The 60,948-nt window shown below is 42.2% G+C and overlaps 1 protein-coding gene and 1 long non-coding RNA gene across 3 annotated transcripts; one reads left to right on the top strand and one right to left on the bottom strand.

Moving 5' to 3' along the window:
- The first annotated feature begins 1,056 nt into the window (after window positions 1-1,056).
- Window positions 1,057-13,713, top strand: plekhn1 (pleckstrin homology domain containing, family N member 1). Of its 2 annotated transcripts, none has more exons than XM_069660964.1 (16): window positions 1,057-1,217; window positions 2,879-2,969; window positions 3,101-3,262; window positions 4,268-4,348; window positions 4,766-4,856; window positions 6,670-6,803; window positions 7,381-7,521; window positions 8,484-8,564; window positions 8,683-8,758; window positions 9,027-9,172; window positions 9,507-9,659; window positions 10,329-10,571; window positions 11,156-11,311; window positions 11,596-11,832; window positions 12,064-12,124; window positions 12,966-13,713. In XM_069660964.1, the coding sequence occupies exons 1-16, from the start codon at window positions 1,144-1,146 to the stop codon at window positions 13,148-13,150; spliced, it is 2,112 nt and encodes a 703-aa protein (XP_069517065.1). In that variant the 5' UTR covers window positions 1,057-1,143; the 3' UTR covers window positions 13,151-13,713. The 2 variants fall into 2 exon arrangements, with proteins under 2 accessions (XP_069517065.1, XP_069517064.1); XM_069660963.1 differs by having other exon boundaries at window positions 11,593-11,832.
- A 1,201-nt stretch (window positions 13,714-14,914) lies between these two features.
- On the bottom strand, window positions 14,915-19,406 carry LOC138590302 (uncharacterized). Its single transcript, XR_011307948.1, has 3 exons — window positions 18,458-19,406; window positions 16,085-16,201; window positions 14,915-15,762 (listed from the first exon to the last, which is right to left on the bottom strand). It is a non-coding gene; the product is annotated as an uncharacterized lncRNA (long non-coding RNA).
- Between the last annotated feature and the right edge of the window lie 41,542 nt (window positions 19,407-60,948).

Here is a 60,948-nt window from a genome sequence, read left to right as displayed (position 1 = left end):
ATGAGTGTTTGACTCCTCAGTCTGATTGATCAAACCACATCATCGTCTATGTAAGGAAAGTGACCCTGGAAAATTACATGTTTTCTGCAGTGAGTCATAAAAGTAACATCTTGAAACCGAAAATATTCAGTAAATCCTAAACGGTTCAAAAGGGAAATGAAACTTTATTTATGAAACCATTATGATGTACATCCCTTAGAGGAAAATGTAAATATACAGCACGATATGCTGATTTTACATACAAAAGTAGTTTCTGGCATTTTCTCACTTCTAAGCTGCCTGATCATTTTTTTATGAACATACTCCTGACATGCAAACAAGGCCTGTTTGCATACACCTCTTACCTTATGAAAATTAGAGCCTTTGAATACACAAACGTCCTGTTTGAACAATCCTCCTCTCCTGACCTACTGACAGATGAGTGGACTTAAAGTGACGAAAGGTTAAAGAAAAATATTACGCGAGTTAAAATAATATCCCTGAAACATTTACCTTCTCATTTTAATTACTGAAGTTATGTTTCGTCTATTTTTAACAACTATAGGTTTTTTCCTTTTAAATTAGTACATCAAAAACAACAAGAAAGCCAATTGTAACACTTCTCAGATACCTAAGTGTCAGAATGGCATAGATTTGCTTAAAGCATGTGGGCTAATAATAAATAAGCTACTTTAGTGTCTGCATTTTCATGTCTGGGCATGCCACTGAAAGCTCGCATCTCTCCCCTTTGATTGACACACACCATCCAGTGTGTTTAGTGACCACTCATTGCAGCAATGACCCAACAATGAGCTCCATTTGGCTGCTGGAAGGTGTGAAATGGCACACTTCTCCCCGAACCCCCGTCTTTGTTGTTGGGATTGATTTAACAGACAGGGGCAACTCACAGAAGGTGTGAGTCCCACTGGTTTTTCACCACACACACACATACACACAGAGCCTGTGACACAGCCCGAGCTCCGCCCCTTTTACGCAGACACATTCTCACCGGCCTGACTATACAGCCCTTACCCTGCCCACTGCTCCCTCAGTACAAGTCTGACTGCAGCAGGGAGCGCACTGCACTCTTGGATAACACTCATCATCACAGAAGGAGTTTAGTTTTTCTTCAGAGCAACGTTAAGACCCGCAGATTACAGCAACATGGGGAGCAGCATGTCATGTGTCCCCCAGCACAACTTCAGATTCTCCAGCAAGAGTTTTATCCGCAGAAACAGGTAAGAACAATCCGACTCTTCCAGGTACTTTTACTGTACTTGTGTCAGAGTGTTTCCTCTACATGGAGCACATGTCATGCCCTTGACTGCCGTTTGTTATTTTAGCCTCTGCGTTTCAGCTAGAAGGAATTCTTGGTATTTCTCAGGGTTTGAGGTTAAACAGAGGTTGTGAATTTTGTGGGGCTGCTTCAGGATCATATGTTAATACAGGAGAGTCCCAGAGTCGTGCCTGAGTGGTGCCCGACTGGCCAACGGTGTCAATGATCCAGTTACCATTTGCCTCCTCTTTGCATCTCTGTGAAGATGATCTGCCAGCTGTCACTAAGTCTGGTTTCCCTCCAAAATCAGGACCTGACACCATTTATTATCACAAATTACATGTGGGCAATTATAGGTAATTACTGAATATGTCTGGTTTATGATACCTGATGTGTAAGTTAATAGCATGTAGATGTCTGAGCTGAAGGCTTTGAACATGAATATTGAAGCTGACTGACACTAAAGGCTTAGACTTGTTTTTCTATCTGGTTTGCTTTAATCCTCCAGCTTCATACGCCTGGGCATGCCACACTTGGTCCAGCCCACTCTGCTGGACCAACACATCTGATGTTAATTAGCCTCTGCCCTGGTGTTCTTATGATTCAGAGTCTGGTTGTATCAAACATGCCATGTAGCTCTCGGTTTTCAAACAAAAACAGATGCAGGGCAACCCTCGCAAAAACGTTTCAAAAAGCCAACGGCTCGAGCTTGAACATAGATACACCTTCCTTGTCGGACAATACGTTCAGTGTTCTTGTTTCTTGTGTTCACTGCTCACTCTTTGTGTTGTATGAATAAGGCCAGGCTCAGGTATTCCCATAAGAGGACCGAATGCCATAGCAGTGACTTGGAGAATGTGAAGTGTGTAAATCCACTACCTGTCTATTATCATTCCTGTTACATGTTGCAGCTGCAAATTGCATCAGTGTGCATGCTTAACCAACTTTTCTCAGTCTACAATATACTGTTTAAAAATGTAGAGAAATAACATTACTCACTTAACACTTATCAATGATTGATGCTAGACCTTGATTCCCACCACTCAAACAAAAGCCTGCGTTGTTACACCGAGGACACTGGCACACATGTGCGCAGATAAGCAGATAAACTGCAAGCTGAGATTGTAAAAGCAGTCCCAGAGCCTTATCAGTGCAGTGAGGGAGCTTCCTCATCAAGATGTGACACTAATGGTAACAGATGAGGGTCATGCAAAACAAAGAGGCACATTGAATGCAGATTTTCCTATGCATATCCTCGCTATAAGAAACACAAGACTTGATTGTTCCCTTATTTAAATGGCTCGCATTGATGGAACAAGGACAAAGGAAACAGCTAATTAATGACAAGAGACACAAATCATGATTCAAAGTCATTAATATGCTCTGAAAATTGAACTCAGGATTCAGTGTGTTACTTGATTAATATAGAAAAATGGGAATTAATGCAAAGCAGTCGAGCAAACGTTGTATGTTTTAGGTCAAGTTTCCATCAACAGTAGATGACAGTGAACTCCCATAAACAGGAGAGGTTACTTGTTGACACTGCAGGTGGGAAGTTAACTGAACAGCAAACATAGAAATGATGGTAAACATCATAGTAACACGTGGTCTTCCTCTCTGCAGCAGTCGCCTGTTTCGCAAGAAGAATCCCCAAGAGGGACAGGAGAAGTCCAACAGTATCATCAATATCCTGTGCACTGTCACACCTCGGAAGGTAAGAAACTCCATCAGCTTGTTGGAGATTGCAATAACATTAAATCATCTGCATACTAAACAAAACTACTCAGCTTGAATGTGATACAAAGGATTGGAGTCAAACTTCACTAACATTATGGCCTCTTGCAGGAAATGTCCCATAAAGATCTGCAGACGATAGAGAACCTAAAATGGGATCCTCCGTTTCCCTATGATCCGGCCAGCGGCTGGAAGAAGAGCAGCATCAATGTGAAGAACTATGGACGCATGATTCATAGCTCCAAAGTTCGTTTCCGCTTCCTCCACTGCCAGGTGAGCGGAACAACGTCACTTTTTTTATGACTATGTTGAAACAGCAGGAAAGCAACTATAAAAGAAAACAAAGCTTGTGCTGCACAATGCCTCTGTGGTTCATGAAGTCTTAAACAATGACCAAGCCTACAGTGACACATCATGCCAGTCATCTATGTGAACCCTGTGTGTGTCAAAACAAACACTGTAGAGAGTAACAAGATGTTGCTCTGCGGCCACCAAACACACTGAAACTTGCTGCTGGCATTGACGTGGTGGCTGCCTGTGAATAATCCATCAGTTTTCCACAAAGCGGACCGCAGCCTGTGTTTGGACATGCTCGCTGCTGCTGTGGTTGTGAAACATCTCAGAGAGAAAACCTCAGGGTAGAGAGAGTTACTGTGATCCCAGGAACTGATAGAGGACCCAGCGGCTCCTCAGTGCAATTTGTCAGAGCTATGACACAACAGCTCTGTCAAAAAGAAAGAAGAAGAGTTTGATTTAAGGAATGGCATCATGACAGGAAAAGAACACAGTGTACATCGACAAGTACCAGAAATTACACAAGTGAGAGCCAGATATAAATCATTAAAGACAGAGAAGATCGCTGCCAAAAAAAGGGACTTTTAATTGTATTTTGTGGGTACTTGTCTCCCTCTAAGTCATGACATCTTCTGCATGATTCGGCAGATGATACAAGAACCTGATGTTCTAGTATCAAATTAATAATCCGATGTATAACCTGTGGCAGGGATTTGAAGAATAATTCATATTAAGATTGTTGTGGCAAGGCTCATTGGAATGTTTTATATGAATGTTGTTAGAGACAAACATCAGAGTACAACACTGTCCTCCAGACGTGTGTATGTGTGCATGCAAGGTCCACTTTCATTGACACTTATTTTAGGGGTTATTTTTCTAATTAAAAGTGTGGATGTGAATTTTTGTAGCACAAGAGATGTAGATATTTACTCTCAAAGACAGGACTTATTTTATAAACGCTGTATCACTTTGTCTATTCTGCAGGATGTACATGATTGCTACCTGGATCTCTTCCAGACACACCTTCATTTCGTCTCCAACAACACAACCGGATTGACGTACCAGGTGAGTTTCATTTCAACTGCCAACATTATCACAATCCTTCCTTCAAACCCAGGGTTCATTAATATTAGCAAATATCTCTGATTGATATTTGTCTTTTTAATAACCCTTGGAGGCAGAACTTCATGTTATGTAATCATACCTTTTGACATGCGTTACCTGTCAACCAAAAGTGTGTTGATAAACAAAAAGGATGATCGGGCTGCTTCATTTGTCTCATAAAGCATGAGCAGCCATTAATCATCATTTTACGGTGTCTGTCGAGAGCTCCCCTCTCATGTCAAAAAGAGACAGCTGAGCACCTGAACACAGTGTTAGTCAGGATATATATGACGACAAATACACGGCAGACATGAAAACATCATTCTGACCTCAGCCATGGTGATTAATTTCCTTCTCATTCACTTGTCTTGTGTGCAGGGAACTCTGCCGCTGAAAGAAATCACCATCTGCAACCTGCAACAGAACTGCAACCACAGCCAACCCGAGGAATTCGCCTTTCAAATAAACGGTAAGTTTGACCCGATAGAGAGGACACAAGTGGGCGTTGGCACAGAGCCCAGGAATGTTGTAATCATCTGTTTTGAGTTTTATTGGTTATGTTGAATTTAGTTTATCAATCACTGAGACTGGAACCAGCTTATCTAGCAAACTCAAACACACAGAAAGAAGGAAAGAGGATTAACAAGAATATAATCTGTCACTGTTTTTTACTGCAGCTGGTGGTCTGCCATGTTTACGGATCAAAGTAAAAATGCTTCTGACTATAAAAAAACAAGCAAGAACACACGCTATTTTCGAGCAGCAGCATTTCCTATGTTGTCACATTCCAGTGATTCAAAGGTGCCGCGACCCTCTTCACCTCCACTCAACCCCAAGACTAACTAGAGCCGGGCCCCCTTCACCCTTAGTGAGGGGGCCAAACCGGCCTTAAAGGCCCTGCTTGTTAGACAACAGGTGCACTTCAGTCCGCCCAGCTGTCGCGCTGAAAAGCTCAGCTACCGCTCTTAGCCTTGTCACTGCGTATAATCTATGGCACATTCCGAAAACTGCTCAGGTTAATGTCTGGTAGAAATGCTGCTTAGCTTTTGAACTCTGAGAAGGTTGATTTCTTTTCATTAAGTATAAATAAGCTGCTGTAGTGGCTGGGATTTGGTCCCTGCTGGGGAAACAATAAAACCATTGAAGTTGAAGATTAATCCAAACAGAGTGAAAAATAATCCAACGTGTGAAAAACCACCTCAGTTGAGAAGAGTGCAGGGTTTCTGTTTTTGTATTTCTTTATCATTGTTATCTTACTAAGATATGAAACATCCCCGCTGTCATAATGTTGACTTTCTTTGGCAACGCGATCTCCTTCTGACTTTGTAATTTCCCAGATCCAGACTGCTATTTTGTGGTTTTGTATTTTATATTGGTTGTCTTCGTTGTTCAGCCGGAACAATTATTTCCTTTGTTAGGCATCACTGACAGGAAACATGTCGAGGAAGTATGACCAAATTCTGAGAGTGAGAGATCGGATAGAGATTTCCTTTCAATGAGCTGCGTCTTCCTCTCAAGAGCAGAAAACATGAATCAGCTTCAGCATAAAGTGGTGTTTAAAGAGTTAGAGAGTGACGAAGCAAACACAGCACGAGACGATGCGTCAAAATTCCGGGAAGCCTTCATATGGTTTGAATTAATGCAGCTGTGAAAGTTAGATAATGATAGTTAATCACTTTTAACAATAGCTAAAAGCCCTGTAAACTGAAAGTAGGAACAACAGAAAGTCTCATTATGTGCTTCCAGTCTAACGACTTTTCCGATCGTCTTGCTTGAGCCTTAGAAATTTCATGGGAGTGTAATGGTCAAGGACTAGAATTAAGAGCTGGGATGAAGAGAAAGTCAACAGATGACTACAGAGGTGTAATAACAGCACAAATCCACGGGGCAGGAATGAAATAGGCCATCTCTGCTGGTTATCTCTGGTATGTGAGGGGCTGATAGAAACAGGGAGATTCTGGCTCTTTTCATCCCAGGTTCTGCTCATTCCTCCTGGGTGAGCAGTGTGTGGGAGGGTGAGTCTGCTATGACTTAGATGCCAAAAGAAGCCGGTCAAGGGGGATCTTCGGCATGAGGTCTTACATGTGGTTTACCGCTTTGAACATGTGTTTGTGTTTATTGTACTTATTGCAAAACTTGCGTGCTGAAACAGCCACTTAAGCAGACTGTGTGCAGCATTACTGATTGACCACCACGGCAGCAAGCTTTCTGAAAAGGGGCTCAGAAAGGGAAGCCTGGTTGACACTCTCCCTTTTTGACCTTGTGACCTTTGCACCCTGCAGGTGTCAGCCTTAACCCCATCATCGTCTACTGTGCCAACCAGGAAGAAATGGATCTATGGTTTGGCCTGCTCAAAGAAAACATTGAGGCCAATGGAGGCACTGCAATAGCACCTGAAAACTACACTAGAGTCAAAGTAAGTTTTAAAACACAAGTAGCCGATGTTATATTTAAACCAGGTTGCACAAAACTGGCTTTTGTGCTGCAACAAAGGTTAACATTCCTTTTTTTTCAAATTCAAACAAGCACTTGAGTGTGGTCATCTTTAATCCACCTGGTGAAGTAGCCGGGAAAATGGTTCAAGCACTTCTGATAAAAGAGGGTGTGTGTGTAGATTTGGTGAGTCATGTAGGTCACTGCTGGCTCTCCCTGAGGCCTGGATACTAGGGAGTGGCCTTCACTGCATCATACCTACATCAAAGTACCCCTAACATCTGCAGAGGGCTAAAGTGCTGACTCCACACCCACAGGTGGGGAAATGTCAAATGAAACCTAGCATGAACCTAGATGAGGACGAACTGGGAGAAGACGTTAACAGAAGAAAACAACTAATTTGATGATTTAGCTTAAGAGCGTTTACTACAAGAAACGACTGACGGATCTTCTGAGAAGAAAAATCCCAAACCAACATGTTAACATTTGCCTGAGGAAAGACTTCTGTTCATATTTACTTTGCTGACGATCCCCCTGTGTATCTCCTGTTGTTAAACCAGAACAAGGCTCCTGAAGGCAGAGAGGAGCTGAGGAACTCCGTCAACAGAGAGCCCATCTACGAATGGGAGGGCTCTCAGCGCGACAGCCTGGGCACCATCACATATGTTACCAAAGTTCGACTGCAGCACCTGCCCTGCCAGGTATGACATCTCATTACATCACTGCTTCTCTTCCGCCGTGAATCACTGTGACCTGTCACCTGGAAGTCAAACACATTATCTCTCCTCTTGTCTATATATGGAAATATACAGTGAAGCAGACTGTAACCTATGATACATACATGATTTCTAACTGTGGGAATTTTTCTCAGCGTAAACAAGAGCAGGCTATCATCAGCTCCTAATCCAGGTGACTCACATAGTTTTAACATTGCGCAACACACGCATTACCTCAACACAATGTAAGGAGTGAGGTAAAAGAGTGGAGTCCATGTTTTGGCAAATGGTAGCACGCGTGAATATATAACTCTATTATCTTTATTTTCCTGTTAAGGTGTGTCACAGAGTCTGACACCTGCACAAGCTGATGACAATTATACGACTCCTTGCAAACAAAATCAGACCTGAGCACAAATAAATAACGCTGATGCAGCCTCCACACAGCAGCCAGTAAAAACAGTAGTCATGACACGGCTTGCATGAATAGCAGTATTTAATTCTCTGTGGGAAATAGCGGCAGCCCGATTGAAGTGTGTGAGATTTAAGGCCTGGGTGTGTGAGAGGCATTTGCCCGGCTCACGCAGTGACTCGACTCACCTCACAGCTGGAATGTCAGCTGTCTGTCCAGACACACCCTCTGAGAGAGAGAGGAAACATAAACTCTCTGTCTGCCGCACCTTTAAAGCCCCGCTAACTGGTTTGACTGAAGAGCCTACTGGGATTTAAACTGTGCGTCTCAACCGAGTATTAAAGAATAATACTGGTGTTTTTTAATGTTTGCAAGAGGTCTCACGGCTGCCACTGTGCTTGCTCTTATTCATAGTCATGTCTTCACAAAGTCAGTATTCCTGCAGTTATAGAAGCTTGTCCTCTTACCTTTTTAGTGCAATGAAACACAACTACAAACACAAAGCTCACTAGCAGATATACTCTTGTGTCCACAGGAGCAGAGTGACAGACTACTGGTGATGTACCCATCGACGCTGATCATCCTATCAGAGGAGAACGATGGGCTCTTCTATAAGGTAACATTGACCTCGCCGACCTTTTACTCATAATCTTAATCATATCCTGAGCTTTGTGTATGCAGTGTTTCCACTGTTTGCGTCAGACCGTTCTGATAATAAGGCATTATGATTACAGGGAAAACTTCCCCTCAACATGATTACTGTGACCACGCCCTGCCAAGATGTCAAGCCCAACACCTTTATGATTGAAGGTAAACACACTGACTCACTGCTCTACTGCTGTCTCTTTATCTCGCTGGCATTTTAAAGACATGTTAAAGGGATTTAAATGAGCCTACATAAATGCATGTTTTTACGCTATGTGGCCTTTTACATGAATCCGCTAACGTCACAGAGCGTAACCCTCCATGAATGAGCTGATTTTATCCCCGCTGAATGACAATCTGACTATAGCACATTCCAGTGAGCGACCGGACCGAATGACAGGCTTTGTCCCCCCCCCCCCCCCTCTCTTCCCAGGGAAGCTGATCAACCCCATAGTGGTGTCGTGTCTGGATAGGGCCGAGTTCTGCGACTGGATCCAGCATTTCAAAGCTGCTGACGTGCCCGTTCTCAGCCCCCCGCCCCCCGTGTATGACATCATCTACACCCCGACGCACAGAGAGGTGAGGCCCCGCCCTTCCTCCTTTCAAGGGCCAAAAACAATTACACTATTCACAGCTGCCGGTGATCTGTAACTATCAGGCAAGCTATCTCCACCTGCCTGTGAACCTGTGGGCGGCATGAATTTAAGTTTGAGGAAGAGAGATAATGAAAGCCGAGAACACAGCCGTGCTTCTTTTGGAAATTAATATGAGCATGACTATGAAATGATTACTGTTATATCTACTACAATTACTAAGTCAACAGTCTAATAGAAAAAAGTCCAAAAGCTCTGATCTTTCGCTTTGAGTTGCATATTTTGATTTATAACATATTTTATTGTCCTTTTATCTCTAGGCTCCACAGTTTGACAGGTGGAGTGGAAACAGCCAAGGCAGAGCGGATTCCTTTAAGTTCAGCCAGTCAACGAGTGGACGTGGGTCCCACAACATTCAGCTACCCATTCATGAAGACAACCCTCTCTCCCCAGGATACACTGAACCCCTCTGTGTAAGTCAGCCGCGTGCTACATCTCAAGTTCAAGTATTCTTGCGCTTAGAAACTGAAGCTAACACACCAACACTAAAACCAGTGTTTGCTGAAGTGACACCTTTCTCTCAGATAGTTAATTATTAAGCAAGGTCTTGGGACACAATGCTTCTGTAACTGAGGCTCGGGTTTATCATCCTCAGGCCTTAGAGTAAAAGATCATAACAAAGTCTGTATTTTCTACCCAAAACAAAAAACTTAAAAATCACTTCTGGATGCAAGAAAATAACAAGCTCACATGATACATTCTGATTCTGGAGTGAAAAGTCTGCTAGATAACGTCAGTATCTTTAAGAAGGTCTGAAGCACTCTGCTTTATCAGGACTTGTTTTCACCAAACTCCCCCAGGAGAGGTGCAATGCAGGCCAGCAGCCCATCCAATTAGCTTAAAGTAGAGAGGGCTCAGTGCCCAGACGTCATGTTGTTGTTCAGCTTCTGACCTGAACCCCCATCCTACCAATTAAACTGATAGAGATCATTTTCTCTCATATTCAAGTTATTATAGTGTGTGAGAAAAAACTAAAATGATGCAGAAAACTTGCGTGAGGGGAAACAGCTATGTTTTTATTCTCGTAAGACTCTCACATCTCTTGGCTGACTTTGTCCTGTGTGTGTTTGCTGTCCCTACAGTACAGCTCCAGCCGTCCCTCCTCGACCGAGACTGCCCGCCTGGGCAGCAGGACCAACAGCGTTTCTTCTCACACCAGGCCTGAGCGTGACCCGCGACCTTTGTCACTACGCTACTCCTCCCCCCAGCGCAGCTCCTACCTCCAGCCCGCTGAGAGCTCAGTGGGGTCTCAGATCTACAGCACACCCTACTCTGCCCTGCATCGTGCCAGCCCGCAGCGGCTGGAGAAAACACCGCTTGTCAAGGTAATTCAGCCCGGCGTCTAACTTGATAACCTAATGTACCCCTGCAGACTGTTGACTTATTTTACATGTCATGTGTGCTGTCACTAAAATAGTCTTACCAAGCAGTCAGCTGAGTGGGGCCATGATATACATGGTGTTCACTAATGGGTTAATGGCTGCATTTGAGCAGAAGTCAGGTTGAAAGATCAATCTTCTTGATGGTGCTAGAAATTAAAGGTTAATTATAGTTCATAAACAAAACATAAGCCTCCGATCAGCAAACATTTCCTATTCTTAGACTGTATACCTACGTTACTGGAGTACAGTTCGATACACAGCCTGACAGCTGACAGCAATTTTGTGAGACAGCAGATTATTCTCTCACACATGCACGGCTGCAGATCATGACTGGCATTAGTCCAAAACCTGTTCTTTATAACCTGATCCTAGAGTGTGGCTTATGTGATTGCCTTCTGTAAAGCCGAAGAGTATTAGAGAAACACAGATAAAGAGACGGAGACAGACAGAAGGAAGGAAATTATCATCTTCATTATACCCTCGCATTACATGAGGATTAAAGTAACTCTGTGATGTGTTTCAATCAGTCTAACAGCTGGAGCACCCCGCAGACATCCCTGAACTACTCCCTGAACACCCCCCAGCGCCACTCCGACATGTGTGCCCCCCGACAGCCCCTGTCGCCCCTGTATGACGAGCCCTGCAGCCCAGAAATCTACTCCCTGGATGACGCCAGGCCAGTGGTAAGCGAGTTAGCGATACTGAACCCAAAGGTTCAACTTACACGTGTGCAGGCCGTCTTAACTCAGGCAGTGCACAGACACATAAACACATAGACACATGTTACGCTGTGTCAATGTGACTTAGAATTTACATTTGTTGGTGAAGAAAAGTTTAAATTATTTTCACCAATAAGTATGATTTGTAGTTTTTAAGCTTTAACCAAAGACTACAACATAAATCTTCACTTTGATCATCTAAACCTGTTTTGCCCAACACTGACATGTCTCTCTCCATTCTTTAGCAGCAGAGCTGGCAAGAGCCCATTCAGCACCACCACCTCGGCCCCCAGCTCATGTCCTCCCCCTTCCAGCTCAGCACCCCTCCCATGGGCAAGCGCAGCAGGAGAAGCCTGGTCCTGATCAACTCCCAGGGACAGGCTCTGGGTCTGGAGACGGAGCATCCTCAAAGACAAGCGGAGCAGAGAGCCGAAGCCGTGTCGAGGCTAAAGCTGCTGCCTGTGCCTGGCCAAGTGCAAGAGCAGGTGAGAAGCACAGAGATACTTGTCTCCCAGGACACTCTGGTTTCAGGAATGCTGCGGTACAAAGTGCATCAACGGTGCGCTGTATGGTAGCAGAGCCTGTATATATACTTGTTCTGCAGGTGATATTTGAACAGGTGCTACACATGAAACAGATATTTTAGGTTACATAACTGTGTTTGTTATATCTGATCACAGGAAGTAACTTTCTTTTGTTTTGACATCTGTTGATAGATTGTCGTCCCGTCGAGCTCTGTGAGGAACAACTCTCAGATACCCTATGGCTACTCACCAGGTAAGAACTGAAGGCACACAGTCCTAACCCTGATGAAACATTCCTGTTTGTTTATATACTTTTATATAAGTAACTATAAAAACTTCCATTTGGATACATGTCAAATAAAAAAAAAGGCAGGGCTTAATAAAATCCAATGTCGAAACAATGGGTATGTTATTAAATCGCAGCTGTTAGCTTGCAGCATTATACTTCCTCACAAGTGAGAGTTATGAATGTCAACACTGTCTGCTGCCTTCATAAACACCGCCAAGGTCGCACAACATAGCTCACACTCCATTACACCTTAAATTAAACTCTGCATGCACTGGACGGATTGAACTCTCGGGTCTGTCAGCAGGTAGACAGAAGGCTAAAAGCTACAGAATTGACAGTGCAGGAAATGTCCAAATGAGCCAATGAAACGGAGCCAGTGCAGCTTTAAATGCCATTTGTGCAGATGTCCCATGTGGGGGAAGCCCAGTGTAAGAGAACACTGTTTTACTCCTGCACTGTGACTGACAGGGCACAACTGGACATGGTCACACACTAATTTACAGGCTCTTTTATCGCGAATGAAAAAAGAACTAGAATTTAACTGGAAACTGCATTTTACTTTGTGTAGAAAGATAAGACGTGCTAAAGCCAAATGATCTCTGCTGCATGTTTCTGTACAAAAACAAAGAGAACATAAAACTGAAGGTGTTGTTGTTGTGGCATGTTACACTACCGGTTTTACAGTAAGATTTGGCTAATTATACCACATGTAATTTGCGACTGTGTCAAAGTTGATTCAGTCAGGGCGAGGTTTGTCTTTCATTGTACGAGACTAAAGCCTGGGAATCTTCTCTCGCTTCTATAGATCACCACTCGTATCTCGAACCCACAGAGCCAGATGACCAGGAAATGGACTATGACAACATTTGGGAGTATGACCACGATACTGGAATGATTCAGCCAACGTCTGGAATTTCGACACACTGGACAGGATTAGACTTTGGGGCCATGGGCCTTGGTGCCATGGCAACCCAGCAGAGATGGTCATAAAGCAAAACAAAAGTCCGGCACTCGTCTGGACGTGTGCAAACAACTGATCTCTATCAGAGGGATCATAAAAGCCCACTAGCACAGCCTGTGTTGTTCCTGCTGCGTACAGTATGAACCAACAAATCCCAGGAACTGCGCTGTTACATGTTGGGTGGTCAAGCAGAGGAATGATGAGCGCAGGTATAAAGAGGAACAGGCTAATGCTAATGTAAAATTGATATGTAGCAGACAAGAGAGAAGACAGCGGAGTGTAAATACTGTGCGTTTGTTATTTTTTAATGTATTATATAATTGCACAAAGGTTTAATATGTAGTGCAAAAACTTTTTTTAAAATATTTAAAGTATTTTCTAACATGTCCAGTTTATATATTTGTTGCTTCTTATTAAACTATAAAAGCATTCCATCAGGGTTTGTTATAGTATAGGATGTATATTTTGTAAATTTTGTACATTTGTTATTTTATTATGCTACATTATTAAGGCAAATAGATGTGACACCTGTGTGGCTTCCTTTTTTGTATTTTTGTTTGAGGTGTTTATTTATATTTGAAATAAAACTGGAAAAATGACTCAAAAGTTTTTCTGTTTTCTCTTATTCTATTGATAGTCCTATAGTGGATATAATCAGCAATTTTATATTGTCAAGTTGTTACAAAGAGGCCAGATAAAAACGTTATCACAAGTTAAAATCTGGGAATATGAAGAAGTGTACAACTAAAACGTATTTGGGCTGTTTTTGAGTTAAGTAATTAGAAATGGAGATCAATCAATAAACTCTCACAATTGTATTGACACAAAGAACATCACTCATGTCGTCCTTTCATGATGATGCTCTTTCTGGTTCCTGTAGAACCCCATGCATGACATTTTTAAATGCACTATCCAGTCATGACATGCACTGTCTCCAAATTAAATCAAAATGTCATTGGTTTCGTTTTACTTCAGTGGATCTCTGACAAGCCTCCACAGCTCTCAATGTGGATAAAAAGTATGATAGATTTCATACCTCAAGAGTCCATGACCTACTGGCTCAAGGAAAAACCTTCAGTGTTCTATAAAACATGGGTCCCCTTCTTAAATTATATTGGAAGGGAGAAGGCACAGACGAAAGAGGCCTCTATGGACTTATCTGGAAAGACTTCCTTAAAGAGGCCCATAATCAACCCATAACCAAGTGACAAACTGTAGCACTTCATTGCCTGAACATCTTGTCATGTACCTATTTTAATTTTTCCTTTTGTTTTCTTTTTTCCTCCCCCTTTTTTTGCTGTTTTAGTAATTTTGAATGTGTTTTCTCCTCATTTTATGCCGTGTACTTATTCCATTTTACATCATGTGGGAGTTTTGGCTATGGGTTATGTGTTGAGACTAAGGTCCACTAATGTAATAATTTCTTCTTTGAAGTTAACGTCATCGGTTGGCGGTTTAGCTGTAAGAAAACTGCAACAGCTTTACGGTCTTTGCTCAACAGGACATCTATGTTACGGCTCAATTGTGCCATCTATTGGAGAAAAAATATGACTCTTTCACAAGAGTGTATCTCTAGTGAATATTTAGCAATTATGTTCAATAAGAATACACATAGCATGAATGGAAGGAACTAATAGTGATATCGTTATCGTAGTGTAAGGTAGAAAACTTGACATCTGCAGCTCACTCAGCTGTGATAGCACAGGTTCTTACCTGAGCGTATGCTGCCCTCTAGTGTTTGAAAAGCATCATGTTCAGGTCTGAGTGCTTGGGGAATGACAAGAGACATGGCATATTATGAGATGTTGTTTACTGCAGTTAAACTCAAAGATAACAGCTCACAGAGCAACCCATATGACAAAGTACTGTACAGTCTTCTATAAAATATCTACCGTGAAAATCAAATGCCCTTTATACAATATAAAACTGATACTGGCACCAAATATAGTCCCTCCCAAAAAAATGATACTTGTGTAAGTTAATGTTAATTTGCCATTTTGGAAAACATTACAATAGATGTCACTTAACATCAATGTCAATTTTTAAATCATAAAAAGCATCTGCTAATGAATGTAATGTAAAGGAAACAAACAGGCCCAAACAGCATCATCTGACACATTCAAGTCTCTCAAGTTAATCCATTTATCACATGTGCATCTAAGATCACAACTCTGTACAGCTCTGAGTAAACCTGCCGCTAATCTTCTTTCAGTACATACTGAAGCAGTATTTACAAATGTCTAAGCCTTTCCTTCTGATTATACATGTCTCATCTTGTCTTTTGTTGTTTTGTATTTCATATGAAGTCAGCCAAATAATTTAACATGGAGTGAAAACAGCTGCTATCAAATTAAACCCCTTTACACACTGAGTCGATGGAGAGATTAATGAAGGAATTACAGTGCAAATATGTTATACAAAACATTTGACATATTTCTCGAAGGATTAAGGTCCTGCTCTGGTTCGTATCAGGTGATCATTAAAAGTGTTTCATTAGAAGCATGACGTATTGGGAGCCAGAGACGTCACGGTTCAGACAGGGACGTGTATTGCAATTTCTTCTGACTGGCTGCCGCCTCCATCCTGACATACTTACGCAGGTATCGTATGGCTGACAGGGCACTGACATTCGCCAGCAGAACTGTGAGAAAGTAAAATGAACAGCCTACAGTGAAAAACATTGAATTTATCTTTTGATACAAAGATCAAATATTGTTGACGTAAATTTCAATTGATTGAACCGTCTATTTTAACTCAATATTAACTGTGAGACAAATTTTACAGTCTCAGAAGATTATTTACAATCAGAGTTGTTACAAAGCTGAAATTTACATATTTTAATATCAAATTCAGTCAAATGAGACTTAAATAGAAAAAAACTGCAACTGCTTTATAATTTTAAAAACGCCTTTAAAAAGTGACATTTGCAGGTTTTCTGCATTAACTTTATTATTGACACATACCAGCCTTCCATGCATCTCCAACTTGTGGGTTTGTAGTCTTCAGCACCCATGAAGCAAACGCTATACAGAGCAGACACATGTCCGAGTGTCTGAGAGGCAGGAGGGAGGCATCCAACCCTTTAAAGAAAATGGCAGCGTATTACAGAAATCATCTTATATCATGAAGTGTGTCTCACAAAATGCGATAATCATTCAGAGTAGTGTCTGGTGTAAGGTCAAGGGTATCATAATTGGCACTAACACGCGGACAGCTGAGCACAAGCCCCCAATAACATGTTGGGACTTCCTGCTGTGTCACACCATGACCCGATCAAATCCACTGCACATCATGCAGACATACAAGGCTGCTCGATGCAACTGACACTTGAGATTATGACTCCTGCAGTCTTACAGATTACCATCAAAGGCAACTGCTGAAAATAATATTAGTCGCTTGTAAGTCATTACCTTAATTAAAGCTTAAGGTTAAGAAGAGGGATTTACTGAAAGACTCCTCAAGCTGAGATATCATAATTTCCCTTCACAATCAAACATAAGTGAGAGACTCTCCTGGCAGCTTAGAGAGGACGCTCACTGAGTGTAGTCAAGTTATCACGTACAACCATTCCTCTTGGCTTCGAACACTACGTGCCAGAACTTCAGTCAGTGTCCTCTGACAGCTGAGGTAAGAGAGTCCGTCCCGGTCATGAATGCAGCAGCTGACTGAGCCTATATTACAACTGTCCACATTTGAGAAAAATACAAACAGCTTAGCAGGAAGAGAGGTAGACTATACTATAAATAACACACAATTCAGGTAATCTTGAGATTAGATTAAAAAGGATTATATTTTAAAAGGTATTTGTAGATATATAAAGTCTCACTGGTTTCCCAAAGATACTGTCCTGAGAATGATCCAAGTTAAAATCAAGACTAGATTTTGTTCTAAGAATCATCGATTATATTTAAGAGTTATTCACCATTTTAGAGTTGAGCTAAGAACTGTGTATTGATGGTGGTAATCAACATGATCACTGCAAAAAAAAAAAAAGTGTGGTTCAACAACATCTAAAAAAATGCACATTTGCTTTTCCTTCATTTGTAACTGTATAAAACATGATTTTACCATTATCCAACTAGAAATCATACAATTATACAACAGTTATACAAGCGGCAAATAGTGGTAAAAGGTATCAATCAACAACAGATTATTTTTTGCTCCAGCAACTTGACTAGTTCCACAACTTAATTGAAACTGGACTTTTGTTGCTAAGCAACCCAAACATTCTCCTGCACTCTGTCGGGACAGGTTACCATAGATCAGCTGTTTATCATGTACATTTATCTGTATGTTTTAATGTATCATCAACCAGTGAAATAAGAGTCTGCTGTGTGATTCAGAGGTACCAGCTTGATTACTGTAGACATACACAGTCTGCTGTAATGTTAATTAACAGTATTGGTTGAGGCGGAGTTATACACACATTGAAAAGTCCCAGTGATGTTGTTCCCTATATCACCACTCATGGAATGCCTCTTGTCCAATCAGATTACTTGGTCAGAACTAACTGTTGTATAATGTCTTTTTTAATCTAAACTTTCTGCTTGGCAAAACCTGGGGCCTATACTACCCACAATGCAACTCAACCATCGACAGTTTGATTAGAGTTTCTGCTTGTAGCAGCTAATGTAGCCTAGTAACGCTAGACTCAAACTGAGTGGGCCAAAAGGTCTGGTAAGTTCACATTTTCTAACTTCACAGAGTCCAGATCTTTTTTCATTTTATAACTTGTAGTCCTCAATTCTAATGTTTTATCAGCTTTCAAACGGCTCCAGCTGTAGTGAAAAAGGCTTGGTGCTATTTAACTTTTTTCATTATTCAGTGATACTTAAAGCAATTTGCAAACTGACTGAGTTCCCCTTTGATAGATTTGAGCTTGAAAAACTCAAAATGATGAAATGGGAAAGCTTGTTTTTTTCTAATTTTAGTGACGGTGCTACAGTCTGTTTACATTTTAACCGTGGGTTTCCCCTTTACCTTTATTCCATAACACTTCTTTGAATGAAATCTTGGCAAACACCTGTTTTAACGTAAACGAAACATACATCTATGCTTAAACTTAAATTATCTTATAATTATGAATTCTGCTATAATTGTGGAACAAACACACAAATAAGCCCTGTTTGAGATAAGGAATAAAGGGATAAAGAAGACAAAGGATTTCTGAATTGATCAGGATCTGAATCAGATGTCACAGAGTCATTTCAAATTAAAGAGATTTCTATTTTAGCTCCTGCAATGGCCTTGCATATTTTTCACCACGGCTGTCAATACAACCCAATACCTATCAATAACAATGTATAAATTTGTTTCTTGTGTGAAATTGGGCTTACTTGGATTTGAAACAGCCACTTGTAAGTCCTCGTATCTGAAAGGCTGCAGCGCTAGTTGTCTGGAGATCTTGTCCTCCAGGTGGTAGATAAGTGGATCAGCAAACATTACATCCTGATTTCCCAGAACATTTATAGGCTGAATTGTCCTTCGTAGGGATCTGCCACTTTGCCTCAAAGGTGCAGGAGTCAGAGGGGTTGAGAGTGTCTGCTTTTGGACTGTAGATCCTGCAAAATTCATATTTCTGAAGGAGAGTGTGTTCTTCCAAAAGAAATTTTGTCTGAGGTCGCTATCTCTGAAGAAATTGTCATATATGTCTGTACAAATCTTAGGTGCGCTTGAGGTCCGGTTGAATCTGGTCACCACCCTCACAGGACTGCAGCTATCTTCTTCATCAGATGAATCATCAGAAGAAGAGGATGCGAAGAAGTGCTCATACGCCTCAGGATATTGTAGGTTTCTGTTGGCGGAGGGAGAGCAGAAAATGATGGGGCCACGCTTGTCTTTGGTCTGATCTTCTGTTCTGATGAGCGGGTAGAAGAAGCTTTCTGTATCAAACTCTGAGAAGAAATGATCGTAAGTTTCAGACACAGAGTTTCCATCAGTGTAGCGAGAGGTTATTAAATCTGTGGCTGACTGGCTGGGACTTAATTGCTTTCCACCAAAGAGGTACTGAAATATATCAGTGAGAGAGATTCTGTAGCTGTCTGTGGAAGATGGAGCTGAACAGTCCATGTCTTTGTCTTGCTTGGACACGTGTCCATCAGTGAAAAATTCAACTTCCTCGAATTGTCCTTCATCTAAAGTTTGTAAACTTTGGCCTTTCAATGAGTAGCTGAAAGACTCAGATTCCAGGGCGGGTAGATTGTGCACGCTTATATTCTTAGAAATCTTCCTGTGGCACATTTGAGCACTTCCAGGGAGGCCAGGTTGAGAAATGTCACAAACAGATGTCAACATGTTCTTAGGATAAATAGCATCACCTGGACTCAATGCGACAGGTTCACGGTCCCACATAACACTTTTTGAAGAGGACGGATTGACTGCCATAACAGAATCTGAACTTGACTCTGTATGGTTAATCTCACTGAAAGTGTCCTCATTGGTTTGTTCAGGCTTGGAGTCGTCCAGTTGAGTAAAAAAGCCAGAATCGGTCATAGAGACCGTGTCAGTCTCCTCACACTCCTGTAGAGGTGGGAGGGAGCTGGATGAAGCAGTTGTGTTGATCATTCGTAAACCCAGAATATCGTTTATGGTCAGCTTCTCCATCTCGTTCCAAAAAGAAGACATCGCAAACACTGAATGTTTTGAACCTGGTGCCTTTTCAGGCTTACGTTCTGCTTTAGATGCTGTGACACAGTCTTCATCTTCCACCACTAAATCACATTTATATTCTGTAATGTCTTTTGACACAGACTCACTTTTGGGTGTACATGTTCCATTGTTTTCCTCATGTATTGCCAGTAACAATGATGTTTTTTCTCCTTGACCTTCAGAGTTATTTTGACTGACAGATAAACAAGAACTTTCTGCCATGTCTGTGATATTTTCATTGGAGAGGGACATGAGAGACTCTGTATCTAAGGTAAGGCAGGATGACACTGGAGTAAGATCTGAAGGACTTGTGAGCAGATCTTCAGACATGGAAAATTTGGTTTCTCCCTGGTTTTTGCCCGTTTGATTAATTTCACCAGATGGGACAGGGTTCCCATTATGAATAGCCACTATTTGTGATGCTGCTAATTCAGCTCTCTCAGCTGTTGTGTCTTTCTCTGACGAAAAAACTAATTTGGGTAATGTCTGAAGCAGCAGGGGACGTTCTGTTTGCTTGTCTGTCATATCTACATCTAAAGTGGGCAGACTTTTAGACTGACACCGTTTATCAGGCAATGAATTGCTGGCATCTAATGTTAATCCAACACAGTCCACTTGACTGGAAAGCTCCCCGACCGACGGACAGGCTCTGTTATTCATTGGCTTGGGTTTTGTGTTGTGAGCGTCAGAACTGCTTGTACCAATTGCAGTGAGAGGAAACTGAGTCTTTCCCAGGGTGGAGCTATATTCGTCGGTGTAGTGACGGTCAGTTTCCAGCTGTTGTTGGGGCTCAGCCTCTCTTTGACACAGTGTGTAGTTCGTTCTGACAGAATTTCCCGCCTCTAGAGCCAGGATTGACTTAGCAGCAGATAGTTTGTCATTTTGGCTGACTTCCACAGCACGATCACTTGACTCTGTACTTGGTAAAATTCTGTTCGTTATTGATTTGACCTCTGTTGTACAAGACACTGGATTGTGTTCATTATTATTACAGTAAATGATAGAATTAGTTGAGTCATCGGGCTGCCAGAGACTCCCTGCATGTGCAGATTTACCTGATACAAGGTCAGTAATTGAAACTGGTAACCCAGAATATTTATTCGGTCCTGTTGAGTCTTCTACCTGTAATTTACTGCATGGTTGTAAAATTGCTGCCACATTGCCACTATGATTTTGTTCTGACATTACACTGTTGTTAGGTGGACTCAGTTGGGTGACTGGCCTATCATAAGGTGCATTATTTTCAATAGAGCCTGTGTGTCTGGCTAGACTCTCTTGTAAATATTGGTACTGACTCTCACATGGACGACTGTAATGAGAAAGATCATTTACTTTAGGTATCATGACTGGGAAACAGCTGGGGGCTGAATTTGTTGTTAAAAGAGGCATAAAATGATTTTGTGGTTGATTTAAATAAGCTAACTTAAATTCTTCTGATACGCAAAGACTTGTTCCTCCTCTCCTTGCACGCTGCTCTTCCTCTGAGTCACTCTGCTTGACTGAAACCTGCCTCTCATGTCCATGCACACTCTCCGCTGGCTCAATACTGAGTCGTCTTTTCTTTCTTCGCTTCCTTTTCATTGAGGCAGAGGGAGACGATTCTTGGCAAGCTGTTTTTGTGCTTGTAGCGTCTGATTGTGATACAGTTGAGTTTTGGTCTTTCTTCCCTTTAACATTGGTCAACATTTCTAGATTGCTCCATGAATCAGCGCTGCACGGTTTACTGAGAGTTAAGTGGCCTGTCAGCAATTGTTCCTTCTTAGCATCATCTTGAGTTGAGCACATTCCTGCCTTATTCCCTTTGTTAATATGAGGTGTTCCTGAGCAGGTAACCTTGTCCGGTGGGGCATGAGACAGGTTCCTGTGTGTTGCCTCATTTACTCTGGTTATTGTACCAGCTTCTTCTCTGATGAAGAACTTTGTTTCGGCGTGAGCTGATTTTTTTGTCTTGTGCACTGAGTTACTGGCTGCAGGTTCAGGGGAAATAGTGGAACCAGACTTTTTCATTGTTTTCATTATGTTGCTGGTGGTGTTGACAGGCTCTGCAGTCTCTTTGCCAACTGCTGTTTCACCCCTGGCAGACGGAGAGTTTAACTTGGGGCAGTTTTTTGGCAGAATACTGCAGCTGGCTTGTTGCCCATCACTACACTTTTCCTCCTCCATGTTTTTTTCTCCGTCTCTAACTTGGCTTGGCTCAGTAAGGCTCTCAGCTTCAGTGCCATTTTTCAGCCTTTCAAAGAACATATTGACAGACTGCAGGTGTATATCCTCCTCACTGCCTGAGAGGACGCTCTCCATTCCACTGACGCCGTGTCTGCTGAGGTAATACTCCACAGGAGAGCCCTCATGGTGTGGGGGGCCGTCGATGGTGCGGTCAGCCTCTGAAAAGCTTCCTTTCAGGTCAACTTTCTGAACCCTCTTAGCAAGAATGGACCGTGTATCATCAATGTCACTCATCCCTGAGTCATCCAAACCTGCTATTGAAGGAGGAAGCAGGTTACACTCCTCGCACTCGGCAAAGAAGCATTCCCAGTCACGGTCACAGATCTCCACGCTGTAGTCAAAGTCCTCCATTGTGACATAGAGGGAGCAATATAACCTGCAAAATCAAAAGGACAATATTTCAAAAGTAATCACTGGCAAAATTATCTTTTTCAGGTAATTTTAGCATTATGAAATTAAATATCTTTTCTGAGCAAATGCTAAACAAACATACAGCAAGCCTGAACACCAAACCCTGAGCTGGCACAAGATAACTAAATGAACAGACGAATACAGTTATTTATGCAATTAAAAAAAAACACTTCCATGCTAATTGTATACAAGCGCAATTTTTTCCATAAAATGTATATAAGTATAAAAACATGCATACAATAAATAAAACATATATTTGTAAATTAATCAAATAATGATTTTATATTTGTAACAATTAAATATCACATAATCTATAATATGACAAATATATCTCTTCAGAACAGCAATGGAAACTAGCGAGTAAGCTCAAATTATGTACAGATAAATACATTTTTTTAGGTGAACATCTGAAGTATTCATTTTCTCTGTATTTCTTGCTATCTGCTTACATCCTGAAACACCCTCAAACATCCATGCAGGCTTTTTACCTGGGCTGTCAGCTGTGATCCTGGTCCATAGGAGGTGAAGGTCTTGGAAGCCTGGAGTCTCATGATGTATGTCATTTGGTGGGCGTTCTTTTGCACAAGCACGCAGCACAGCAAGCCCCATGATTTGATAAATATAGAGCGGTACTTCTGATCACGTAATACACGCAATGTTCCTACAGCAGCCATCTCCAACAGAGGCATAAAGTTTCACAACTTTAAATAGACTCTCCACTAGCAAACTGCTTTGCTGCTTACACAGTGCTTTAAAGTTTACTATTCTAATTTTAGATTAAGTGCATTAAGATGCAGGAGAAGAGAAAATGAGATATTTAGTTTTTTGTTTACGCCTGTCTTATAATAAATTATTTATCGAATCCTTAATAATAAGTGCTAAAGAGCAGAAAATCAAGCAGTACCTCCGGCAGCGTCCTTGGCAGCTGCTGCTGTTTCCAACACCGGTCAGGCCAGCAGCAGTTATGTGAGGTGTGTCGGTCAGCTGAGACTTCTCTGGTGTGATGTCATGGGGTGACTGGATCTAAATCTTTCCAATTACATACTTCCAAACTCTGCAGAAGAGCCAAAACAGTCACTGGATGAGAATGGAGCTGCATCACTCACCTAAACTTGAATGACAGAAATACGGACAAGAAAATAATAATTACCTCTTTGATCAAAACAAAAACGTTTTCTTACTGACAACGCATACTTTCAAAACAGATTGGAACTATTACAATGTGTGACTAATGGCTTTATAAATCGAACTTCAGTGTGCAGACTGATTTCCCTAGAGAGATTTCACAATCATCAACTGAATGGACAAGGTTAAAGTGTTCAACCCAAAAAAACAAAATGATTATGATTGGTACATAGAAGCATGGCTCTGTGACAACACAACTGGTTTAAAAGCCAGGTGTAGTTTAATGCAACTTTGACAAGTGTGATGTGGAAACTCAGTGTAATGCAAGAGTTGCTCAGCAAAAATGCATTTTTGATAAATCTAATGTCAATCAATTTTTCATTACGAAGCACCTAATTGAACAAAAGTTACATCATGACTGCATAAAAAGCAGGTCTAGAACGTACTCTTTATTATACTATTAGAGAGGCCAAACATTAATCCACAATGAGCAAGCACTTGGCAACACACACACAAGGAAAAACGTTGTGTTAACAGACAGAAACCTCGAGCAAAACCAGAATCATTGGTGAGCAGCCATCTGCTGAGACTGCATGAGCCGAAAGAGTGGGAATGAGGGAGAGCAACAAAAATAACAACAGATAAAAGAGAGAGAAAGAATTTTCAGAATCTAGCAGGCCAAGACATTTTCAGCAGTTCAGAGTTTAGCCCTTTTTGTAATATGTGTCAGAGTTGTTCTGATAGAGACACTAGTATTGGAAAAGCCTCTGACACCTCAAAAAATGTTGGATCAGGCAAATATAGCAGTGTATGCACCAATCTGATACTTAGCCGTGAAAGAAAACTAGCTGGTTTTAAAATAAATAAATTCCTCTTCCCTGCTCCAAAACACAGATAGGGTTAGCACATTTCACTGCAACAGTGTAGTGGCAACTGATTTCTTTTAATTTATCACGTGATGATAACAAACAACAACAGAACGTTGCAAGAGGGCTGGAAGAAAGTTTAACATTAGTCAGTAAAACCAAAATGTGTCCAGTACTCAAGGCTTTATTTTTGAGTAGGAGCCCAAGTTGTGCACACAGGGTTGGTAGTACAGACCTACCGCTTTTAGTGATAATATAATAATATATCTTAAGTCGATCTCTCTTCCTTATATTTACATTTACTTTTCTTTAGAACAATTGAACTTTGAATACAACAGATGCATGTATCATACTGGTGAGCATTTAGACACTTTGGATAGCTGAAATTTTGGCACAGATGTCAGGGCTTATTTTTTGTGTGAAACGTGAAATCCACCATTAGGGAGGACGTCTTGAGGGCTGTGATGAGGGCTTGAGCCATTGTTTACAGCTATCAGTAAGACTTAGTAAGGACAATGTGATTACGGGACCATCCATGCTTTCAAAATGTCACTGACACTAAAAGATAGCAAGATAAGCAATCAGTCCTGATCTCATTAAAACCCGTTAAACTGTACTTAACAGATGCCTAATGTGCCTTAATTGCAGTTGAATGTATTGATTAACGATGATGGTCCCAATGGTTATTTACAACCAAAACGGTTCATGTTTAATATTTTGCTGCTTGCTAACTGTGCTGTTTTGTGAATAAACTCAACTAAAAGTGAATTTCGTAGAATCTTTGCAATAAAGGTCTCGATCTTTTAGCAGATTAAGCTACAAGTTTCACAGAACTTAAAAGTTGTAAGTTGGGAAATTATTGCATTTAAAAAGAAACACATCAGCCACATTTTCCCTCACAGTTTCACTCTACATTCAGAATTTGCATCCTGCACTTTCACAGGCTGTAACTGCAGCCTTTATTTACCTCATTTTCATCACTATAGATATTTATGAGAAAACAGACCCTCTAATTAGCCAAACCACAGCCTGGGCTGTGTGCCCAAGAGGGCACTCTCAATTCATCAGCTGTGATAAAGGGAGACAAGCCAGGGCCTGTGTGGCTACTGCACCTGGGGCAGCGGGCCGTTTTGACACGGGTGGGATTCTGTTTCCCTCAACAGGATTAGGCTCTTATGACTCAGTTCTTGGACTTAAGATTGGAATCTGTTTGGGTGTTTCACAGTGGCTAATGCGACAGAATTTCACTCTAATTGTTCACAATGTCTGCCCCAGCAATTCAGCGTCAATTAAACAAAGCCCAGTAAACAGACACATTGAGCAGCAGCTCAGTGACATGGTGTTTAAACAGAGGGGAGTTTGTGTTTGGTCCCGTTACCAAGCATCCTTGTTTGGTGGCATCTAATTTGTCAAACAGGGGTGCAAAGTCTTAATTATTGCAAAGTAAAGGGTCGAAAAACAAAACACAGTAGACAAAGATTCCTACTTTGAATCATTGGGGGAAGGTTTCAGAGCAAAAGGCCGTTTACGAATGCCACACAGGTTGATGTAGACGCCTCACAATGGGGTTCACTGCTGAGTTAGGAAAGAGTGCTTCTATTACAAAGAGATTTGGTGAAAAAGCATGAAACATTAGAAACTAGACAGCATTTAAAAAAAATAATTGTAATCACTCTAGGATGGAAATGATGGAAAAATGGAAATGATGCTCACAAATTGCCTTCTTTAATAGACGAGTTCCTGTATATCAGCCTTCTGTACCATGATGCTCCAACAACTGCGTTTATTCTGTGTTTATTATGTGTACAAGCTCCTTATGTCTCTTCAAATGTAATCCACACCATTGTAATTGAATTATGGTTATTAGAAGTAATAATAGTTAATATTTTTATAGTAATAACAAAACCACATCTCTTTAAGCTTGACTGCAGGAGTGACATAAGTGTTCAGATCTTTATTTAGGTGAAATCAGCAGTGTATCAATAATCTCTAACAAATAACAGTCTTGCATTCAAAACTAACCTACATAAGTTGTTACGTTATAAATGTACCTTACCTAGGCCAACCATGAGGAAAAAGAAAAAGAAAATATGCAAAATGACTAAATTCACTAAAACAAATTGTATCACTGTATTATGGTAAACTATGCATCACAAAAGTTGCATCTTGAAAAGGAGGGGGTAATTTAAAATGTATTGGCAAGGCAAATTCATTAAAATACTTTAACTTTACTTTTTTTTATTACTTATCTAAATTAGCAGGCTAATTAACTTGTAACGAATGTTGTAATAGCCTATAAATTAAGTGGAATAAAAACTAAAATGTAGTGGTTTTGAAGAATAAAGTAAAATCAAATAGAGAAACTGATGCACCTCAAAATTGTACTAAAGTAAATGTACTTAGTGACCTTCTACTCCACTTTTCTCCCAGGTACACTTTGCGTTCACAGCTGTGCAAAACATCAATTTAATTTGGTTATCGACCGTTGGAAAATACCAGGAACTACACTAGTCACAATACAACATTTAAATTATCCGTAACTGTCGCTAACTGGTGCATCGTCGCCCCAGTGTGAAGCTGTGAGAGCCTGAAGGTACTCAGGAGGATTATGCGTCTGACAATGGTGAGATTTGATCAGGCGCACTAACAAAACATCATTGTGCTCACCTCAAATGTCACCGACAACACAGCAGTATCAGTGCTCGCGCCGTTTGGGGGTCATGTCAAACTCCTACAAGTCAAATTTCAGTCGACTGTACCTCCAGGCTACCGTACTGTGACTGCGACCTGGTTTGGTCTTTTTTTTAATATATATATATAACTGGCAAAAGCCTCGTTAAGTAGACCTACAACCCAGTCTGAAAAACAATACATGCCCTGTTATTTACAACCCAGTCTTAAACAATAGAAGTTTCATTTCAAGTGTTGGAAAAGTGACAACTTTTATTACACTACGATAGGTTTAATTTGACCAAGAGAAGCTTATAAAGCAGATACATTTATTATGTATTAAATAATATCACGATTTAGATTAACTGTGTCCTTACTGGGTGTTGGGCGCCCTCAATGACTTTTAAGCAAGAGAGCAGGATCTGCTTTTAACCACAAGATGGCGGTCACCACCAACTAACGTCTAAGACCACACAGTCAATTACATGAAGCTCCACCGAAAAGGGTGTGTTAAGTGTAATGACATTTTCGAGGTATTATGATTTAGTCAAAGAAGTTTTACAACCCGCATACTCTCAATAAAGAGTCAATTTGCTGTTATTTATAAAATGTAGCCACAGAAGAATCGGCAGCAAATATCACAAATAGGCTCAAGTACTCACCAACAGCTGAATGCCCCCACCAGTGAGGAATATACCATACTGATTAAAAACGATTTTGCACCCGGTCAAGTAGACGAAATTTTAACGACTCCACCCTGATACGTTATATACTATTTCTTCATATTTATAAACGCATAATTTTTTACAACGGAACTCATAAAGGCACAGCTCATTCGTGTTGACACATGTGTTTTCAATCATTTGCTTGATTAGCTCTGCTAATTAATGAGCAGAAAAGCACAGGCTGCTACTGTTGCTTTTAGTCTTCAAAGTAACTAGTAAGATATTTAAATAAAATTCATTGAGTAAAATTAGATGGTAGCATCAAACAGAAGTAAAGGTGTTTTTATGTTTGTTTTACATTTCACATGAGCACAGCACTTGCAGTAGCCTACTGGCAGACCATTCTGTGTTCTTCTTTAACCTACCCTTCTCTACTGTTTAAGCGTATAACGAAATCCACTTAATCCTTTATAATGTTATGCTTCTGCTGTATTTATCACAGAAATAGCTTACATATAACTGACAACATGATAAAACTTGTTCATTTTCATGGTAGACTTCCCGGTCCATGCTCAGGGATGAAATGTCTGTACATTAAATAACAATATGTAACTTAAAATCAGCATGCAGTGTGTAGGTCTATAATATTCTACTTCTACTAGTGTTTTTGATGGGAAACTAAGCATAAACAGAGCTTCAAGGTATACAAAAACTTATCGTAGCACAAAAGACTCTTTCATAGTGTGCAGAGTCACATTACACTACATTTACAAAAACATTACTTAAGTCCATTGGTTCCATCTCCATTGCTTCCTCCCCCCTCACCATTGTGCATACAAGCACACCATTACACATTAGCTGGTGTCAAGGTATTCTCAGCCCTCTGGAGAGCAAGCTGAATTCTTCTTTCACTTTCCAGCCTAAAGGCAGTCTGACTCCTTTCACATAAAACAATTTAGCCAATTTTCACCACTTCTTCCCTTGAAGTGAAACAGCTGAAGCGATTGTAAAGTAAGCCAAGTGAGACGTACACATTGGCAAGGCTGAACAGTGCGCCATTAAGGCAGCAGACGCGTGACATCAGCTATGTGCCCGGGGTGTGGGGTGACCCTGGCTGACTCTGGTCTGTCTCTGGTCTCTGTCTGTCCTGAACACATACAGCCCTGCAGGCCTCGTTGGCTGGGTTAATTAGTAAAATACAGCCAACACTGTTCACTAAACCTGCTTTGAACAACAGGATCTGTATGTACATTGAATTGGAGTCCAAAATGCATCAGTCCCTATCAGCTGTTGATTAACCTTCCTCCTGGGATGACATCTTCACGGTTATTAAGTATTATTCACTGTTAATTTTTTGAAAATCAAAACTGTGTTTCCATTTTCCTAAATGTGATTATTCCATAGAACTCTGACACAGTCAATTTCCCCATAGGGTTCATATAAATGTCATCTATGTCGCTTCAAACCTCTTAGTGTTTGTGTCTGTGTTAATAGCTACCGTGGGCTTGTTTTTGGTGGATTGAATTAAATGTTAAGCTGTGGTTTGTTTCATCTGGCACCTTTGTGTTCATTTTTCTTGGTCACCAAATAAAACCCTTCCTTCCTTGTTGTCCCCATCTCTGTTCCTCTGCAGACTGACTCCTAAAAAGCTGTTTACTTTGGGTTAACCATACGGCGAGCCATGTGAGAAATCATTCTTCTCTTGGCGGACTCTGTGGGTTAATAAGTTATCTGAGGACAAAGAGCTGACGAACCCACCACCTCAAACTGAGCGATGGCCTTCCTTCCTTTGGCCCGGGTGACTGGGGTTATCAGTGACAGGGGAACAATAGGAAGTGGTAAGACCAATCACATCATAGCACTGTCACTCACCTCCTGCATGGCTCCACAAAAATCTGCGTTGGAAACAGAGCTTGTCTCTCCACCGCTCTCATCACATGTGATACACCCATGCTTCTGGTCTGTCAACACTCAAGGCAGCGCGTCATGTAGCATGAAGCAGCCATCTGACCTCTCACTTATAATTGCTACTTGTCTGAGGCCGACATCAATCATAGCATGAATGTCTCTTCAGAGCCCTCGTGCAAGACACATGACTCACCAACAAACACCAACGACTACAAGAAATGACAGCATACTTGCTGGAAGAATTATGACTCGCAAATATTTTCAGAAATAATACACAAGACAAAAAGAACAAAAAGACAAACAAAAGTCAGTGAAAAGAAAATGCAAGCATCTCCATTTCTTAGGGCGCCCTGAAAGCTCACCTGGCAGACTATGCACACCCATGTACCAAGGTTGAGGCCTTCTGGCAGCGTCCAGTAGGGCTACACAATTAATCGAATATTAATCCCAATAACGAGTTTGGCGTCCCACGGTTAAATAACTGACTGATGCCAATATTGACATTTAAAATGCAGTTTAAAGTGGAGGGGTAAACAACAGAGTCCGGTGTTTTGGTTCAACGAGAGACCATGTTAACTGGGGACTTTCAGCCAAATGAGTCTGTGGTTGTTGTAGTTAGAATGTTAGATGTTGAAAACAGGAAGAGAATACGAAGCTGACCTTATTCATGCCTCTTTGTTGTTTTTTATTATGGTCTCACAATATACTGATCTGTTACATCTCTGAAGTGTTGTTTGTGCAAACGTGTCATGAAGGCTACTAACGCTCAGTCGCGTTTTGAACACTGCTTGTTGTTACGCTAAAATAGGACAAGAGCAAGCCACTTGTTAAACCGAAACACAGGTCCCCACAAAACGGCTCATCATTGCAACATAATAAAGTTAAAATAAGGTTCACCTTGACAGACTACATCATTTAAATACTACTTAAATGATATGCATTAGCAATACTGATCAATAGTATATAACAATGAGTGTATTTTGGCCCCTGGTGCATGTGTGTGTGTGTGTGTGTGTGTGTGTGTGTGTAATTAAAAAATAACACAACGCAATGTCAAACAAAACACATTTCCCCGAGAGGTATTAATAAAGTGATTTCTTTTTAGATTATTATTTACTGGAACCAGTTAAGCATCATGAGAGATCCTGTTTTGGGTTAATAAGAGGAAATGTGCCCTTGTAAATGAGTATATTTAGGCTGTAACATGAGCAGAAAGTCAGTTTTCAGGGTGTCTCCCAGAAAGGAAAAGGCTTGCTGCACAGGTTGCCACCTTGTCAGAACCAGCTTGTAAATCACAGCCCCTTGCAGTGCAACACCTCAGACCTGGAGTCAAATGCGTGTCTGCCTGTGCTGTGACCTGGTTGCCCTCTTGGTCTGAGTCAACCAGCTGCTAAGGGCATGGGCAATCCCCTGAGTAAACTCCATGCAGCTTCATCAGAGGGCAGAATGACTGATTGAGTGAGTGCACAAGTCCCTCCCTCTACAGTAGAAACATCCTTTACAAGACCTATTTGTGGTTTAACCGACACAGGTTTCCTGCTCCAAATCTTCAGCTTGTTTGCTTCCTGTTGATGTGGATCACCCACTGTGTTAAAGTGACTCTCCCCTGAAACCACTCAATGCAAAAGGTTATCAATGGGTGACAGCAGAGCCCCGACAGTGAGGTAAACTGTAGATCCTTTCGCTCCTGTTTGTTTAACCACAGCTTGTTGTTTGTGGCTTGACATTTGTTAATGATGCGTTGCTTCGAGGCTGAATGACACATTCTTGCGCTTGCACTTCAGCGGGTTTTAACTCATTTGCCATTGAGGTCCAGAAGACGGTGGATCAAGTAGGACTGAAAGGCAGCTAAATTAACACAACCAGTCAGTCAATGCTGGTCTTTGCCGCCTGAGAGTGTGGAAGAATTTGCATTGAAGCAGCACCTTTCACGCTACAATACGGTGGGTCCCTGACAAGTGCTCCAGTGCTCGTCTGGGTCTCGGGGAGAGCGGCTCTCCAAGGAAAGAGACTCTTCACTTGTATGATGCCAGAGGCCAAATGGAGAGCTTAGGTAACAAGAGGCAAGTAGAAGCTTATTTGCTTGGTAGTTGCCATAACAAAAAGGGTAATAAGTAGTATTGGCTGACGTGTTCACCCTGCTTAATGAGGGACAACAAAAGCAAGCGGTCAGAGGTCAGCATTACCAATTCTGTCTGCTCTGCACAAGAATAATTAACACCGACTGTCGGGATTGTATGCTGGATTGGTCGGAATGTGTGTAGTCAGGTTTTGCTGTATACACACTATGTCAGCTGAATAGTAAGAAAAGGATAACTTGTTGTCATTCACACTTGTGGCAGTTCAAGCATTATTCCAAGACGGTTACCCCACTTCTCCTCTGGTAATCACCCTACAGAAACATCCTAAATTAACAGCTTTACTTTGTGGTTTTGGTTAAAATACAGTGCTCCAAGGAAACTACAAATGAAGGAAGTTCAGTCATGCTACTTACATAATGTAACTTATGTCATTAAAATAATTCACCTTTGAAATAAGATTTCACACAGGACATGAGCCCTAGTCTCCTGAATATAAGTCCAATATAAGTTTGTTGACAGCCTACAACGCCTCGGATCACCATCCTGGGCAGACTTTGTCACTCATTATTCTACCTCACCGACTTCTGTCTTGCTTTTATGTAGCAGTAGAAAATATACACCGATCAACCATAACATTATGATCACCATGCCTAATATTGTGTAGGTCCCCCTTTTGCCGCCAAAACAGCCCTGACCCGTTGAGGCATGGACTCCACTAGACCTCTGAAGGTGTGCTGAGGTATCTGGCAGCAAGACGTTAGCAGCAGATCCTTTCAGTCTTGTAAGTTGTGAGGTGGGGCCTCCATGGATCGGACTTGTTTGTCCAGCACATCCCACAGATGCTCGATTGGATAGAGATCTGGGGAATTTGGAGGCCAAGTCATCACCTTGAACTCGTCGTGTTCCTCAAACCATTCCTAAACCATTTTTGTGGCAGGGCGCATTATCCTGTTGAAAGAGGCCACTGCCATTAGGGAATACTGTCTCCATGAAGGGGTGTTGTTGGTCTGCAACAATGTTTTGGTAGGTGGTATATGTCAAAGTAACAGCCACATGAATGGCAGGACCCAGACCGGGAACCCCACAAGAGATGCAGTTTTGGAGGTGCTCTGACCCAGTCATCTAGCAATCACAAATTGGCCCCAGGTCAAAATCGAGGACAAAATGTTCACTTGCTGCCTAACATATCCTACCCACTGACAGGTGTTATTGTAACGACGTAATCAATGGCATTCACTTCACCTGTCAGTGGTCATAATGTTATCGTTGATCTGTGCATATGGCCAGTGATATTCTCCGTGATATTATGCTTAATAAAAGAAGACAGAATTGTGTTGGAAGTGAAGCAGGGATTTGGTAACAATTACTTTTCCACTCTGGAGATTTAAAGGGGAAGTGTCCCAAAATGACACACAAAGGTCAGTTTACTCATAAAAGGGAGTAGCCTGTAGTAGACAGCTGTATAACGTCTGGAGGAACTTAAATCAAAACCCTGGTGATGTTACTGAGGTTATCTGAGCTTTTTAATTAAAACTTGTGTTACTCTTATGTTTTTTTTACAGACAGCAATGAAACAAAGAATTTTATTATGAAAAGTATAATATCTTGCATTTTCAATCTTGCAATGTACTGGGGACCAAGCTGGGTAACTCTGTCTTTGCTCATCCCTTTTTACAATTCTTTTTTTAATACATTTATGTCTTCAGCAAGTCCTAAATCTGAGTTGTAAGACTTCATCTGACAGCATCTGCTACCTTTTATTGGAGCTGGTGATGAAACCTCCTTGTGTTCACTGCGAGTCCTCACCTAAACATGTGTGATTGTGAACTGCAGTGCTGCAGTGCTTTAGCAATCTGTAACCTTACATGTATGTGTCTCCATTGAATACAGACAAAAATACTAAATGTTGTGTAATCATGGTGGGTTTTTTTGAGTCAGTGCTTTTTCACAATTGAACCAAAATGGAACCAATTACCAAAACAAACAGTCAGTTCTACCATGTGGTTTAATGTCACAACACAAATGCAGTTTAGCTCTGAATGATGTCGCCCACGCTTTATTTCTAAGAATATTACCCGGGAAAACCCACAAAGACTCTCAAAGGTCACAATGCAAGTTTTAATGTGTGGCCATTTTTGACTCAAAACGATGGGGTGATGGGTAGTTGGAAGAAAAAGATCAACATATACTTGGGCATTATGTGAATTACACAATTTTAATCAAACTTCTCAGAACATGGCATGCTGGGAGAGCGCCTACCCCCACTGCAGCCTGGGAAAATGCCAGCTTGTCTTGAGAACTTCCAAACAATCAGTCCTTCCTCTCAAAGCTCCCACTGTGTTGTAATATAACCTTAGAAGGGGGCACCGGGCCTGTGAGAGGTTAGTGCTGTCAGTGGGTACATTATAGTGGAAGCTGCTGGACTGCCACACGATATTACTAAATACTAGCTGCCGCTTTGAGGTTGCTGAGGTGAACGGCTCGGTTTTGGCAGGTGGGGAGCCGGGTGGGGCTCGGGCTCTCACAGTAGGTTCTGGTTGATTAAAAGTGCTTCAGCACAGTGGTGACCGGTGGTGCCCAACCGCTTGCCATGAGGAAACTAACAGCATCATATATTACCATGATCAGCTGGGGCCTGTGAGGGTTCTCACAACAATCCGAATATGAGACGGAGAGCATGTGGAGACGGAGATTTAAAGGGGTGAGGTCTTTTTAATATCTTCTCGCTGAAAGGAGAGAGTCAGTCTTTGTCAGCTTTATTTAAGAGCTCAAAGCTTGGCTACTGCAAATACGCTGTTTAGACTAACAGGTCAGTTAAGACATTTACCAAATTTACTGTTACGAAATCGTAACCTGAAATGTTTGATGGTCGATTTGATGTCTGCTAGGATGGGTGGTTGTGATTTTCTACAGGGGAAACTTTGAGCTTGTGTTCAAACAAAAAGCGAGAAACAGTTTGTCTAGTTTTAGACACAGTCTACTCATTACTAACATTTACTAACAGAACAAGCAGCCTCAAGCCATTTGGAGAACAGTTTAGAAGACCTCTGCTTTCACTTGCCCCACCACTCAACTCTCCCCTTATTTCACCTCAGGCCAGAAAGTCCCTTTTACTCCTGCTGTTTCACCTTCTTTTATACGACCATCCCGTTCCCCTGCTGGGGGCCAACCTGCCATGGAAAGAACATCTCCATGGAAAGAGGAGCTCCACAGGTAAGAGCGGCCTGAGGACGAGCTCTCCTGCTGGGCTGCGACACATGCTCACACACTCTGCCCTTTCTCTGGTGAAAGCTTCAGTGTTTTACATCACATTACATTTATATGGCTGACACATTTGCCTAAAGCAACTAGCAGTAGGTGCATTCACACAAGGAAATAAGCTAGATCAGTGCCTGTTATAAAGACAGACCAAAAGCATTTGAGTGTTTTTTTTTAATCATAGGCACATATGTAAGTTAGCAGCCATTGCACAAATAAATGGAACCAATCAACCTGTTGATTGCTACATTGATAAAAGCCTGTGGTGTGTTTTCTTTGCTCTCTATCTGCTCTTACATTTCTGCTATCTCTATAAACAGATTCTGCATGTGAAGAAAGAAGATATTTGGTGTCGAAAGTGATCTGGTTTCCGCTTGTAGTCTAAGTAGTCTCGTCCACTAGCACTTCTGCAGGTATTGGTTGTGTAGACTATGATTGTAAAATGCAGCAAAGAGACTAAGTGGGCTCTACAGGTTGTATGCCGAAAAAAAAGTCAGTTTGGAGAGCAAAAGAGGCTGAACGCATCTGCCATAATGCAATACCGGGATCCATTAGCAGTTATCTGAAGACGATAATAATCTTTATTTATTGTAACAGACATCTACGTATGATTGTAGACATCGTCTTTCAAGACGAACTAGCCAGCTAACCGGAAGCCCAGGAGATTTGGCTGTCGTTCCCAGAGGCTATAGCATCATCAAACGATAGCCGACTGGTTTCGAGAATAGCATTTCTGTAACACATCTGCTACCACAGTCCAACTCATGGCCAAAAGACCAAAAGAAGAACCTGCTGAAGTAGAAAATACACAACACAAAGTATGTTTCAGAGAAGCATGCAGTGTTGCCGTGTGTTGTTGTCCCCTCTCCCCCTGCCATCACCTTCGTCTCGTCACAACACAGTCAAGGTGCCAAAGCGACAGAGGCAGGACTCAGATATAGGCAGCCACGCACTCAGTCGCTTCCTGCTGCGTCTTGCTTTCAGTCTGCAGCTATTTCAGAGGTTATTGATGTGTCCGCCAACTGGGAGCTTTCTAAACAACAACCCTGCTGCAACAGGTTACAAGTCCAGCTTCCCGCTCATTAGGCTCTAATTGATTGTAATCTGGCCTTTGAGAAGTACTGGCCCGCTATGGGGTTGTTCTGCACATGTGAGCGCCCCCACTGTCCCTTCTACTTGTCTACCTCACTCACCAGCAGGGTCTGGAGTACAGACACAATTGGCCCTCTCAGATGGAATCATTAAAGCGGGTGGGATAGCATGAGCCCTTTCATACATCAGGCCTCTGTGGACCAGCTTGAGACCAGGGACAGTGGCCACTCTGCCCGCCCAGTGGGAGAGCCCCATCCTGGGCTGGCTATTGTTGGCCTCACCCCTCGACTGGCTGCCTGCGGTTCTGGCTGCATTGGCTTGATTTGTATGCCAAGGTCCTAGACTAAAGACAGCCATGCAGGGGATCTGGGTCAATATTGGTTTTGAGAGCTGGAGGAAAAATGTCAAAATGTTAAATTCTATTGACTTCCCCCCACTGTTATTTGTTTCTGCGGCCAAAGGCCTAGTGGGCCATTAGTGTAAACAGGGCTTTGTCTTAGGGATCAGCTTCCAGCAGGAGGCTCACAGAACAAAACCCGGAGATAGAGGCTCGACTCTGGCTTAAAAAAGACCGAGCTGTGGGGCTGAAGAGAGACCTTAAAATAAGACAAAGACAGAGATAGAGAAAACAAGCTGTTTTGATCTCCTCTGACACTGTTACAAGTACGCCTGCCATCTTTGAAATGATCGCTTTAAGTGCTTTTTTTTGTTATTTAGAAACATCTGCACAATCGAATGAGTGTTCAGGCTGATAAAACCATTCTTATGTTGCTTTTTAAAAAGGTACATACAAAGAGAATATCTTAGTATATGATAAATGATTATATATTTACAAAGGTCATTCATGTTTAACCTGATCTCTTCCTGCTAGGAGGCTTTTCAATATCATATGATTGTAATGACATTTCCTCTGTGTCTTTATTCAGAGGTCTGTTGGGTAAAAGAGAAGAGCAGCTGTTTTACAGCGGTACATCCCTCTTCCTTTTGCCCTCAGCTCTCTCCTGTCTCTTTCAGCCCTGCAGGAACATGGGATTCTTTTTTAAATCACTTCAATTAACATGGAGCCATAAACCCGTTCCCCTTGAGTGTTTTCACACCCTGGTCCTCTTTGCTTTCTCCTCTAGTCCTCCCTGCTTTCTTTTAGCTATTTCCCTCTAACTTTATTAGGTGAAAGGCTTTTGTGATGCTGCAACAAGTCACTTCCTCCGTGGGTAGACAGGGAGGGACCCTGGAAATACTGAGGAAAAGGCACATAAAGGCTTAAAGAGGCAAATCTTTTACTGAAAACTGTAAAGTGGTTTTTGTAAAAGGTCGACTTTTGCCTGTGAAACTTACAGACCTTAATGCCCCGACCTGATTATGTAGTTTTTTTCTTATGTATTCTGTTAGACCTCTGCTAATGACTTACTTAGCATGTTGTCATACTGTAAACAATATATGAGTGTGAAATCACACATTAATGCAAGGTGACACATTTCTCTCTGTTAACACCAGAGGACCAACAAGCCCCCCACGTCTCAAGCAAACATCATTTTTATTGCATTAGTCTGTCTTTGCATTCACACAGAGAAGCAGATTATACAGACACAGGATGATAAAATCTTGCTCCACCTCAGTGTCCGTCGAAAGATGACTGCGATGCATAAACATGCTGTTGCTATGGCTTATGTAGTCAGGTTTGTGCAAATGACCTTATACAAGAAGAGCAAACAGCGTGTATTTTGTTTTGTCCAGAAGCATTTGCTCTAACCAGGTCAGTTGGTTTCTGAGTCTCTAGGGACTTAGATGGCCTACTGGACTGGAGCACCACGGACAATAGAACCAGTCCGACTGTCCCGTCCAGTCTGTGACCCTGCCCAAACAAGCTGGTCCAAGCAGGGTCAGGGTAATAAGAGCTATTGCCTTATTGACAGGACAAAGATGTTGCAAAGGATTGAGAAAGTTAAATGTTGCCACAGTAACAATAAAAAGTATAATTTGATAAAGGCTTGATTAAGACAGAGTACCTGTTTTTGCACATTTCCCTGATTGCTTTGCATCTTTCATGCAAAAGCCTGCACAGTGAGAGCTAGATATCAAGGTGGTCTTTTGTTTACTTCATTATGCAGTTGCCCATTTTTTCTGCTTCCAACACGTCAATTTCGAGGACAAAGGGTTCACTTGCTGCCTAACATATCTTAGCTACTGACAGGTGCCATTGTAGCGAGATCAACAATGTTATTCACTTCACCTGTCAGTGGTCATAATGTTATGGCTGATCAGTGTATGTCACAACTGGGCCATATTTGAAAAACCAGGTGTAACACAGGAAAAAGTGGAAGAATCTCTTTACAGAGCATGACTTGTGAAATGTGATGATGTAGTCAGAAGTTAAAAGTTCATCTTTGAAGGACGCCAAGAAAAGAACTCATGATGTAATGCAGAATGTTTCCATCCATTATATTGAAGCATGACAACTGTGGGGTCCAGCAATGAACTAAAGTAGCTGGACAGTTTTAAAGTCCTCTTATCCATGGCTTACGTTTGGTCTACTTATGTCCAACATGACACTGGACAGATGACTCAGTCTCTACTGGGGCCCGCACAGAGAAGCTGTGGGTGACTATGAGCATAGTCTGTTTGACACAGGAGGACAAAAAGCTACATTACAATCATCCATCACCACTTTGAGTACACACACGTGAAAGAAAGTTGTAAAAGACATGGCCCATGTGGTCACTGCACCGCCTCCAAATCCACACTTCACCCCGCATACGCCAACAAACACCCCACAATTCCCTTCAGTAGGGTTGACTTTGCATGAACATATTTGCTCATTGTGATTGCCAGCTTTCTGCCAGCCCCTTCTGCTGAGAGAGTGAGCAAACATGTCCCTCTCCCCTGCGGACATGCTGTAAACCAAAGACTGAAAGACGCATTACAAAAGGAGGGGAAAAGAGCCGTCGGAAAGGTAAAGAAAAGTCGGGTGAAGTTTGAAAGCTTTGACGCTGAGACAGAGAGAATAAATAGTCTGTGTTTGTCTCCACTGCTACTGATACCAGTGGTTTACCTCTTCACAGCTGCACAGTGAAAGCAAACTGCAGAAAGGTGCAAACACAAATGGAAAGAACTGTAACTCCTTCAAAAAAAAACCTCATTGTCTTTATAGGTAAGAATACTTGAGTTCTTTCCAAATAATGAGTAATGTGCTTTGGTTGTTTCCTCTTTGTGGACCCTGCTCAGTCATACAGAGTCAAAAGCCAGCCAACACGTGGGTTGAAGTCGTGGCCCGAAGTCGTGGCCCACTGCGAGTGTTACCCAGGGGAGTTGCTGGAAAAAACCTAACAAGACAAGAGTTTAACACCTGACACCTCACCGTGAATGATCCTCTAAAGAGTGCACATCCTCCGCACCTAGGACAAATCAACTGAGCCGTTTACACACTCCGCTCTGAGATGATTTAATGGGGTTGCCTCCTCTTGGTTTGATATCTTTGTGAGATCCGTCCCCAGTTTCATACCTTCAAATTGTTATATTGTGATGTGAAATGAGGCCAATTTAAGGAATTTAAAGATTGTACAGATAGTATAAGAAAATGTATGATGGTCCGTGTATGTTCTTGCAGATCCGAGCGGTTTATTACCTATCTTGTGGTTTTGGATTCATCTACAAAACTTCAAAGTTCAAATCATAACAGGACTAGTCCCAGGATGACATTAGTCACCTGGAAACCAAAGCTTTGTTTCTCATCCTACAAAGTGACATCATGAGAAAGGACACAAAACACACTGCGTGCCCAGGAAACAGCTGCCTGTCTATTGTTGTCTGGAGTTAAGGTTTTATGGACAACATGAACCTCTCAACAAAAGCCAAGTCCCATGCCGATGACAATAGCCTAAGTAAGAGGCAGAGTGAAGGGCATGCAGCGTTAAATGAAGTGCAATGTCGGCCTTTTACTTGTGTTTTATTGGGCAGTCAAGTGGATGGTGCAGCTCAGTTGGGGGCTGCAGTAAAAGAGGAGGGAGGATTCTTTCACACCTAGGTGTCTATCCTGTTATCAGGCCCCTTCACAGTGATAGAGCAGGCAAGTGGTGGCAGCAGCAGGGTCCATGCACTCGCTTTTTTCAAACAAAAACACATATACAATAAACACCGTCTTGTATCATTGTGATTCGTCTCTGTGGGTTTGTTGGACACTGAAAAAGACCACAGTGACGTCAGGTACGAGACACAACTGGTTTATTAACATGTAACTGGAGCTACATTTGATTTTAGAATAGTGTGAAATACTATGAAGCTCAGCAGCACATGAAGAGGAGGTCGGGGTGGTGAAAGGAGCTACAGCAGCAAACAGCGTTGGCATGAGGGGAACGTGAAGGCTGTCTTAGACATTTCCAGTCAGCTGACGGCTGATCAGGAGAGGATACGTAGGCTACTGATGCATAAAAGAAACAGCTGATAGCCACTCAGCTTCAGACGTGATTTAGTTTAAGAATCAATTTTGAAAATGCTATGCAACACACAAGTAACCACTTTGGTGCCCATGTTGTGTAAGGGATAATGTACAGTGAGCGGGTTGTTATTAGAGATAGACCGATATGGTTTTTTCAGGGTCTATACCGATACCGATTATTAGTAGTCAAGGAGGCCGATAACCAATATTTGAAGCCGATATTCATTTGCAGTAAAAGTGAAAATATTGGCGTCTAAATTTTGAATAATACAAACTTCAACACTTAACTTTGTTTAAATGCCTTTAAGCATATGCATCAGAGCCAAAATAACCAAGTTTTAAATTGATCTCTTATCAGCCTTCGGCGCCGATAATCGGCCCGGCTGATAATCGGTCTATCCCTAGTTGTTATAGCTGAATAAAACCCCGACAGGGTGATGCAGGACCCCGACACAAAGCATTGAAAGGTCAACTGTTACAATTATTATTATCAGCCTTTCATCATTAACTATGCTGTTCTTCTTTATTCTACACATTTGTACCATTATTATTGGCATTGTAACCAATAATATGTATTATCTGTAGTCAAAGACTTGGGGGCTTAAATATTTCCTGGAAACAAAGTTACATACAATTAAAAGACAGCTGCGGGTAAATTTTACCCGTTAGCGGTTCTAGCATTAAACACTGTCATATCCCATACTGTGTTCCATTTAGTGTTTACTTCATGCTTCTTCGATTTTGGTGATTTCTGTCTTCCAGCTCCTTGTGTGTCTCAACCTCTCTTTTTTTTTTTACCACAGTTTTCGTTTTTGCCTGAGTAAATGCACTTATATACCTGACTTTTTTGTACTGACTGATTTGAATACGTCATGCAGAGTCTGTGATCAGAGTTGTTTCCCGAGCAACAGTCTGTTCTTTATTGCAGTGGTGTGCTATAGAGAAATAGCAGACCTTGAAATGCTGTAATTGACCAACCAGAATCGAGTATTCATCACAGCAATGTAATCAAATTGATGAACAAATAAACACAGTGATCTAACACACATGATCAGAAAAAGCTGATACTATTCAGGCTTGTAGTTTCTGACTAGTCTAACTACTAGTTTTAATACGTCACTCCTCTTTTGCTCCCATAACGCCGTAACACTGTGACAATCCCACACAGGGACAGCAATATGAAGGCGCTGTTTGGTGCAGTGTAAAAGTATAAAGGCGGAGTAACAGTGGAGGAGGGCTGCGAAATCTTTAGGTAATCTGACTGAAGATTTAAACCATGCAGATTTTCTCATCTTTAGTGTTGGGATTTACCAAAAGACTATGATCAGCCCAATAATCTCATCCTAACCTGCACTGGCCTGTACCTGCTATTTAACCGCTTAACCTAATCCTCTAAGAGGAACATATGTTTACATTCAGAGGACTCACATGTGACAGCAGAACAATGACTGGATTCATTCTGGTGAAAAATGCATGTGATTTTTGTGGATGATACTAAATAAATAACCTGTGGCCTTTGAGCTTAATTCACATTTAGGTGTAAACATGCAGAGGAAAAATGTTATTTCACTGAAGCATTACTCTTTTCTGTACTGAGGGAGGCACTGTTGGATCTGCTGGATCATTTCTAAAATGGTTATTGAGCTCTGAGAAAAAAAAAACAGCCTTTGAAAGAGCTGTCAAGAATATCCTGGAAAGTATTTTGTTATTATTAGATTAAAACATCAAAAACAAAGTCAAACAATATAAATGCAAATCTACACTCTATCTCAGTGTGTCATTAAAGTGAAACCAGAGTACAGTTCCCTTTGAAAATGTAAGCTTTTACAACTATTCAGCAAAGGATTAAATGTGTTTTCAGTCAGAAACGGGGAATAAAAAATAACTCGCAGTGCTTATTTCTAAACACAATGAAGAAGCTGATCCACTAATCCAGAGCCACAGGTGCACAAATACCTGTGTAAGCAGAGTTAATACTGATAAAAGCTCCTGGAAGAAGAAAAAAGGAACGAGGAAAAGTTCCCACACTTTGACTGTTTTGTTTCTCTCTCTCTCTGTGTCCTTTCTTTATTTCTTCAACCCTGCCCAGATGTAAAGCAGTGTGCCAGCCATGAATGAAAAAAAAAGATGGGGAGGGTAAAATAATAGACTACAGAAAAACCAACATTGACTCGTGTAACTCACCTGTTGGTGAGAGTTTTTGTTTGGAGTTCATTGAGACAGCGGGCGGCTGGGGGGCCCCTCCCTGAGGCAGCACCGGTTCCCAGGTAGAGAGAGCAGCGATGGGAGGAGAGTTCCCACCACGCTCCCTAACCGTTCTCACCGCAGCTCATTGGTCGGACCTTGCGTCACCGCTGAAACGCGACACTCCTCCAGCAGCGCGAGCAGGTGTAATGAAGCTGCAGGGCACAAGGAGCAGGTAAGTGTGTGTGCCAGACACGAGGACAAAGAGACATGCGAGGAGGAAGAGGAGGAGGCTGATGAGCAAGTTTCACTCAAGCTTTGTCAGACATTCAAAGTCTCAAAGTATCAGATATGTGTGCCGCGTCGTTGAGCACCTTGTGTGTACGTGATCGGGAACATTCACCATAGCTTTGCCTTTGTGTTTCGCAGCTGCTCCCACAACTTGCGGACAGGTGTACACAAACAGTAGATATTTTGCAAATACATAGGCAAATGAGCCTCCTAAATCAAAAGATGTTTTTCACAATCACCGTTGCCTGAGACGAGAGCTGGGAAAGAAAAAGAGGCAGTTTTTCTTTATGTTGGCCATCCATCCTCAAAACAGTGACACTACATTCCAACTTGCATCATTCGTTTCTCTGTATTTGTTCTGTCAACAACAGAAAACAGTTACAAATAGTTAAAAACGGCCTTTCGCAGCTGTCATGTAAGTGCTCAGAGCGTTTTTTTTTATCTTTTCCCATCTTAATGGGGACAGTAATTATTTTAAAATGATTTGAAAATACCAGTGTGGACAAAGTGTAACATTATATTCCACCTCAACCGTGTGGAAAGATTTAAGAGGCTGACTCGTACAGGTGAACCCGTTCACACTGTGTATTTCTGTGTGAAATGGATCATGACTGTGGCATTGACAAAAATCAATGTTTGTTTTTTATTGTACTCTTTATAAAACTGCGTAGGTTCAGGGGTGGCGTGAGGTTCAAAAAGTCAGTCCTGCATTATCTCAGTTGAGTCTGGCGTTTCTTTCTGAATGAAGAACAGGTAAACCAAGATAGGAGTGAACTTGCGCTGCACCTGGGAACAACATGAACTCCCGGGTAGCTTCCTGAAGTCGGCTCTTATCACAGGATATCTCTTCAGCAGAGCACATGACAGCTCACTTCCTGGTGTGGGTTTCGACAGGGCACGGTTCTCATGCTTGACATCGACAGTTCCCCACCTGGAGACCTGTTTACTGTCACCTCAGTCTGACTGACGAGGAGCAGTAACAGGTGAATGTTTAACCACTCACTGTCTCTGCTTTGCTTACACAAAAAAGGGACTTTTTTTCACAGAAGTTTTGGAAACTGTTATGTTTGGTGTATGTGCTCCAAATGTACTTGTTCAGACCTTTAGCGGTTTAGAGTCCGTTTACAGCAGTTGAAAAACGTCTAAAAAGCCTTTTGTGGCTCCAGAGGGAGTTTCAGTTTGGACTGACTACAAGTTTAAGATTAGTTAGGAGTTTAGGTTGAATCGCCTGTTCCTCACCTCACATGACATCCAAATGTCCAACAGAAATGTCAAAGTAAAGCTGCATTGTGGGTAATGTATGCACCAGGTTTTGACAGCGAAGATGAATGTGCGGAAAGAAAGATAATATCTCTGGTTCTGCTGCGTCGATTAGAATCTTTTTCCTGAAACTGTCCATCATGATTCAATAATGTTGTGCAATGCTTAGTGTGTGCATGGAGACACACACAGACTTGTTAATGCACGTTAAAAACACACTTTGAGTGTATGTGCACACACAAGATCAACTATAGTTAGCACAAACGTAGACACAGCACGTTTTTGCCTCTGGTCTCTACACTGTATGAGTGAGTGCTGTCACTTCTCTCATCTGTACTGATTACTAAGACAACACTTTGTTCTGCTTCTGAAGTTCAACTTCTTTTAAGAAACAATTCTTTTTTTTTAAAGAAGCAAAGTAAACTGCCCTCCCTGACTGTGCTTCCCATCACCGGCCCGAACATTTCACTCTGGTCATTGTGGTCTGGCTGGGCTCAGTGGGCTCTTACTTTGGATGCAGTCGACTGTGCATGTGATAGTGACACATCTCTGTGCTGTAAGGATTCAACCGAGCCATGTTATACCTTACACTGACATTAATCTAAATGAACCACCAAGAAACCATGTTTGGATTAACTGTGTACAAAGTTCAATGTTTCTGGGGGACAGTTCATACCATTCCACACTTTATTAGGAAGCACTGCAACATGTGGGAATATCATTGTATAAACTATTTCTCTGACTGAACAAAGCTACCAACAAAGTTGTGAAATATTGAACACAACTGTTTGCTTTTCACAAGACTTAAAGACTTAAGTGTACGTACCTGTGTGTGGGTGTGTGTGACTGAACAATTTTATGTGTCTGTGTATGTGTGTGTGCGCACGTTTGTGTGTGTCAGAGGGCGGGTGCCTCTGGCTTCTGCCTCTGTCTGTTAATGTGTGTCAGCCCACAAGCGAGGCAATGAGCCCGGCTGTGTGCCTGCTGGAGCTGCGTGTGTGCGCCTGTGTGTGTGGAGTGTGTGTGTGTGTGTGTGTGTGTGAGTGCGTGGTTGCTGACGGGACCTGTCACTATCAGGCCCACACATCTCTGGCACAGTCTGTGTTGACACTCTGCCCGAGGGGGAACGAGTCTGCAGAGGTTGAGGAGAGCAGCGGTTTCCCACGGCTGCTGCTCTCGGCCTCAGCCCTGCCTCTGCATTCCAGGGCTGCCAGCGCTCTGTAAATGTTTGGACAGCCTTGAACAAATAACACACCTTGAAAGGCACAAGCACAGGCCCTCTCTCCCTCTCCGCACACCCCTTCTCTTCATCCGCCTCCTTAAGCTCACATCGTTTACACCCCCCCCCAACCCACCCAAACCACAAATCTACCTCCCTCGCAGCCACCCGCCCGGCTACTGCCACTCTCAAACTTTCCCAGCTCCCCTCCCGTGCACAAACAAACACAGACCTGTACTGTGTTTACGCACACATGCTTATGACCATAATCACACTTAAAAAGACACAGCTTTGGGGGAAGCACACTTAGTAATGAAAAGTAAATGTTTTTTCACAGATGCCCCATAACAGAATATTCACAGGACTGTAATGCCTTTCAAAATAAAAGCCTCACATTTTTGCTTGTGGATAAATGAGACTCAAACCAAGAAGCAGTTTCCAGTCTCCGGGCACTTTTGGCACTGTTACTGATGGGTGGGAAGCCAGTGACGCATTATGTCCAGTATCCTAGGAAATATGTCCACATTGAATGATTCTGCACCCTACAATTTACATTCAATGCCAGCTTTTTATTGCAAGCGCTATGTGCCAATGCAGGAAGTAGTTTGCCCTTTATGTCCCAAGGCAAAAAGTGTGGAGGTCGGGATGATGGATAAGCATACAAAGTCTAACCTTCATCCAGGAAACCAGAGTTTGTGCAGCCATCTTTCCCTTTCATTTAAGTGTTTTATTGCCTATTTGCGGTGGAGTCATTACCACAACCTTTCCCCAACCCCGTCCACACGGTAGTCGGGAGAAATTCAAAAGATTTCAAGAAAATTGATATTTGTGGTAAAACATTGTTGGTGCTCAACGTTATCTGAGATGTTTCAGAACAGTCTTGATGTTCTTGTTTGATAGGGTGGGAAGGATCCTGTCCATGTTACAGATTTGGTGGCTCCTACTTTTTGGTCTGTCTACACCCAAAGGCAGATAGTAGGAGTTACCAGAAACAAGGACCACTGTAGGAAGAATTGTCCATTTCAAAAAACATTAAAGATGCCAAAAAGGGAACATGGGCTTTTCCATTAGCTTCATTTTGGTCACTTGGGGCCCACAGTTGTACTCATACAAACAGCAGTACTGTGTGTTATGCATGTATATGGGAAGTTTATCAAAGGGATAACAAAAGATACAATTGTTCGCAAAAAGTCAGATCATTTTTACATCACCTTAAGTGCTAAATGTTAAATATAATATTTTGTTTGCTGCACTTTAATTCCAATTAAGAAGGACAAACATCATTCATGAAGCTACAGAGGAGATAAAGTGTACTCAGTGGTAAAGTCGGTCGTCTCTTTATAGGAAGGTTGGGGATTGGTCCCTGACTGCTACAGTCACATGTTGAAGTGTCCTTGGTCAAGACACTGAACCCCAATTTGCTCTCTAAGGCATAGTCATTGGGTAGGACTGGGCATAGATATGATTGGATTTATTGGTGATTGGCTTTTTGCCATCAGTGTGTGAATGTGAGTGTGAAAGGCTGAATGTGACATGTAGTGTAAAAGCCCTTTAAAGTGGTCGGAGGCTGTGAAAGCGCTATATAAGCACAGTCAATTTACCATTTACAATCTTATGCACCTCATGTATTGTGTAAAATCTCTTTTCATAATATCTAATGACAGTTTGGAATGTGTTTAAGCCTATAAAACTCTGCTAACAAGATTATTTTATGTCAAATCAGACACTAGAGTAGAAAAGACCACTGACGTTTGGTGCAATTTTGCAAAGATCTCTTGCAAGTTTGCAAGAGATGTAAAAACAAATAACACTTAAATTGCAAGAGACGTTTGAAGTGCAGCATGCAGATGTTTTGATGCACAAATCCACGTCAACAATCCTTCAACAGATGCGCACAATCACAGGGTTTGAACATGGCCTGCTAACCACACGAAGGCTTCCTGCCAAATAGATGGTGTGAACGGCACGGCAGTACTAAAGCTCGGTTTAATGAGTAAAACAATCATAAAACAAAAATAAGCTTCAAGAATACAAGATTTCTAAAACTCATATGCTGGTGATTAAGACATTCAAGCTACTGTGGATCCAAACATGTCAGTAGGAGAAATGTCTGCATAATGTGTCCAATTGTCAGCAGCAGCCCTCCCTCATACAGTATGTGAACAGCACATTCATTGGGCATCAGGCTCAATGAGCAATAACATGGCATGATAATAGCGAGGCTGACCCACTATGAATTCCCACACAACCTCCCACACGTGCACCCTGATGTCTGCCAGCAGCTGTGGAATCTGCAGCTCCCTGCTCGCAGTAAATCCCACGAAACATAACGCAGGACAACTTCCACTGTAGTGCTCGGGCAGCAGCCACTGAAACGCGCCTCTGTTTTCATTGCCGGGAGGCCTCGGGGTACATATTTCTCTAATTTGGCTTCTATGCTCAGCAGTTTTGCAGCTGTGATGACATTTGGGTGTCGCCCCCCTGTTTCTCACGGTCTCGCTGCCAACGCTGCTCCGGCCACTGGTCGTCTGCCAAGGCTGAGGTCTGTGTGTCAGCCCCCACTTCTTGTGTACACATGCACACTGAAAGAAGGTGATTTAAAAAAAAATGTATTCCTGGCAATTGAGTCAAACCGCATTTGAGGCCGCAGTAGGCTTTTCCCCCATCAGGGTCAGTTTTCTAAACTGTAGCTCAATGGTGTCAGGGGAAGAAGGATATCAGATTTACAGCACACTGAAGTGCTTCATATCCCTGATAATGATTATTTGTTTATATATCAAATTCAGATTCTGCCAACGTGTGGGGTAGAGCAACCAAAAACAGTACTCACGTAAAAGTACTGTTACTTTATTATTACATTTACTCATGTAGAAGTAAAAGTAGCTATAATAACTACTTGAGTAAGACTAAGAAAGTTGTACGTAAAAAACTACTCAAGTAGTGAGTAACTTCATTCGATGCAATTTATTACATGATATGTTGCTTTTCGCCATTTGGTAGGCGGTCATTTGACCCAGATAGTTTGGTTTGACATACTTGTCATTTAACCGACATAGCCTACTAAAATGTTTCTTTGCAAACCACAAAAGATACATGCAAGCGTAAATATTACTAAGCCCTTCTCCTATGTGTTTCTCTCAATCACTGCCAGAAAGAAATGAAGGGTGATTCATGAATGTGGCTTCAATGACAAACAGTGTGCACATTTGCCCAGAAACATGAGGTGGCTCACCTTGCCCCGCTGTCTGCAGCAGCAGAGACATCTGCTAAAGGATTCAACAGTGATGTCACCGTCAAACGGAAGTAACCGCTGTCTGCTTCACAGACACGTACACGTATGTGGGGAAGTCATTAACTGATCCTTAACAGTTATACTTCGGACTGGCGGCGGCTTAATTTCCAACCCTGGTGTCAATAAATCCGTTTTCCCCCCAAAAAAACGCTAACACCTGGCTTTTTTGTTTAGTGGGAAAGGCTACAATCGGCATTCAGAGTCGGGTCAAATGACTCGACAGTAGACCCTGGTAATTATCGCCTTGGCTCCGATCAGCATTGATGGGAACACAAAAACCGTGTCAACATGCTAATCTCCGCCCCCTTTCCGGCACGATGCTATGCTCCGTCGGTAACTTCTGTGACATTTTATACATATTTAAGGAGGGAGAAATTATAGCAGACATCATAAACTAAACCAGTACACTGGTGGAAGGTAGTCACTCTTTACAGAAGCTGCTTCAAATACAAGAACAACTTGTAAAACTCACAAAACATGAGGAGAGAAATACTAGCATTGTGTTGCAGTACAATGATTTATTACGGATGTATTTGAGCTTTGGACTGACACTGGTGTCCATCTTGGAAAATATGTAAATCATATGAGAGGGCCTTGCCTAGACACGGCTCAAATGTCTAATTTTGGATTAACATAACAGTGGCCACGACAGGCTCTTATTTTGGAGGAACAAAATGTACATATGCTGACACTGGATGCTTGGTGGTACACTGAATGAAATCAGTATAATCCAGGGGAAGGCAGATTTGAGGCTTCTTCGAGAGACGGATCAACTGTCGCCTTGTACGGGGAGTAAGATGGTGTACCCCTGCTAAATATGTAAAGTGACCTGAGACCACTTTTATTGTGATTAGGAGCTTTATAAAAAATGATTGACACGCTGTTTTACTCCAAATAACCACTTCCTGTCTCTGTAAACAGGCACTATGAAATGATTTCCTGGTTGGGAGGGACCATCCAGCATGGAGGGGGCCTGTTTGGGTCTCAGGGGGGTGATAATGGAGGGTGTTTCCCCACGGTCGCCCCTGCTTCTTCTCAGCTGTCCTCCCGGAAGCACCGCTCCAGCTGCTGCCCATTACTGCAGGAATGTATCCCCGGGTCAGATACCAGCAGCGTGGTGGCACGTTAATATCAGAGTGACCAGCGGCCCGACCACTTGTGAGTTATTAACATGGCACACTCACATCTTTCCCATGCCCCCATCGGCTGCTCTCCCCCCCCTCCTCTCTGCTACCTCCCAGTCTGACAGCAGCTGTCGGCCTCTCCGTTTCCCAGAGTAAGGGAGCAGGCAGTGCGTCGGCATGTGTGTGTGGGTGTGGGTGGCTCTGGGTGGGGAGTTTATGGGGTCATGGCATCTGATTAATTGGTCAGATATGCATACCAACGGTTCCTGTTTTGTCTGGTTTGGGCTGAATTGTCCGATCGCTTGTCACAGCTGCAACTTCTGAGCAAAACACTAGAAACATAATCAACAGTCTGTGGCACAGTTTGTCTGCAGACAATCAATCTATCAGTTAGTTGATTGGTTATTTTAAACATGCTGTAAGAAGATCATATTTCATACAAGGATTTTATTGAAGAAGCACAAAGCACGGTGAGTGAATTGCACAGACTGTGGTGCACAGGGGCAAATTTGACTGACTGGATGCGGTGAGTGACGTGAAACTAGACATTCAGACACAATCATGTGATTCACTTCCTCGCTCTGCACCATCAAAGGTAGCGGAAGCTCTGAAGGGCCTTTGTAGTAAGTAGAGTTTGAGGTTGAATGTACATCACAGATGTTAGAAGTTCATTTATGTTCTCTGATCGCCCGAACGTGAAACATGTCCGCCATTGTTTCATTGTTTACCGGCTTGATTGGCAGAATTTGAGGACTCCACTCATGCAACAGAGAGTGTGTTACAAGGCCTGAAAAGCTTGTGGACAGCAGTTTTTCTTTACATAGTCTCTCGACATATTCAGGCAGTGAGCACCTGGGAGGATCATTTTGGCCCTAATGATATGGCCTGACAACAGAACAACCCAAAAGGTACTTGAGGAAGTTTTCTGGAGCCCGGGCCTAATTACAACACAGGACAAAAAAATCAAGCCGCCCCGCACTTAATTGGCTTCTTTTCTTTCATGCTCCTATACATGGCCATTCAATCATGAGATGGAGGCAAACAAAACCCTCGCTCTCTCCTTGACCCAAAACACTCCCCTAATTGCCCCTAATTGGGTGGACTGTCCTATAGGAGAGCAACTCAAAACTTCAGACTGCACTATAAGATGAGCAGACAAAGGTACATCAGGGGAAAGTAAACATAGAGGATTAAATTATTTCTATACTTCAGGAGTAAAGGTTTATCATATGAAGGTTAGATTTACTACATTGTATCTGTTGTTGCTTTGCCAACAGCAAGATAGAGTCACATGACAGGAAAGTGGTTGGTATGCTCTCATGTGAGTCAGACCACTTCCCTGATACAAACGCAAGCGGTACTACAATAAGGTGTTTTCTACATGCACTATTTTGATCCGGCCGTGCTCTGTGAATTCGACATGCATACCAGCCTTGACAGGAGTAAAGTACGCCATTGTCTCGTCCTCATCTGTCCTCTACTTTCTGTCAGTGTAGTCAAAAATGTGTGGTTTCTCTGCACTCCGAGGCTTCTGCTGCCGGGGTCACGACCCAGCGCATTCACACATATGGCATCTGCACGGCGACCGCATGCCATAGCACTGCTCCGCCAGCAAGACCGCTGATAGCACATGTGCAGACAGACACAAGATCCAGATAACAGGCAGCCCACTTCTATTGCTATTAGAAAATGAATTCTGACAATTTTTCAACAGCTCAAATCACGAGGAAGCAGGGTGAAACATGTAACAGCAGAGAGAACAATAGAGAGGAGGAAAATATGTTTTTGTGAATCCCTATGAGAGGACATGCAGCACTCAATCACTCATTCAGCTCAGATGAATACCATTAACAGACAGACAAGTGGAAGAGCTGTTAGTGGTTGTGTATGTGTGTGTGTGTGTCTGATGCCACTATGTGGGTCCCTCCTTTCTCTCTCTTCCCCTCGCACGGCTGCTTCTAATCTCTGACCCCCATCAATAAGATGCATTCAGAGTCCATCAAACAGACGAGCTGCTGCACAGGCAGCCGCGCACCGCTGGGGGGAGAACCATGGGAAACACTCTTAATTGTCCCCCGGACCTTTTTAAAGAATATTAAGCTGCATTAGCCGACCATGAGCCTTTCTTTCGCAGGGCTTTCTTCTAGAGAGTGCTACAGCAGCCCACTCAGCCAACAGGCCATTAAACGTGACAGGTCTTTGTGAGGAACAGAGAGACAAAGTCCCAAGAAAGTGCAGCTAGCAAACCCAGGCTTAAATAATGGGCAGGCTAACAGGTTAGCTAGTCTTGCGTCTGGTTTGTATCAAGCTCTCCATGCTGCCTCAGATGTATTAAAGGCTTTTAAGCATCTCAGAGGAGTGAGTCTATATGTTAGCCATAACTGTGGCCTGGCAGCTCCGAACAGATACAACACAGGAGGATCATTAGAGGGAAGATTTTCCAGCTTCAGTGATGTCATCGCTGCACTCCTGTGCATCCTCCTGTTGGCAGTACAACACATCTCATTTGGTGGAAACACCTTCAGTAACAACATAATACTCCAATGGCCTCATTTTTTTGTATTAATATTACACCCAAATTACATTAAATAAAATTAAAAAATTCTGATTTTGCTTCTGGTGGTAGTTGAAAGATTCAGCTTAATTTGTCCAGGATTTGAGAGACCTTTCTTTTCACCACTGCCACATCCAAAAATATATGTAGATTAATGAGATTTTATTCAGTGAAATAACTAAAATATTAAAAGAAAAAAACAGATGTAAGGTCTCTTTAAATGTCTTGGTTTCTCTCAGAGGGAGATATCATATGGTCGAAATATTGCCTGGCTAAGATATGAAACAGCGTTATTTTGTTGTATGAATAAGACACCAATAAAATACTTGGTGGTTCTTTCAAACGTTCACAGAACAATAAACTCAATCTGCAGAGGGACAGTAAGATGACATGAAAGGCATTGGGAAGGTTTGGTGAGGTTTTTAAAAAACATTTGTAATGTTCCCAAAAGGACTGGAGTACTCATCACGTATGTTAAGTCAGAAATAGATACTGTACATAATGTTTCCTGATATAACAATGAAATTATACTGTGACTATTAAGTAGGAGTGGGACAAGATATCGTTATCGCAACATATCGTCGTCCCGACTGGTGTGACACAATTATCGTATCGCTGGTGCCAAATATTGTTATTTCAATAAAAAATTCAGTGCTCTAAACAGATCTCCCTGACAATTTAAATCACTGCATCGTTGTTTATCTCTATTTGTGTCAAATTCTGTGAAACTGACGCCCAACTGCAGTGAAAAATACAATGAATTCTGTACTTGACCTTTTTAGGGACTTTTTGTATCTTCAGTTAATCAGATATCATAATGTGTCGTTATATGATTGTCTTGCAATATATCAATTATCGCAGAATCGCTGGATCAGGTATCGTGAGTTACCCTGAGATTCTCACCCCTTCTATTAAGGGCTACGAGTGTTTTCATCCCATACCTGCAGTGTGATTCTGTGTACTAACATTACGTTTGAATATGTTCATACACATTTAAGGCCACTGTTACAGGTTACTTCAGCCAAAATCTATACTTTTTGCTTGCATTTACAATTAAAACATTTGCTGATCAAAGATTGAGCCAAAAGGTTTTATATTGTTAGAGAAGAGTTGTTAAATAACGTTCTCTCGGTCATGGCTATATTGTCCATCACATTGGCCACATTAGAAGATTTCATGAGCTTGGATGCAGTGAGCCTTGTGTTAAAGGAGAAGTTCACTTTTTTAAACCTGGGCCCTATTTGTACACATTTGTGTGTCAAAATGACTCATAGGAACAAAAAGTTTTGGAATTGGTCCAGTAGGTAGCTTCCGCCGTAGCCGCGGTACGGACTGGGGCAACTGCGCCCGAACAAAGTACGGCCACTCAAAATGCTTGCTTTTGTCACTGACAGGCTCAGATTGTTACTCCAGGTGATCCCTAAGATCCAAGGCGAAGTCTCGCTCTGAAATCACGCCGATGATAAGATGTTACCTGAACAGAACGGTGGAAGAGTTGGAGAGAAGATTTGTTTACGTATTTCAAAAGCCATGTCTGAATATCTCCCTGATTTCGACGATGAGGATGAGGCATTTGAATTCGATGACCAGGGGTGTCCAGGGATAATACCTCGGACACTAAACAACGCTGTGTAACCACATCAGAGGATTTGCCCCACTGGAGGAGGCGGCTAAGACCACAGGGACCAAACAGGCAACGATCTATCAATTAAGTAGACCCAACATATTAATATGCATCTAATTTCTTTATCTCAAAATGTCTGTTTCTGGTTACTAAAAAGGATCTTGCTCTTTAAAAAAAGGACGATCTTTGTAGGGATCATTTCCGTAATGTTGTCGGACACCTGGGGTAACAATCTGAGCCTGTCAGCGGCCAAAACAAGCACTTTTAGTGGACATACTTTGATTGGGCGCAAAAGCTACCTACTGGACTGATTCCAAAACTTTGTGTTCCTATGAGTCATTTTGACACACAAATTTGTACAAATAGGAGCCAGGTTTAAAAATACCGAACTTCTCCTTTGGGTTTGAAGCTTCAGCTCGCTTGTTGTGCTCTCGCCTGCACATGTCTTGTAGCTCGAGTGACACCAGCGGATTTGGATGGAAAAGCCAAACATTAAGAAAGTTTTTACTCTTAGGTCAGGTCATCTCTGGGGGGAACAATGATATAAAGCAGATAAGCACAAAAAGAACAAAGTGCCCGATGCATTAAGCTAAAACCTTCAAAGGTGAAAAACTAAATGAGAAAGTTATCTTTATTTCAATGGGGATTACAATTGCATTCCTGTTTTGAGAGTTATAGATGAAACTGGTCTTAACAAGAGCCAACAAAGAAGAAAAACTGTTGAATGTTCCCCTGACCCTCTCCTCCATAAACACATAACCAGGAACTTAAACACGTTTACTTCCCACCAGATGTTGGACTCACTGATCTTTAACAAATAGAAAAGCTTATTTTCTTCCTTTGTTTTCGCTCATTCTGTGTCTCAACTGCTCGCTGTGACCTTGTGACATCATTACTCAAAAACATCAGCCAACGTGGTCGCCTTCTTGGCTCCTTAAAACGGCATATGTTACGTAGAATGGGCCCTCCATTAATCAAAAGCAAGTAGGGGCTAAGCGCTAAATAGGCAGCTCCTGGATGAGGTGCCAGGAGGACAGACCCCCACCACCCCACCACCCAACCATCCTCCACAGTTCATATCAGCCCACTGAAAGGGGATTCATCACCTTGTCATCCTTAAGTAATAAAAAGGCTGAATTTCAGTGTAGGCTGATGGGATTGGGATGAATGTGTGTGTCTGTGTGTGTCTATGATGCATGGAGCGCCGATGGTCAGGAATGGGCGGGGCCTTCTTGTCGGCGGCACAAAGCCGTTGCTGTGCAATCAGCTCGGTGTAAAATCGCCGCTCTGTGGCCCTCACAAAGGCACACAAAGGCAGGGGGCTGGTGGCTGGGGCGGGAGTGCGGCGACACAGCTGTGAGCAGAGCCTACACATCCCCGCTCAATATGGGCCCTCCTCATATCTGTAGCAACTTGGCCCCTGCTTCCGCCAGGTCCCGGGACAAAGGAGGCCCTCGGCAGACCCCTTTGTTGGAAACTTTTTTAGAGTTCCCTTTTAGCCCAAATCTTAAATATTTCATTAGGCCTCCTTCGCCCCGCTCCTTTTCTTTCACGACCGTTTTAAAGAGCATCGCCAGGACCCCTACTCTTTACCCCCCTTCATTTAAGTTACGCCCTGAACGCAACAAAGGAGTTCTGCCAGAACCTGCTGTTACCCAGAAAACAAGAAGTGTTTAAATTAAACAGAGGACAAACTCTTGTGATATCGTTTGTGTCCATATATATGGAAGCTGTGACTTCCTGAGATGACATTACAGCCTTCAGCATTAACACACTTTTCATTGCTTATTTGTTTGTTTGTGCGCAAAGTATAAGTATATTTTCACTTTGCCAGATGCTTTTTTTAAATATATTCAGGTATTTTATTGCACTTATTTTGTATTTTTCAACCTACTAACAATATAGATTTTGTTTGAGATGTTGTCATTTTCATATATTGCCCCTGCAGGGATGCTTTTCTATGTCATGTGTCCCTTCTACTCTTTAAATCACAAATAAACTTTGTCTTTGTCTCTCAGTTCTTGTAAATGTGACATTTTGTAGCAGCTTGCATCAGTGGAACAGTCATTAAAATACAGCTGATGAAACGTAAACTTTACAACTAATAGATAACATGTAACTAAAAACAATAATTGATGATGTTAAATCAACTTAACAGCAGCAGGTGGTTGCCTGTGAGGTGAATAAACTTCTTCACTGTTTGAGTACATTTAACCTGCTGATAAAAGTTGAATAATGAAGCTTTTATTGACATTTAAATATATTCATGACATATGGTCCCATTAGCAACATTGACTCTCATTATTAAGTGTTAAATCCGAAGCATCCCGGCGAATAGGAGGTCCACTCATAAATGCCATATGTAGACGAGGTGACCAAACACTCCCATCCAAATATTAAACACTTGTTAATAACTTTTCCGGCCCCGCAGCAGAACTTCTGTCACGACGGATAAAGAGGGCTGAAAAGGACTCGTCTTTATGCTAAGCCTTAAACCGCCGTGATCGGACGGAGTGACAAAGAGAAGCTTTTGTTAAAAGAAGAGAGGGGAGGGGGGGTGATTTATCCAACACTTTAAGGGACCCTAATGAATAATTCAGTGTTATCATTCAGCTTGATGCTCGATTATAATGTTTTTCTTCTTTCTTCACACGTGAGGGACCCCGGCAGATAGGGGGTATCATGCAGGGGCACATAGGGGGAAGTAATGCGCGCACAAGGACAAAACAAGAAGGCTGCAGTGCAGTCACTCCGCTGTCAGCTTGATAAATATAATGTGTCACCAATTAAAAACTCATTGCCATTCTTTAATTCAGCCGAGGCCTTGTTAACCGCTGCCTGGCAGGGAGGCTGCCGAGTCGCCACGGCCTCTGCGACCAGCTCCACCATAATAGAGGCCCCTGCTTTCCCATCCTTTTTAAACCATGGCCCTTCCCTTTGGCATGTAAATAAGACATTCATTCGGCAGCACTTTTCCGATAGAAAAAATGACCATCGATGTCTTTGATTATCATCTTTTTTTCCCAGGGAAAACAAAGAATTCTATAGTTTCAGATTTTTATTCAAAAAACCCTTTTTGGGCCTTTCTTTGGGGGCATTCTCATGGTAATCATGTTGACTCAACTTTGTGCAACGTGGCTATACAACGCATATGAACCCTAGCAGGAGTCCATTAGAGAAATACTATTTAGCAAGCTGTTTCTGTGAGAAAGTCAAACGTTTAAGGAGCTTTTTGTGCCCGGTAGGGACAAGGGTCCCCGACGAGCAGCAGGAGTCCTTTGGAAACTTCAGTGAAACTAAAGGCCTCTCAGGTCTGAGATAGTTCCCAGCTGAAGTCAAAAGTGTTGAAAATGCAGAAAAGCAAGTTTTCTTAAACAATGTCTAACTCCCTGTCAACCATGACTGCTGTGCTATTTAGCAACTTTCTTCTCTGACAATGGATAAGTGGATGTCAGTAACCCCTCCAAACACATCTGGCCACAAACACAAGTGATTTTTATTCTAAAATTATTTGATGAAACATGATAAAAATATCCACACTATAGAGGAATATACAGCTGGAGCAAACAACAAAACTCAACACACAAGTCCTCCGAAGTATGCAGTAAAATATGCTGTGATTTGATGCAATGAAAGGTTTGGCCTCCAAAACCATTTAAAACATCTCTATATTCAATGTTTTTTTAGGTTTAGGCACAAAAAAACTAGATTAGGGAAAGATCTTGGTTTGGTTTGGTTCAATCTCAGATCCCATCGGCTATAGTCTGATGACATAGCCTTAAAGGACAATGGTGAACATGCCGGGGGTGTAGCGAGTGGTTAGCAATAAACGACTTCCAGTCAAGACTTCCGTGTGCTGCATTGTTTACAGAAAAATAAACCGCTTTTCTTGTGATTGACTTTAATTAACTGGTCTTAGGTTTGCCCAAATTACAACATCACATTAGTGCAGATTAGTAAAAAGTAAAAATGAAGCATTGTCAGGTCTGTCCTCAAGAAGAAAAGAAAACTACTTGTTTGCTCGTTTGTTGAACGGGGGTCGGATCAATCTGATGCACTCGAGGAGGTCTGGAAACGGCTTTTGTGACACAGCGTCAAGGGAATTTATCTCAAGTTGAATTTTTGATCTAGAACAGATTGTTGTCTGTTTATAGAGGAGAAGCTACATCATTACATCATCAGATGACCGCTGATGGGAGCCGGGATGTCACTACAGCGCATTACGTCCCGCCTGCTTTTGCTCTCCACACGGACTGTTTTTCCTGCATGCGCTGCAGGCTGCTGATACGTGATTGGTCAATAATACTCAGACTACAAGCGTACGACAAACAGACACCAGAAGACTTGCCATCCCTAAAATCCACGTCCCTGCCTTTACAGATTCTACATTTCTATGTAGAATCTGTAAATAGAGATTAGGTTCGGTTTGACATGATTAAGATAATTACAATTACAGTAAGTAGGAAAAAAATGACATGGTCATGGTTATTAGTTGGCTGTTGATACAGTATAGGAAACAAGCAGAGGCCTTCAGGGTTAAAGTGTTAATTTTCTCTATGTAATAAAGCTAATAAAAGTGTTTATTTGTGTATATTCTTACTGAATGATGAACATTACCAACAAAGTTTAGGGATTGCTAATACTCGAGCATGTAGGAAAAACACAGTATAAGTTGAGTCTGCTGCCTTTCAGGTGTCTGTGTTTGTGGAGCCACAGTGAGTCAGATTTCCTTCTCCCACACACCTTCTGTGACACACTGCCCTCAGCAGTGGGAAAGAATCCACATTTGGAAACATTATTATGTGCTGAATTGTAGGAATTCACAGGTCAGGCTACTTGTATCCTCCAATCCCTCAGTGTCCCTCATCAAGCACATTTGAACAGTAATGTTGGAATGTAAAATATGCCATTCAGCACTAAATTAGCCGGGGTCATCCTGGACACATTAAAGCCCAGACTAGAATATAAAAAGAATGAAGTATGAACATCTGAATGAGTTCAAGTCTCTCTCTCTTCAGTCCCCAATAACCCATCACCGGCCGCCCCCCTCCTCCTCCCCTCTGCCCGCTCATTATCCCTGTCACACGGGACCAGGGCCCACTTGGCACAGCTTGTGGACTTAATTGAATTAGACATACCCGCTTGTTTAGGCTTTGTGTGGTGGCATGAGAATCTCCCAGCCATCCCCATGAAGGGAAAAGAAAAGAGAGGCATCGGCAGCACTTGTCGGAAGATCTGAGAGTTGGAGATTCTCAGGGATGGAAACGTCGCCGCCAATCGAAGGCTCACCAGTCTCCCATTGTGCCCCGGCTCTGTGCCAAGTGCAGGGTGGGACGGGTCCGCGGGTGTCACTTCATTGAACTGTGAGGTGAGGGAAGATCCTGGCATCTCACAAACTCTCAAAGCCTCTTGGAAGTTACAGGTGGTGTTATTCAAAGTGTTTTAATGCTGTGGTTGCATGTAAGATATGGCTTCAAAGTAGATTCTTCCATTTTAGGCTTCATTTTCTATTTCCATTAAAAGAGAAAAGATTTGAAGTGCATATTTGTTCTGACTCAGAATCAGTGAGAGAGTTGAGATGAACATGCATAAAGGCCTGCAACATGAAAAACATCATTCAAGAGCACTGAAATCAATGCAGGGAAGAGAAAATGCATTTTTTGTGTTTTTGAATTGTGCTCCATGTCTTTGTGTGCAAAAAACAACCCTGCAAGTTTTCAGAAACTTTCAGGCTACCAAAAAATATATTCATGTTGGCATCTGAATTAAGTCCATTTTAGCCGTCTGTTGTGGTGCTAGCATGCATCTTCTAAAACCATTTGATGCATCTCTTGACACCAGCAGCAGCCCTCACTGTGCCAGCTTAACCTCCTGACTTCCACCTTTTCCAGCCTCAGCCTCGGAGCTGACTTTAAAGTCAAGAGTCAGTCACTTTGTGATTAGAGATCTTTTTTTCTCCCTTCCTTTTTTTGCTTTAAAATGGAAAGAAACCTCTTCTAATGTGATTGCCCTCTTCCATTTATCCACACAGGGTCTAAATGGAGGCGCTACAAGGGGATGCCTGGGCGCTGTCACTACATAACGTCACCTCCCTAACCCCGGGGGTCAGGCCCAGATTGACACCATAACCCACAGCCCTGATCCTCCTTCAGCCTCTTTAGACGTGCACCCGGCCGGCAGTAATGCGGCCCGCACTTTATTCATTTAGAGATCAGCCAAGCTGAAAAGATAAGCTCTGAATAATTGGAGCCCACAGACCACGGAGAATCTGATGGGATCTCTGAGTCTTTAACTTTTCCTGCCTCTCTTTTTACCCTTTTATAACGGGAGGACACCCCTTGTTAGCTTCAGGCAGCCAGATGGGCGAGAGAGGAGTGGGATGATCTGCGGCGCTTTGGAGAGAGGGATGACACTGGCTGTAGGGACCTGTCACTCACGTGCAGGGGGAGTGAATGTGGAGCTTAATGAATCCTCCACAGCCACCAGTGGACAAGACGCAGCTCTGTGTGGACACCAGACAGCCAGACACTACACCATCCTGCCTCCTTTTCAGTCTGAAAGAGGCCACGAGAGGCGAAGACAAAGTCTAAAAACACCATCCTGTGTAGCTCCTGAGAGGTCATTTGATTTCACTGTGGTTTTACTGTGATTCATAACACATTTAAACGATATACAAAAATAACTATATAATCCTGGGTGGGCACAGAAGCTGCTTGGCTCCCCTCGAGACATGAGATAACTGGTTAATAGAGCAGTCAAATCTCTCTGGGAGGTGCGACACTGGAAACAATAACACATGAAAATGAGGCAGTTTGCTACTGTGGCTGCTGTAGTTAATCATCCCTCTGTCAAATTAGCATTCCCCCTGCCCTGCATGGAAGACACTGCCGCAGATAGACA

The sequence above is a fragment of the Semicossyphus pulcher genome, unplaced genomic scaffold (assembly GCF_022749685.1).
Source record: "Semicossyphus pulcher isolate SPU_LCO1_2020_fin unplaced genomic scaffold, fSemPul1.0.p SCAF_13, whole genome shotgun sequence".
In the NCBI taxonomy this organism is placed as follows: Eukaryota; Metazoa; Chordata; class Actinopteri; order Labriformes; family Labridae; genus Semicossyphus; species Semicossyphus pulcher.
The sequence above is the reverse complement of the archived record's forward strand: the minus strand, read 5'-3'. Positions and strand labels throughout refer to the sequence as shown.

Excerpts from the sequence above, each read along its gene's own strand:
- plekhn1 (XM_069660963.1), top strand. The coding sequence starts at position 1,144 with ATGGGGAGCAGCATGTCATGTGTCCCCCAGCACAACTTCAGATTCTCC. Across the intron at positions 8,759-9,026 it reads CAACACCTTTATGATTGAAG|GGAAGCTGATCAACCCCATA; the intron begins GTAAACACACTG and ends CTCTCTTCCCAG. Across the intron at positions 9,660-10,328 it reads GATACACTGAACCCCTCTGT|TACAGCTCCAGCCGTCCCTC; the intron begins GTAAGTCAGCCG and ends CTGTCCCTACAG.